The sequence below is a fragment of the Arvicola amphibius genome, chromosome 5 (assembly GCF_903992535.2).
Source record: "Arvicola amphibius chromosome 5, mArvAmp1.2, whole genome shotgun sequence".
Classification (NCBI taxonomy): Eukaryota; Metazoa; Chordata; class Mammalia; order Rodentia; family Cricetidae; genus Arvicola; species Arvicola amphibius.
This window is the reverse complement of record NC_052051.1, coordinates 110,008,336-110,080,424: the sequence shown is the minus strand read 5'-3', so window position 1 is coordinate 110,080,424 and position 72,089 is coordinate 110,008,336. Positions and strand designations below refer to the sequence as shown.

Sequence of the window (72,089 nt, the reverse complement as noted above, 5' to 3'; positions counted from 1 at the left end):
TGATTAGCTCAGGCTATTGTGAGTTACTATTGTTAGTGCTTTGGAAGATTCATTTTACAGTACTGTTGTACAATTCTAATTCAGCTATTTGTCTAAGCAGTAGACTGTAAGTTTCTTGGAGTTGAGGTCTATGACTCAGTTAACTGTTTTCTTAAAGGAGTGGCAAGTGGTTTGTTTTTTATTATGCTCGCTTAGTGAACGAATGATGAAGGCTTTTCAGAGTTAATACATTGCTCATTCTGTTTAAAGTGTTATACTTCTCAAGTGGTCTAATTTTGCAGGGTGGATGGGTGCCTTGATCCATTTGATAGTTGTAACAAAATAACATAAACAAAGTGACTTGTAAACAAGTCAAACTAATTTCTTACAGTTCTGGAGACTGGAGAACATGAGACCAGGGCACCGGAAGACTTGCAGTTTGTCGAGGACTTTCGGAGTCACATATGTTAATTTCCAGCTGTGCTGTCACATGGTGAGAGGGTTAGGTAGCTCTTGAGGGCTTCTTTTATAAGGGCACCAACACAGTACATGGAATATGTGCTCTCATAACCTGTGGCTATCCAAAGGACTTGTTTCCAAATATTATCGCATTAAGAATTAAAATTTCAACACACTCATTTTTTAAGGGGGAGAAGGACTCAAACCACATCAATAAGCCTAGATAGACAGACAGACCTGAGAGAAAGGTCATTCATAATGGGCTGCTCTGGGATCTAAACTGTGAAGCCTTCCTCTGTCCTCTCAGGCTTTCATGCTGTGTGTTAGTTTTCTCAGCACTGTGGTTAGGAGAGGAATGCTCACACCTTGAGGTAGTAAACAAGACAACAGAAATAGAACCTGTTGAATGGTATTCAGGCACTCAGCTCCTAAGATGGTTAGACATAGATGAGCAGGGTAAAGTACATCAGTGAGATCTTCAAATGCTCTGCTTCTCTCACATACTGGCTGGCTGACTTTGGCCACATTGAGTGACTTTCATTGGCCTCATATGTGATATAAAAACAGTAAGTATTTTTGAGAAGGCTATTATAAGGAACAAGTGAGGAGATTGAGTCTGTCACCCTGACTTTGGTAGTTCTGTCTCTCCTGCACACATTCCATGGCCCCTGCCTCTTCTCTGAGCCTTGCAGAAGGCTTCCACCTTAGCTTGTGCTCCCTCATTGTGATCAAGCTCCAAAACATTCTCTGTGTTCCTGTCACTGAAAGAGCATGCACCGGGAACAAAGCAAAGTAGCTGCTCTGTTGATAATGCTCAGAGTATGATTTGAGGGGACTTTGTGATTTCTTTTATTTGCTTCCTGCAATGATGATGTGACCATGAGGGTGGACGTGCGGGCCCATGCTCTTCACTCTGGAGGAAGGGCGCCCTTCCTCGGCACCACAGATCATGGCCAGCCGGTAATGCTGTGTATTGTGGGTACTGAGACATGAAGTAATAGGAGCCTCAAGTGTTCTCAGTCCCTACTGCACAACGTAGTCATCTCAGAAACTGGTTTAAACATTTTAATTCTTTGTTTATTATTTTAAATTGCGGGTGTGTGTTTGCATGTGAGTATGTGTAGGTGTGCGCATGGAGGCCAGAGACTTGATCACCTGGAAGAGCAGCAAGTGCTCCTAACTGCTGAGCCATCTCTCCAACCCCAAGGGCTGTTTCTTTAAATGCCACACCCCAGATCAATTAAATTAGATTTTTTGAATGAGGTATTAGCATTTTTGTCAACTAGCCAGATGATTCCAATATGCAGCCAAGATTGAGAAGCCACCCTAAAGCTGCGCAGCTACACAATTAAACTCGTCTAATGAGCTTTTTTCTGGCTCCTTTGTAAGATGCCACATTCACCTGGAAGGTTATCTTACGGTGCTGTCATTGATATTGTCTTGAGTGGGGTTTCTTAGGACAGTAATTAGCACTAATTAAAAGATGAATACGTAACTGAACACTGGCATAACGTTTTAAACATGTGTTTCTCATTCTAAATAAAACCAACCAATAGAAGGCCAAAATAACATAATTGGTGACGGAAAGCACCAATTTCTTATAGCTCATTAAAGGCGGGTGCCAAATATGAGTTTCCAAGTGTTGGATGGTGTTGTCATCTAGTGGCAAAATGTGATTATTGCAGCAAATCTCTTTCTTTCCTTTCTCTTTAAATCTATTTGTTTATTCACTTATTTTTAACATTTATTTCACTTTTGAGAATTTCATACAGGAGTACTGTGTTTATTTTCACCCCCACTCTCTCCCTGCAGGTCCAGCTCCTCCCATACTCCCCCTACTCCACCTCAAATTCATGACTTCTTTGTTTTTATTTTTTTGTCTTTATTATTGTTATGCACACACAAATATACAGATGCACCCGCATATAACCTGCTGAATCCATTTAGTGTTGCTTATATGTAGATGCATTTTTGACTGACCACTTGAGATTGGATAACCTAACAGTGGGGAGCTCATCCCTGGAGAAGACTGATGATTTCCAGACCATTCATTGTCTGCAGTTCCTCATGTAGGGATGAGGCCTTGTGAGAGTCCCACATCCACTCTGGGATTGCAACCCATATTGTTACAGCATTGTCTTCAACGTTCTGGAGAGGAGGTTACTAGGAAGGCTGTGACCAGCAGGGGCTGAGATCGGCCTGGGAAAAGCAGGCCTTTTCCTCCATGCATGGGTTTGTCCATCTTCCAAGGAGTCTTACCTAGAGCCTCGTAGTGGTGACTAAATCTGGTGCTCAAAATGATGTTAGTGTTAGATCAAACTGTGTTTTCATATCGAAAGGATGCAGTGAATGAGAATATAGAAAACATATACACAGAGGAAACTAAGATTTGTGTAGGTTAGAGGAAAATGTCAACGGTTTATAGGTTCAGAATATTAGAAAGCTAATTAGAAACCTTGATTTATTACTTTTGTCAAAATGTGTATCCAGTTGAAAATGTGTATCCAGTTGAAAAACTCAAAGATATCGAATATCTCCATGAATGATAAATGTTCAGTGTCTACTAGGTCCTTGTGACATTTTCTGTATTCTGATGTGGGAGGGCCTTTTGACATGTATTGCTTTTATTGGTTAATGAATAAAGAATCTGCCTTGGCCTGTGATAGGGAAGAGTAGAGCTAGGCGGGGAAAACTAAACTGAATGCTGGGAGAAAGAAAGCAGAGTCAGGGAGACACCATGGAGCTGCCAGAGGGAAAAGACGTAAGCTGCCAGCCAGAACCTTGCTGGTAAGCCACAGCCAATTGGTGATACACAGATTAGTAGAAATGGATTAACCAAAAATATGAGCTAGCTAGCAATACACTTAAGTGATTGGCCAAACAGTGATTTAAATACAGCTTCTGTGTAGTTATTTCTGGTATGAGCTGCCAGGCGGACAGGAAATGAACTAGCAGCCTTCCAACTACAGTATTCATACATACATACATACATACATACATTCATACATACATACATACATACATACATACATACATATTCCTTACTTTGTCTAGCATATTTTACAGGTTTCCAACTATTGTGGTTTGAATGTTTGTTTCTTCCCAAACATGTTAAGTTTTTATTGTAATGGTATTAAGACGTGGAATTTTGCTATTCTTTGGTTGGTTTCTTTGAGACAAGCTCTTGCTATCTGCTGTCTTGGAACTAGCTACAGACCGGCTTCGAACGTGCATCAATCCTCCTGTTTTTTTCCTTCTGGATGATGGGATTACGGAGATGCACTACTTTGCTCAAAAGCTGGGATCTTTAAACTGCAATTAGGTCATGAGGATGCTGAACTCAAAAGAACAAGGTAATGCTGCCTGTCATGAGAGCACATTTTCAACCTCTGGTATGTGCTCCTCAGGAAAGGATGAGTGTAACCTTTGTGTGTGTGTGTGTGTGTGTGTGTGTGTGTGTGGTTTGTTGAGACAGGTTTGTTGAAACCTGTCCTGGAACTAGCTCTTGAAGACCAGGCTTACAGAGATCGGCCTGCTTCTCCCTCCCGAGTGTTGGGATTAAAGGCGTGCACCACCCCGCCCAGCCAGTGTAGCCTTCTTTTGGCTTTCCCTTGTCTCTCCCCTTGCCCTTCAACCACAGGATGGTACAGTAAGGAGGCCAAGACCCCCAAGGACCGGCTGTTCCATTGTGGACTTCCCAGGCTCCAGAATCACGAGTCGATAGATTTCATTGTAAACTGCTCCAAACTGCACCTCTCATGGTCTTCCATTATAACTGCACAAATTTATCAAGTTCTGCTGAACAAAGATGAATGTTCTCATTCATAAACTTTTATTTAGCCTCTGTCATCTTTCACTTTAACAAAATTTATTTTAAACAATGCTGTATTTTTCTATAAAAGATGAAAATACCAAGCTTAGAATTTAGCCTAATGCATTTCACTAAAACAAGTGTATGAAGCGGTTGAACAAAAACGCCCATCATAGAGGATATACACTGTGCTGCTATCTACTATGCCTTAACTGGGCTTCTCAGACATACATTTTATTATGTAATGATTCTCTTATTTTCCAAAAGGGAAACAATAATTTTTTTTTAGATTTCCTTATTGTTTAGTTAGGATGTAATCGGCCCCCATAAACTCATAGGGAGAGGCACTATTGGGAGGAATGGCCTTGCTGAGGTAGCTGTGGGCTTGTTGATGTCACTGTGAGGACAGGCTTTGAGGTCTCTTTTGCTTTGCTCAGTGTCACAGACCATTTTCTGTTGCCTTCTGATCAACATGGAGCCAGCACCGTGTCTGCCTGCATGCCGCCATGCTCCCTGCTGTGATGATAATGGACTGTACCTCTGAACTGTAAGCCACCATCTCAAGTAAATGTTTTCCTTATAAGAGTTTCTGTGGTCATGGTGTCTCTTCACAGCAATAGAAACCCCAACTAGGAAGCTTATAAGCCTACACAATTTTAGATTTAATCAGCTATAATAAAAATGTCCAGCTAAGTATTCTATGAAATAGACGATACAGTGTTAGTTATTAGATTAGCACCATACCCCCAAAACCATCTCAAAAAACAACAGAACTCTTTTTAGATCCTTTGTTGCTAGAAGAGCCAAATATCAATGGTTCCCAATAACACCAAGATTTGTTTCCAATCTCTGCCTCAATGTTCATATCGAAATCATGGTAGAGGTTACACCTATACAAACATGATCTATGGGCATGGAGGTGAATATCACTAAACAGATCAATTACGTACTTACCTGAAGGCACCTTTGGGAACTTCCTCATCTAAGCGGTAAAGACCTCCATCCAAAGCAGCTGGTGCAGAGATGCTGTGGTGGGGATTCATTCTGAGAATCGAGTTTCTGTTGTGCTCAGTTAGTGCCAGTTGCTCTCACTTGCTCATATTCTAGATTACGGTGGGGTTTTCCCAACTTTGTTGTTTATGGAATAGAGTTATCATTTAGAAGTTTTAGCATTGTGGTAAAGAACATTCCCCATAGCTCCATCAATAATGAGCTAAATCATTCACAGGTATTCATCATATGTTTACGCTCAATTGTTTCCAATCTTTCAGACTATTTTGCCACACTTCATTTTCTTATCTTAGTACAAAAGAAGTTAAAAATAGATGAAACTTGGAGACAATCTACTTCGCGACTGTCTTTACTGGAAATTTGGTGTGGAGCACACAGAAGAGGAGAAGGAGCCAAGTGGTTTCCCCAATGCCTCACTCTTGGAGCTCCCTTGCTGGCATGAGACAGGTTCAGCCCACAACAGCCTCTACTCTCCACGGCCCAGCCCTTTTTCACTTATGGTGACTGTGGATATCAGCGATTTCTAGAAGTAGAAAGATGTGTTGGTTGTTTTTTTTTTTTTGTCAAGTTGACCAAACTGGCATCACCTGAGACAAGGGAACCTCGACTAAGAAGTTGCCTCTATTAGATTGGCCTGTGGACATGTTTGCGGTGTATTTTTTGATTGATGATTAATGTGGGGGGGCATCCCATTGTAGGTGGTGCCACCCTTGTGCAGATAGTCTCAGATGATGTAAGAAAGCAAGTTGATTTTGTATGGACTGAGCAGACTGTATTTATATATTTATGAATAAATATACATGTATACTATCTATATGTAATAACAATTAAATAGAAGTCATGAATTTGACAAAAAGCAAGAGGTACCTAGAGGGACTAGAGGGAGGAACAACAGAAATGGGTAAGTTTACATTTTATAGTGACATTTTACTCATGTTTTAATAAATAAAGCTTGCCTAAATATCATAAAGGCAAAGCTAAGCCACTAGAGGTCAGACAGTGGTGGCACATACCTTTAATTTAAGGATTTGGGAGACAGAGGCAGATGATTCTCAAGGTACCCTGGCCTATACAGGATCAATGTAGAAACAAATCCAGATGGTGGTGGCATACACGTTTAATCCCAGCACTAGAGGGAATATAAAATGAGTAGTCTGTTTAGTCTGTGGTTTGCCCAGCCTTGGTAGAGGTAAGACTTCTCTAGTGACTTGGCTGCTTTGCTTCTCTGGTTTTTTGGTTGAATTTGGTTTTCAGGTTTTGAATATCTATCTCTGGATTTTTATTATTCATGCTACACATTTTAATTAAAAACAAAAAAAGGAAGATGAACAAGTCATGGAGAGCAAACCAATAAGCAATGCTCCTCCACATCCTCTGCTCTCCGGTTCCCACCTTGACTTCCTGCCTTTGCTTCCTTCAGTAATAGACTAAAAGCATAAACTGAAATAAACCCTTTCTTTCCATGTTGGTTTTTGTCAACGTTTTATCACAGTAATTAGAACAGATCTCAAAGGAGGATCAGGAAGAGGAGCTGGTTTGTGCAATCCCATTTTCCAAGTAGATCTGATCACTCTACTCCAGTGTGGGGTGGAGGATCTCAAATCTGGAGAAATCACAGGGCAAGCTTTTGACTTAATAAATGTTCTATGCACCTATGTGCTTAGCGTCTCAAGTGTATATCAAGTGATATACTACAGGATTTCAAGTGGGGTTCAGACAGGGCCTTCAATGGTTTATATACTCTCAGAAGAGGTTTCTTTCAACTTTAGCCTGCAGCAAAGTTCAGAGTATATGAATTATTCCTGCATACAATAAATGGAGGGATGATTGATTGAGCTCATGGTAGGAATGTTAGCATGTAATGAATGATTGAAACTATACACACAAAACCCACACACTGTATAATCTCATGTATATGAAACCCAAGAATGGTCAATAGTAATCTAGAGCAGTAACAGCTTGTCCAGAGTGAGTGGAAGGGAAAAGTGAATGGTCTAGAGTCACAGGGTGGGGGTGTGTCTGCAGTGATGGAATGGTCTAGAGTCACGGGGGTGTGTCTGCAGTGATGGAATGATCTATATCTCAGTTGATAGTTTAATGGATGTTTATAGTTGACAAAATTTGTTAACCTGAACATTTAATATCTGTGTGGTTAAATATGTAAATGATAAATATCCCCCCAAAGCAAATAAAGGGTCTTCACAGTTACCATCCACAGCCTTGCAACAAGTTCCCTAAGTCGAGGATCCTAAATAGCAGAATTTTCTCTCCAGAAGAACGGTTAAGTACCAAGTCAGTTTCCAAAAGACGTCATACTCCTAAACATATGGTGCAGAGATGGGCAAGGAAGGAAACTGAAACCAGGATGGATGAGTCCTGCTCTGTGTGAGCCAGGTTATTTTTTTGATGCAGCTCCTAAGCAAACAGGACTAGAGGCAATTAGCCATCCCCTTCCAGGCATCAGAGCAGGGAGGGGCTTTTCCAATGTATCAGCAAATTAATACATCACCTTGTTTTCCTACACACATTCAGATCTTCCCCCAGGGTGAAGAACAAGAGTTTGCGGTGCTAATTAATCCCAACCTCTATTACAGACTTTTAAATCGTGTGTTTCTATTAGTGACACTGTATTGCTTTTCTTAAATCCAATGCTTGGAGACAGAAAACCAATACTTGCCAAATTCAGCTTGAACTTCTCAAACTACGAACTATTTCTGAGTGAGTCTGGAGGGAAGCAACAGAAGGGTTAAACGAGATGATGCTTTGCGTTGCCAGTTGAGGTCAATAAATGCAAACCTTGAGGATAGCGCTGTTCACTACTTCTGATTATCTATGTGCTCATGTTGTATGTAAAAAGACAACTGTGGTTTTTCTTCTTAGAAAAACACGTGGTCAGAAACATAACTGGGTCTTTAGTAAGCTATCCACTATCTTACCAGGCTATTCACTTCTATGGTTTCATAACTGTGAAAAATGTCAGAACACCTGTATGCAGAGTAAGGGCTGCATGGGGAGAAGAGAACCAACGTTTTTGGTGTAGGTGGAGAAAATGCAGTCTGGATGGATGGGGGCATTTGTCTGGATGCCTCAGAGTGAACTACCATCCACTTCATATTCAAGCTCTTTGTGTTACTTGCTAAGCAGGAGGAAGCCTGGAATGTGGGCAGCTGTTTAAGGGCAAATTTACTCAAAGCAAGACTTTGGGCTTTGCCACAAACATCATCTCCTATATTCTTGTGTAAAAGCCACATTCCTGTCAGCTCCAGAAACATTGCTCATCACTCACAGGCACTCAGAGAATGAACTAAATCCACAGACCACTGAAGGCTCAGCTATTTGGGTCAGTATTTATCTTGTAATAGCCAAATTAGTTCATGTCCTACTAAATGTGTTTACCTTTGAAAATGTATATTCCAAATTTTACTAGTTGAAATCAGGATTTATCCATAATTTATATCTAAAAATCTCCAGACATGATGAGCCATGGGCAGTGGCCACTGCCAATGTAGCAAGTTCTGTGGCTTCTTTCCTTCCAATGGAATCCCCAATTTCTCTTCCCTGTAGACAGAGAGCTTCCCTCACTTCCCTGGGTTTCTTGTTAGAGAAGGCTTTCCCTGGTCTGATGACTTGAGCTGTGGCAGCCGTTTTGAGACTACACAATGTTAGCTATGAAAAACAAAATGGCCTGGTCATTTTGTATGTATCTGTGTCCTTCATCAAATCACTGAATAAGAGCCAGTGGTGAATAACTGCCCACCTCCATAGTCCCAGAAAGGGAAGCAAGAGGGATTCGAACTTGTACTTGTTGGAACTTGTTGTGTCTTATTAGCATGGAGGGTAGAACTGCCTCTTGTTGCTGCTGAGAAGACGCGGCGTTTGAGGGCATATCCCTTTGGAGTCTCTTCTGTGCTTCAGGAATTGGCACTGTAGAATCTTGAACCTTGATTTCTTGGCTGGCAATGATGAGTTGTAAGTGCTGGGAAGCAAGGATTTGTGAACCCTGACCAGGGAGGATGGGAACCATGGTTTCCAATGCTCAGAGGCATTAGAGGCTGGTGTCACAGTGATGTCACAAGGCTCAGGTCAGTATCCACTGTGGCAGAGTATGCTGCCCTCAACCACACAAGGTATGGAGATTTACCTACTATTCTCCAAACACTATGCTGCAATGTGACTCTGAGACCGGTCACCTGCACTGACATACTTCACTGTAACACTGTAAACATTCTGGAGTCATCGGCTTTGTTTTGTCCTAGAGTTTCAATGTTTCAATGAGTTTTGAGGAACAATTGTGCTCAACTCATTGACACCATCTAAGTCTGAAGGTGAAGGGTTCTTAATTCTGGAGAGCTGCCTGGCCCTCTGGCCCCACAAAGGGCCTGACAGGAATAGCAATGCATGCTCCACACCCTAGGTATCAGATGGAAGGCGTTTGGAGACAAATCTTTTTATACAGTACATGTTAACACTTCCTGGTGAGGTCAGGCTTCTTCAGTCAGTCTAGTAGGGCAGTGAGCTTCAATTTGTTGTTGTTGTTGTTGTCTTAGAGCTCTCTCAGTCTTGAAGACTGAAGAACCTACTAAGCTTCCATTTAGTGCCATTAAATTCTGGTGGCATTTGATGTCCTTAGCATATTGAAGGTAAAAAGAATCAGATAACAGGGACTATGAAAACAGTTTTTCATAATATTTTGCTGACGTCATGGAGGTCCAGGAACTCCCGGGCTACTCTTTGAAAAACCACTGAATGAAGTATTTGTTGAATAGCAATTGTGTACGAAGCACTGAGGTGAATAGACAATTTGTAAATGTAGGTAAGACAGAACCAGAGCAAAGGCAGTGCGGTGGGAGTGAGATTACCATGTGGACACAGGATGATGTCACCAACTAGGCTGGGACATGCTGAAGATATAGGGACATAATGATGAGAGGACATCTTGATTTACCTTTAGTGTCTCTGGGCAATGCTGTCATTTGAGAAGTTTTGCTATATAGAATACTCTAATAAATGGCTTTTTCTCCTCAAAGATAATTGTGAAGACTGTGTGTGTGCGTTTGTGTGTGTCTGTCTGTGGTTTTAGGGACTGAAGCCAGGTTCATGTAGGCAAGGAAAACACTACCATTGAGTACACCTTTAGCCCCAGACCTGTGATTTTAAACTGAAATTTGCGTTGGGTGCTGGAAGGTGTGGTACACCTGGAGTGACTGTGACTTCTCAGCAGGAAGGACAGCGGTAATTTCCTCCTATGAGTGCTCCAAAGGTCAGAGAGATAAGCTGAGGTGAGGTAATACCTCTTCACCATTTTGCTCACCTGGAGTCAGGTGGACTATTTTTGTTTACTGCTGAAGGAAAGTGAAACTCTACACCCATATTCCACCCACTTTCTGGGAAGCAGGGGCCTGACCACTAAGGGGTGAGGAGCTCTTCTGACAAGTGCTTCCCACGGCTTCCTGGAGAGCTGCCTGGCTCAGCACTCACTGCGTGACTCACGGCTACTTGCCTGTGTCTCCTCTCTGTTCATGCCAGAGCCAACCTGGAGACCACCCACTGCTCCAGAAGAGCCAGAGCCAGAAGCTCACATCTTAATAATGGCTCGGGTGAAGCGAGCCTGGAGTTTTGGGGAAGCTCCAATGACTCAAGCAACAAACATGGCTGGAGCTTCTTGGTGTACTTTTCTGGGACAAAATGAAATTGGATCAGCTGCTTGGGATATATCTTTGTAAATACATATAAGAAATGTAAAAATTCTATTTGAATAAGCTAGAGCACTAAAGCTATATACAACACCAGAATCAGATTGTGAATACTGTATCCTATTTTAAGATAAAAATATACACACAATTCTGTAAAGGTCAAATCTCTTTGTGCCCAGTTGAGGACCCTCCCCCCCCCCCCCCCCCCACACACACACACGGCCTGAGATGACAGCAAGCTTGCGCTTGGTCATCGTGCTTTCTCATTCCCTAACATCCTGTGCTGTCCGCGCTCCACTGTCCTCTCGGTCTCCGCACTCAGGGTCCAGGGCAGATGACTTCCGGCCGTCCCTGGCTCTGTGGAGATGGAGAGATACGTGCTGTCTTTCCTAGGCTGCCCACCTCCTGAAACTGAGAGCATCAAGGAACCTCTCTGCTTTTGCTTTGGGATTCTGAATACTGTGCCACATTTTCCTTTCATCCCAGGTTTACTAAGTAAACAGTCGAAGAAAGGAAGGAAGGTGGGAAAAGCACAGAGCTCCACGGCCATTTTCTCACATTTGAGTTCCTGTTTAGGAAGAGTCTTTGCCTCACCTTCATGGTATCGCCGCCGCAGCAGGAGCAGCAGCAGCAGCAGCAAGCCAGCCCTCTCTGCACCATCTCCACCTTCCTATCCAATGGGCCGAGAACTAAAACTGTACCTAGATTGTTGGGGAGTGGTCCTCCGCTCCAGAAGCCATGTTTGACAATCAGCTAAGTGTATTCCTGGCCTCCTAGTCTCTAAATCTGGCCATCTCCATTAACCAGAGAATAGAAAAGCGGTCTTTTCTGAGGAAAGCCAGGTTCCTTTTCTTTGATATACACTGTGTATTTCCACACCATCAAACTCCCTGTTAAAACAATGACAGAAAAATGGCACATGGGCACTCTGGTATTTTATCTTTTTTGCACGCACCTATGCATGCATATTAAGGCTAGTGAGAATTCCAACACCCACACAAACACCACACACACCCACACACACATTTTGAAACAAGAGAAACTCCCAGCATGTACTCTGTTTTACAGAGTATGAAGACTTCTCCTTAATTATTGCTCTTGGAGAGAGACAGGCAAAAGGCTAAGTCAAACCCAACTGCTGTACGAGCTAAACATAAACCTTCCAGTGACTGGGGTGTAGCATGCTTTGTATTCTGTAGCATTTCAAGAGCCCTGCTGAACAGCACCCTGTTGAGCAACACCCAGTGCTGCACCCTGCCTGCTGGAGGGAGGCTGCCAAGTTACGGAAATACCTGGATTTCCACGTCTCACCACTCGCCACTCTCTGCAGGCAGAGCTTTCATAATATTTACTCAAGGAGAGTATGACCAGGAAGAAATAAAAGGGTCAGAATTGTGGGGCAGTGGCCACCCTTGCAAAGAACCAAAATAAATTAGTTGTAAAGAATAAAATTTAGTCAGGGATAGCCAAAGAAATAAAAAAGTTAACCCAATACTAGATGTGGTAGAAAATACACGATATTGCTTTAGAAAAAAAGAATTATGTGCTAATATTTATGCTGAGGGCCATCTCGACTGTTAAGCATACAAGTGGAGTGTCTGTGAGGTCTGTTCCGGAGAAGATGAACCAATGGGGGAGTGAGTATCTAACCCAAGGGGGCCTGCATGAGAGCATCCTCTCTCCTCCTGGTAGTCATTGCGGTGCTCTAGGTTCCCTGCTGTGAGGCCATGGGTAGAGTGGGGTGGGGAAACATAAGTTAATTTCCTCCTAGGAATTTGTGTCCGGCATTCTACCCAGAAAGGAGAAAGCTAACATGTATGTTATCTTCTCTTTTGATGAACACTGAATTGTTATTTACATGACGATGGTGTTGAAGATCACTTTAGAAGACTACCGTGATCAGCCAGTAACATGCTTCTAACATGCACGTAATGACCAGAGCTCATCCCTAGTACCCAAGTCAGGCGTAGGAACATGAGCCTGTAACCTCTCCACTAAGAGGCTGACACAGGAGGAGCCCTGGGGTTTGCTGGCCAGCAAGTTTAGTCTATTAGTGTGCTACAAGTTCAATGAGAGGTCTGGTCTTTTTTTTTTTTTTTTTTTTTAGGTTCATTTTTCTTTTATTACTTCTGTCTTTCACTGGCTTGTGGCTACTCCTGGTCATTGTCACATTTGGGATATCTAAAGGTAGCCTATACACATAAATGAGATAATAAAGCAAGCTAGAAAGGACAATGGTGTCATAAAGGCAGCCTATATACATCATTGATATAAACAAGCTAGAAAGGACAATGGTGCCAAGGCTTGCCATTCCTCAACAAGTTTTCAGTGACAGAGGAACAACAGAATACAGGATGGGGAATTTAAACTACAGTTACCTGGAGGAAAAGAAGGTAACTGGATGATAATTTAAATTGTAAAAATGTGTCAAACATCATTGTCACCAACATCAGCACCAATGATAATGCTGCAAATGCGGAGTGCAGTCTAGTTCTAAAATTATTTTGCCATAGTGTCATCTTGTTTATCTATTGAAAATATATATAGAACAGAGCTCAATAAAAACCAATAAAGAGGCAAAAGAGAGGAGATGGGAAACTTCTCAATAATCTATCTTAACTATACAATATTTATAATGCTTATCATTATTATTATTATATAGTCTTTGGTCACTCAAATTTTCCTAAATGTTTGAATTGAGGTATTCTATTTAATTATTAAACTTGTTTCTAGAGAAACAAGAAAATTTCAACTATATTCTGCAGTTAAATTTTCAATAGAGAAGTCCTGTCTTATAAGGTAGGTAAGCTACTGAGGAAGCCACCCAACATCAGCCTCTGGCTCCCACACCCAAGTGTGAAGACACACTCATGAATATGTGCATATTCATACACCACCCACAAGTGCAAACAAAACCAGCAGGGAGAACAGTAGGCACCTAAAAACTTCTGGGCTTGTTTTAGGGTTACTGTTGTGGTAAAACAAGTTGGGGAAAAGAGGATTTATTTGGTTTACACTTCCACATCATAGCTGTCACTGAAGCCATCAGGGAAGGAACTCACAGGACAGGAACCTGGAGGAAGGAGCTGATGCAGAGGCCTTGGAGGAGTGCTGCTGCTAACTGGCTTTCACCGCAGGGCTTGCTTGGCTTGGCTTCTTATGTAACCCAAGACCACCTGCCCCAGCATAGTTGGGACTGAAGATTCAGTACAGACAAGGACATAAATCACTTAGAGAATTCTTCATGTAAAGCTCCTGAGCCCAACATCTGTAAACTTGAGGGAAAGACAAACCACCACTCAAAACTGCCTTCCTCTCTCATATTTAGGCAATGGGTGGCTAGTGATAGTTTGTCTACACTCTCTATTATAGCTGTTTCTTTCCTGGCAGTTTACTTCTTTTTCCATGTATGGGCAGAGGGAAAGCTTTCCACGAGGACTGTCTCTCATCTTCCTTACACCCAAGTCCATGTGCCCACTTAGCTTGTGCTGTCAGCCTGTCTTGGGCTAAGATGGTGCCACCAAACTCTGCTTTGGTGGAGGGTGAACGCTGTTCACTCTATTACCAGGGTCTGTTAAGTCTTGTGTTTCTCATCTTCCGTTTTCTATAAGAAGCAGCTAAAAATTTCCAGAGTTCTTCAAACATCTCCCAGTTATGGCAAACAACATGGGAGCGCAACAGGCCCTTCTGCCCAAACATGTCAGTACATACTCATACTGAATATGACCGACCACCTTGTGTCCAAGGGTGCAAGACCCCAAGAGGCTCCTGGGGGACAGTTATCACGCTAACTCTAGGGTTGCAATGCGCCCAGGTATTTCTCAAATGTGGCTTCATTAACCCCATTTCACTACAGGAAGCCAGGGCCTGCAAGTCTTAACTTAAGCCTCATTCTTTTCTCCTCTAGGAACAGGAGGGCCATGGAATAAGCCATATGGCCTCCTCCCCTCTGATTCTTCTCAGTGATCCAGTGCAGTCAAACCAGAGGCCTTAAACACTGTGAGGTCGCACCCTCCAGGCCTTTATGGTGGAGATCTGAGTTGGGCTACAGAGTGCACCTTTCACACAGCCGATGCTGACCTGGGGTCTGAACCAATATCCTCTATTATCATCACACATTAGCAAACCTGCAGTTAAGAGATCCACACAGACACTAGATTCTTCGCATCGCTGAGGGGCATTCACTTCTGTGTCCCTGCATTTCTAGGGAAAACACAAGCACTAAGCCTCAGGAGTTGGCCTCACAGAAAGGCCTGTGGCACACATGGCTCACAGAATTACTACTTCTTTGAAACAAATGACTGTGGCATTGGAATCTCAGGATCTCAAATAGTTTATCAGTAGAAAACAAGACAGCACAGAGCAAAACTCTGACCAAAGTGTGTAAGAAAAATACCTTTCAGACCAAGGACCTGGTTTTCCTTTTTCCTTCCAGAAACATCGCTTTCTCAGGTTGCTTGAAGCAAGTGGGGACTACAATGTTCTTAAGAGAGTTGATGCTAGCTTCCTACCTGGGGAAGAGAAAGGGGAGAAAAGGTAGGGAAAGAAGAGTTATAAGTCAGGGAAGGGGAGAGGAGAAAGCAGAGGAATTCCCCTTCTCTGAGCTTCATTAGTCTCCAGTCTCTGCAGATACCAGGAGTAAACTGCATGCCTATCTGTGGGCTAACTGCCTTGAAAGAGGCACTATGAGGAATGGCACACAAAAGGCTGTGTATAGTTCAATGATAAGGATCTTGCTTAGTGTGCCCCTGAAGTAAAGGCACCCTTACATTCTTAAAAAAATAAAATCAGATTCTTCCTATTAAACAAGCATCCAAGTCTTCTATAATTGTTGATCAAGAACCCTAAATATTGTATGACTAAAAATAATTTAAGGGTCTGAAGAGCTGGATCCGTGGCTAAAAGAGTTTTAGTAAGCATTAGGATCAGCGTTTGTTTCCAGCACCCACATAAAGTCAGGTCAGTGCTGTGTGTCTGGAAGTCTAGTGCTGGGGGTGGGAGTGGGGGTGGGGCAGGGAAGAGGCTCCTGAGGTGTGATGGCTACCTTCATAGCCCTGGGTTCAGTGAGACATGTGCTCAAATGAATAAGGTGGAGAATGGCATTGCAGGACAGTCTGTGCAAGCACTAAAACCCTACTCACGTGTGCATACTTCACATGCCCTCTGTCTCTGTCTCCCTCTCTCCCTCTCCCTCTCTCATTCACACACACACACACACACACACACACACACACACACACACCCCTAAAACATTAACACTGTGGAGGGTTGAAACCTCAGGCTTTCCCCTATATGTTATCAATCATAAACGAAAAAAGAAGCCATGAATTTGAAAGAGGTCAAAGAGTTATGGTATATAGGTTTGGAGAGAGGAAAGAGAAGGGGGAAATGATATATTAAACTCTCAAAAAAATAAGAGAAACAACTAAAAAAATGAATATTGTCCCCACAGGGAGTAACATAAAGCCTTGTCTTAATGCCTGAACTTTCCCTGTGCACTCTGGATTAAATACAAATAATTCAGCTCCTCAATAAAGAAAGTGTGTGTTTCAGTCAGTCTACACCTTTTTCTATCCACAGCGCTTTTATTTAAAAAAAGAACACATCTGAAACATTTTCAACTGCACAAATCCTTTTTAGAAAATGCTTCCCCAGAGCCTTTCATAAAATTGGCTCTCCAGGAAGGAACAGACTCCAGACACACATTTTTTGTTCTTCGCCCACCTTTCCCTTCCGTCACAGAACACATGTCCTTGGGTGGCTAACATCCATCTCAAGCCAGGGGGTTCTGAATGGTCTGTGTTCCCTGTCTAGACTTCAATGAATGAATGATCAGGCCTAGCTAATCAAAGCTGCATCCCTCTAGCCACCCAGGCTCAAAGGCCAAGGAGAGTCACTAGATGACCTATTCTAGGTCTTATTTTGTAACAAGTTTAAGAATGACGTGTGGGGCTAAAGATTTAGGAGCACAGACTGCTCTTGCAGAGGATCTGAATTCAGGATCCATGTCAGGCATCTCAGGAAATCAAACACCTCTGGCCTATGAGGGCCTACATTCCCATGCGCATACCCACAACAAAGACACATAAACACATACAATTAAAAATAATAAAAGTAAGTATCTTAAAGAAAACTAACATATAAATCTACAACTGTTGGCAGTTTGAAGTTTTATTCTCGGTAGTAATGAAGAAACCATCCTCTGGATCAGTGAGGACAGACCATGAGAACAGTCAGTTATGAGGTCAGAGCAACACAGTAGCCAGCTATCATGGAGCCTACAGCAACAGGTCAGGCAAAGCCAATTGTATTGCTTTGTTAATGTTGGGCTTCTGTCCTATGTAACCAATTCATAAAAATGCATAAACCGACCTTAAATAATACTAATTTATTTGAAGATCTGGATAAGACATGATTTATAAAGAAAATAGAATCTGCCAGTCTTGACTGGCAAAGACACAGAAGAAATGGAACAGACAAATCAAGAAACAACAAAGAAGCCGGGTGTGGTGGTACCTGCCTTTAATCCCAGCACAAGGGCGCAGTTCTAGGACAGCCTGGTTTACAGAGTGAGTACCAGGACAGCAAAGAATACACAGAGGAAAAACAACAAAGACTCAAAGACTTTTGTTCCACTTTGATTAGGCCAAATTTGTTTTTAAATCAAAGTTAGATAATTCTATCAAACATATAAAACAGTTCAGGAATACCTCAGGAATGAAATATTATTTAATATGGGAAATTATAACAATAGAAAATATTGATTTTTTTCTTTCAATACAAGCTTCAAAAAATGCCTTAATAAAATTCTTTACTCACCTCTATCTACTTAAAAGCTCTCAATAAAATGATTCCTAATGATATTCTGCTATACTCATAGATTTGTTCATCAGAGAAGTTTCCTTCTACAGCAGACAGGAACAGAGGCAGAAATCCACAGCAAGACATTATATGGAGAGACCTTGGGACAAACTGCTCTAAATGGGATGTCTCCATCAAATCCCTCCCCTCAGTCTTCGGGACCCTGTGGAAGAGGAGGTGGAAGAGGGGATGGAGGACACCAGGAGAACAAGGTCCACTGTATCAACTGAACAAAACTCATGTGACTTCCCACACTAAAGCAGCAAAAACAAGGCCTACACATGGGTCTGCACATATAGATTATAGCCTTCAGCTTACTATCTTCATGGGACTCCTGAGTATGTGGACAAGTGAGTCTCTGATTCTTGTGCCTTGCTCTTGGGAGTCTTTCCTTTTTTTTGGTTTGCCTTGTACATCCTCAAAGTGATGGGTTTTGCTTTATCTTATTGTATTTTACTTTGTCGTGTTCAGTTGTTATCTCTTAGAAGCCTGTTCTTTTCTAATGGGAGACAGAAGGAGCGGACCCAGACAGGAGAGGAGGTGCAGAGAGCTGCGAGTAGAGGGAGGGAAAACTGCAATCAGGATATACGAGGAAAGAACCTACTTTCAATAAAAGGAAAAAATGGAAGAAATATGAAACAAGCACTGTAATATTAGAATTTAATGAAGGATGCTATCTAGCAGAAACCTAGTACATGCATTACCATGTAACAAAAGACCACTGAAGGAATCTGCACCTGACCTGGCAACAAGACAAGGCTTCTGCAAGGCAGGGCCAGTAGCTTATGGAGGGCAAGCAATCCTGACTCAAACCAATCAAAGGGAAATGAACATGGAGCAAGAAATAAAGCCTCAGCGGCTGCAGAAGATGATTTTCTAGGAAGAACATCTTGATTAACACTTTAGAAGAATTTTGTATTGCCATGACAAACTGGCAAAATAGTTTTATGTATTTTACACACACACTCACACATGCAGTGAAACTAAGACACGAAAAGAGCCTGCTCACAAATATTTAATAATAATCATTGCTCTTGAAGAGAAAGACTCAGTTTACTACTTTTTTCTAAATCAATTCTATAAATTAATGCCACCCATATAGATTTCAAATATAGATTTCAAGATATGCCTAACATGAAACAAGAAATATTTGAAAAAATATTTAAGAAAACCTTATCCCACCAAACTATAATCAGAGCATGTTGCATTATTAAAACACCAAAAACAGCTCAATAAAAATTTAGCATATAAGAAACAGCATTCTGCTCAATGACAAAATAAGTGGATCTTCAATTTATGATTTCTGAACAAATGACTGAACTAAAAACATTTCCACACCTTGTCTTCACTGCACTGATCAATTATAGTTGAAGGGAAGATTTAGCCATTAATCACACACACACACACACACACACACACACACACACACACACACACACACACAAATCAGGATAAATAGCTGAGAATGGAGGACTTACTTTACAACTTAGGATAAGACATAAAACATTATCAACTTGACCATATATAAAAAGTGTAAAATGCCTAGGATTCTATGAAACAATGCCAGAAAGTCAGAAGCACACAACTATCTGGAGGTAACAAAGACCAATGTTTAGGCTGCATAAATACTCAACAAAAGTTGAGGCATGGTGACACACACCTTTAATCTCAGCTCTTACAAGGCAGAGGCAGGTGGATCTTTGTGAGTTCTAGGACAACCTGGTCTAAATAGCGAATTCCAGGCCAGCTAGAGCTATACAGTGAAACCCTGTCTTAAAAAAAACCAAAGCAAAAACCCTTCAGCAAATCTACGATAGAAAGACAAATGATGCCATAGACAGAGCACACAAATCTGAGTTCCAACGTAAAAACAAAATCAGAGGTTTTATTCTATTAATGCAAGTGGTCAAGACATGATTGTGAATATGCCCCATGTTATGAAAGAGCAGGTACTCACTGATAGAAGAGAACTATCAATATAATCACTTTGGAAGTCACATGGAAATAGCTCTTCAAATTAAAAATGCTAATCCTCTGGCTCACCAATTCAAACCCTTAGCATATGCCACACAAATCCTTAAACCCAAGACCTAAGCAACATGATGCTTGCTTACTTCAGCAGTGGTTCGCAATTACTGTGCGTGTGTCAGGGTTGGGGGTGGCAGAGGAAAATTCCCTAATTTTGGGCAGATGATAGGCAAAGTAGATAATAAAACATATGATGTGCAAGTGAGGACATTTCAAGTTATAAACTTTTAAGTAAAAAACAAAACAAAACACAAACAAAAAACTTCTAGATTTCATGTTCTAAGTCTATTTACTCAAACACTGTTGTCAAAAACAAATCCATCTGATATTTTTATAAGTAAAATGTAGTTATATACGACACACATTAAATTTCAAAAGTAAAGACTAAAGTTCAAAAATATAGAAGTATGCGGAAACTGATTACATTTTAAGAAAAATATGTACACAAAAATACTTTGTATTTTTTCTTCTCTTCCTGGATGGTAAATGTCTAAGGTTTTGGAAGGCTATTGACAAGACATACTGTCTGAAGACACTGCTAGTAAAAACAACAACAGATCAAGCTTACCCTTTCACCTGAAAAAGGTAAGAAAATTTAGTTCATGATTTATACAAAAAAAAAGAATTCCTGTGTTGCTAAAGCATCGGTCCATAAAAAAGAGAATGATGACAAGGGCTGTCAGCAGTTTCTTCTCTAATAAACACGTCAGAGAAGGAGGAAAAGCCTGAGAGAGCCTCAGTGGAGCTTGGGATCTCCCTGTGCAGGCACCTGCTGCACCGCTTCCTGGTGCTCCTGCCTGGAGCAAGTCCCTCTCACATTCCCATCTAACAAAAACCTGTTTAGAAAGGAGGCAACAGAGAAAGCTTGAGACCCTGTGCTACAAAGCGAGACACGCCACAGGTCCCAGACAACCTTACTTGTAACACAGTCGGGCTGTACCACGGGTACCAGATATGAAGCACAGCCTCAAGAATCCTTCATCAAATGCCACCCAGAAAAGAAACACTCATTTTTCTAAAATAACAAAAGCATTTTAGAACTATATTATAGATCTGTTTTACCTGACAATGTCAATTTAATTCAGCAAAACTTCATACTAAATAGACACTCTCTATTGTATGTAACACATTGAAAAAATACAAAATGGCAATAATTTAAAAAGCCTCATATATGTGACTAGTGTGAAGGAACTCAAGTGGCTTTGGATACCCTAGGTGCTCAGAGCAAAAGGAAGGTGTAATTTTACACCCAGAAAGTTTCTGCTCTTCAAATACAGAACCCTGCTGGTGAAGCAGCGCCAGCAGCCTCCACGCTGACAGGGGATGAAGACAAGCTCAACAGTCCATTTCACATGCAGCTCTGAGCGCTGCAGTCACTGAGGTTTATTTCTCACAGCAGAGCACTTTTGATATAATTTAAAACACACATGCTTTGATTGAAGAGTGACTGTAAGTGAGTCCAGTCTTCTTCTACCTGGGATGACAACTTCTCCAGCTCTTCCAACAGCACCGCCTCTGAAGGAAGCATCTTGAGGTGTAACTGGAAAGAAAGCATGATGCTTAAGGTTAAGTTGGACGTTTTACTTAAGAGTCGCAAACTCCTGATTTTTTTTTCAACCAAGGAACCTACGAAAATAGTATCTAAATATTTCTTTCTTAAATGGTGGTTTCTTGTTTCTGATTTCCTGTTGTTCCAAACTATTTTTTACTTTGAACTGTTTTTAGGCCATGAGCTCTCTTAAAAGAACTGATGTAACTTCATTTTTCCACAGCACAAACCCCAGCTATCAGGCTGTGTGGGCTTCCAGCTTCCTTCCTCTTCACCCCACTGATGAGGGTCATCTACTTTATTTTTAAAGGCTTATGCAAAACTGGTAGGGACTAACATTTGGTAAACACAGGAAAACCTATAGAGACAATCAGAGATTTCTTTAAAAAAAAAAAAAGCTATCTGGTACTACCTAAATATTCACCTTTTAAATAAATGTAAAATACTTGCATTTTCAGCACATTATACGGCCACAATGGACCCCCAAAGCACATCTCTACTTCATTCATCAAAAAAGCAAGTTGTGCCAAATTAACTGAAACTGATGGAAGTGAATATTTTGATTTCAGCAGCAGACAAAAATGAACAAACAAAAGAACCTGGCTTTCTCTTACAATCACAGAAAACTTATACAGATGACAAATAGGAATAAAGCCAAAATTATGCTATCAAGTAATAACAAAAATAAAGACTACAAGCGCAGATCCCGACTACTCCAGGGTGGCAGACAGACCCAGGCAGCTGTTGTCCAGTTACAGAGAGCGGAGTAGTCATCAGCCACCTGGTGAGTGGCTGCCTACTGACACCGGATGCAGAGCATGCCCACCTTTGCAGAACACAGCTTAATACCACAGCTACAAAGGAAGGAAAGGATCTGACATCTCACTCACCTTCAGAAACAACGCGAGGTATGCCTGGGCTAACTCAAAATCACGCTTCCTGTTCAACATCATCCCGATCATTCTCAAAAATCCCTGCATGACTTCCACCGACCCCCCATCGTCAGGAGACAGGTTTCGCAGCTCTGTCTCAATTCCTGATGGGCCTAATTCTTTCAGAAGGTTAAGAGCAGCTTCATCTGCATTATTGTAAAAAGAATTGAGTTATTTCTTAAAATTAAAGAAAGCTAGGATCTTCCTTCATACCCCAAGCAATATATATGTAAATGGTGCCAGACTTTCTTTCTGTGCATTGCATAATTTTTTCACATTATAGCATAATGAACCCAAAGTCAATGAAATAGTAAAAATTTCAACAGTAGTAAAATTACTAGAAGAAGTCTTTAAAGTTTTATACTGTCAGGAATTCAGTCTTTGTTTCTGCTCTTAAAAAAGCCTAATGCTTTACTTCATTAACCACATGGATCAATTAGAAACAAAAAAAATTTAACGTGAGGCCACCAGGGAATATACTGCACTATTAGTAGTGGTTACTGCCGGGATAGGATGAGGTGGGCGGATCCCCTTTACTATCACTGGGTTGTGAAGAAATATCAGCAATACAGAAACTCCTGACCCCATTCTATCAACCCCAAGGCTCCTCTAGACAACAGCACTGCTGTTTACTCTGCATCCCATGAAAACACACTCAACACAACCAACTTTCTGCAGTGGCAACAGGTATGGTTTCAGCTTTTGAACCGTGACAAGTCTGGTCAATCTTGTTTTATGTCCTTTAGCATATCTTAAACAATTGTGTGCATTCTTCCTTCTGCAATAATCAGAAAGCCATCAGGACCATTCTCTGACTTTTGCCCACGGGGACTTAAGTGATACTGGTATGAATTGCAAGCATTCCGACATCAAACAGAAGATGAGCCAGATTTCTTAGGAGAGTGACAGTTTTTAAAAAATGCTTAGGGCTGGAGAGATGGCTCAGAGGTTAAGAGCATTGCTTGCTCTTTCAAAGGTCCTGAGTTCAATTCCCAGCAACCACATGGTGGCTCACAACCATCTGTAATGAGGTCTAGTGCCCTCTTCTGGCCAGCAGGCATACACACAGACAGAATATTGTATACATAATAAATAAATAAATATTTAAAAAAATGCTTATATTTACTATCAGCTACACAGTAATCTAAAAAGTTTAAATAGAACTAAATGAAATTTTTATTTTCTTTTTCTTTTAAAATTGCATATAAAATCACCTAAATATCTATATAAATATAGGTATTACAATAAACACAAAATTACCTAAAATACCTGTCTTTGCTGTATTATGAACCATAGGACTAAGCAGATTCTCAAATGAAAACAAGGAGCCTGAAGTCCCTGAAGTAAATTCTGGAGATGCAGCACTGAAAGCCACACGCTAAATGCTATCAGTAAGTTCTCCATCTCCATACCATCTGAGCTTCCATCCAGAAGATGGAAGGAGTCTCAGCACATTCACCATTGCCATCATCTGAACTTAGTACTACTCAGTCACCGTAACTGAAAAGCTAAGTTGCTGTAGAATAGAGCAAATTTTCAATATGTTTAGCTTTTATTTACTATAAACTGTTCACTTTTTTCTCTCTGATAAACTAAATCAAAAATGAAGAAACTTGTTGAAATATTTTATGTTAACTTACATTGATTATTTAGCAATCCTTCTTCAAGTTTCAGGTAGAAATTTGATTTCTGAGCCAAAATCCCAAGGTTTACCACTTTAGACTTAAATAAAAACAAATACACATTATTTAAAGACCATAAGTATTACTCAAAATATAGCTTATAATTTAAAATGATTATTAATTTATTCTGTGGCACTGGGAGCTACAAAAAGTGACAGACACAGACACCCCACAAACTTAGAACACTGCTCTGGCTCCTACCTGCTGGGGGTCCCCACTCTGCTCAGGCACAGCAAACCTGGGTACAAGTCCAGGAACAGTTGGGATGAAAAACGGTGCTGACTGGGGCACTCTGGGGGGTTCTTTTGGTTTATTCTTTTTCTGTAAAGAGAAAAATGAAGAGATAAAAGACTAGTAGTGTTAACCCTATTAATAGTTTTGAATGTCTAGTACAAATGAAATTTAAAACAAACATCACAATGAAGAGTAGGAAGAAAAGTTCTCCACGCTATAACGTTGAGAGATCCGCCTGACAAGGCTGCAGCTATCCCTTCACCCAGGCCAATGAGGCGCTGCGCAGGAGCACTAAGACAAGGCTCACCTGTTATACTCAGTATCTCCTAACCAAACAAAATATGAACAACTTAACAAAATGGCTTGTCTCCAGAAGGAAATTTAGAAACAGAAGCGCAGACAACCCCATTAGAAATAATTTGCTAAGATTTTTGAGAAATATGACCCTAATTTTTTTTTCTTTTTTCTTTTTTGAGACAGAGTTTCTTTGTGTGACAACCCTGGCTATTCTGGAACTCATTCTGTATCCCAGTCTGGCCTTGAACTCAGAGATCGCCCTCCTCTACCTGAGTGCTGGGATTAAAGGTGTGCGCCCCTACCACCTAGAGACCTTAACTCTTTTATTTTATTAGTATTTTACCTTTTGTTTAGTACTCTTTTTTGTTTGTTTTATTTTTTGGAGACAGGGTTTCTCTGTGTAGCCCTGGCGGCCCTGGAACTAGCCCTGTAGACCAGGCTGACCTTGAACTCAGAGGTCCACGAGCCTCTGCCTCCTGAGTCCTGGGATTAAAGACGTGCACCACCACTGTCTGCTTTATTTCGTTTTTAAATGTGGCAGCTAATTTACATTTTAGTGGGAGATATTTTGTTTTGTTGTTTGAAGTTTTTTTTAGTACTTTTAAAAAGAAAATACTATTGCTAATTTATAAAATATTTAATTCCACTGAAATTTCTGCTGAATTTGTTTTATGTAAAATTTTTATTTATTTATTTTAAGTATGTCCATGTGTGTGTGTGTGTGTGTGTGTGTGGGGTTGTGCACTTGAATACAGTGACCACAGGCCAGAAGAGGATAACAGATCCCCCGAAGCTGGAGTTACAGGTAGTTTTGAGACACCCAATGTGGGTGCTAAGGACTGGACTCAGGTCCTCTGTAAAGCAGTACCTGCTTTTAATCATGGAGCCATCTGTCCAGGTAGAAAAAATATTTCTTACAGCTGCCCTGTCCTCAGGGATAAACTGGCTCACTTGGTTCTCACCACTACCGTATCATCACACATTCACGGACTCACCTGCTGACCCCGATACAGCACAGAAAGCTCTGAAAGTCTACTCAGCAGCAGAAAGGATATGGAACAATAAAAGGTTAATTGTATCTGAGTAGTAATAATAAAAACCCTAGTATAATTTTCTTAAACACAGCAGTAAGACACACATTTACAGACTGCATTGCTACCTCGTCCAAACACCTGCAGTGCACTACGGTGGACACGGAGAGGGGCCTGAGACAGCACCCGTGAAATACCGTTCGGTTAAACAGCAGTGCCCTGACTATCATTTCCCTTGAATCTCAAAGCAGGACATGCTCAGGGAGTAGACTGGGACACAGTACCAAGAAGACTACAACATTACCTTGATAACATCAAGATTCAGAAGGTTTTTCCAGCGTGACTCAGGGAGAAGTGACAGCGTCACCAGCTGCTCACTCAACTGCTGTGGCGACTCATACTTTATCATCTCATCGTTTGGCTCGGTCTGTTCGTCCAGCACCTCCACACCTGGAAACACATGTCAGAGGCTAAAGCTCTATCAAATAAAGAACCTAACTCATTCCACATTCATTCTATTTTACGACATTCAATCAGTATGGCTTTGTAAACTCTTTTCACCTATTTTCTTTGCCTACTCCCCATTTTCTTTATTTCCTCCTATTAATTATAATTCCCATCAGTAGACTTCAAATACTTTTACACTAGCATTTTTTTTTTTTTTGGTTTTTCGAGACAGGGTTTCTCTGTGGCTTTGGAGCCTGTCCTGGAACTAGCTCTTGTAGACCAGGCTGGTCTCGAACTCACAGAGATCCGCCTGCCTCTGCCTCCCGAGTGCTGGGATTAAAGGCGTGCGCCACCACCGCCCGGCTAGCATATTCATTTTTATCTTAAAGATATATCATCAGTTATAGCTTTCTATAAATTGAAGTCAGTCAACATATTTTAATCAGTTAAAAAAACTAATTGAATGCATTAAATTTTGATTTCTTTGCAGCAATAACCTAATAGATTATAATAAACCTCAGAAATTATTTGTTATTCTATGATTACCTTGGGTTTGACAAGTCCCAGGAAGCATCACCACCGAGGGGACATAATCTGGAGGAAGTGGTCGTAAGGAGACAACTGAATAGAGGGAAATATTCGACCTGAGCAAGCAAAAGCAGGCGTTTATAGTAGCAGCATCAGTCCAGAAACATCACCTCCAGAGAACGTGAATACTGGTAATGACCTCTAGCTTGAATTTGGCCAGAGACTACAATCATCAACTAGTTAACACCTCAAAGACAGACTGTTAATTTGAAAATGTTACCATAAAAAAAGCTGTATAAAGGGGCTGGAGAGATGGCTCAGTGGTTAAGAGTACTGGCTTCTCTTTCAGAGATCCTGAGTTCCATTCTCAGCATGCATATGGTGGCTCACAGCCATCTCTAGTCAGATCTGATGCCTTCTTCTGGCTTAAAGGTGTCCATACAATAGAGCATTCATATACATAAAATAAATAAATCTTTAAATTTCAAACTTTCTGTCTTTTAAAAAAAATGTGTAAAAAAATGAGTGGGGGCTGGAAACAGCATAGCAGTTAAGAGTACTGGCTGCTCTTCAGGAGGATTTGGATCAAGTCCAGCACTATGGTTGTTTTACAACTGCCTGGAACTCCAGTTCCAGCAGATCCATGCCCCCCCCCTCCCCGGCCTCTGTGGTATTGCATGCATGCAGTGCATAGACAAACATGTTGCCCAAGCACATATACACATTAAATAAAATAAGTGAAGTCTCCGATTTTTTGATACAGGATCTTACTATGCACCCTTGGCTAACTTGGAACCCATTATTTATAGAGCTGGTCTTGAACTCATAGAGATCTTCCTGCCTCTAGTCTCGAGTGCTGGGATTAACCCCTGCACAACCATGGCAGGCCTAAGTCTCTGTTTTCAACACAGTACAGAAACTTGCTGACAAGAGACTAGCAGTAAACAGTACTTTTATAAGATAAACTAACTTCCATATAGCATTTGACAAATAATATTTACTCAGAAAATAAAATCATGACAAAGAGAAAGATTGAGAAAGTGAGTTAAAATACCCTAATTATATTCTTGGGGGGCTTAGACAGTCATCAGGTGGCCTTTTCTAAAATAGCTAAGCAGTAATATTTCTGCTATGCATTTGCAAAGCAGCCCTAGGTGAGTGTTCAGGAAAGAAACACCTGTACCAAAGTAGGGGCAGATTTCCTTACACTTATGATATGAATCTCAATGGAAAACAAAAGCTGGGAAGTCAGGTCCAAAGTCCTATCAACAGCCATACTCTATGGGGAAGCACCGAGGCCCCCAACTGCTACTAATCTATTAAGTGCTCATGCTTCACTGATTCCAGATGACACATTTCACTTTTTAAGATGTTCAAAATGATAAATCAAACTACTTTTTCTCCTTAAAATTGGAACATATTTTATAATTAGAATTAAAAAAGAATGATAAGGTAGAATAGCCATGTAGTTCCAGCACTCACCAAACCGAGACAGGAGGATTACAAGCTTAAGATCAGCATGCAATAAATACACAAGTTTCAGAACAGCTAAAAGAATGGAGTATATAAACTCAGGAAAGAAATAAATTTTTTCTAGTTGCATGTAATCAGAATCCATTTTAGGAGCCGGGCGGTGGTGACGCATGCCTTTAATCCCAGCACTCAGGAGGCAGAGGCAGACGGATCTCTGTGAGTTCGAGGCCAGCCTGGTCTACAAGGGCTAGTTCCAGGACAGGCTCCAAAGCCACAGAGAAACTCTGTTTTAAAAAACCAAAAAAAAAAAAAAAAAAAAAAAATCCATCTTAGGAAGCATTCTGCTCACATGTGCACCTTACTTTTATAAAGCATACTGAAATTCAGAAGCGATTAGCAAAGGTCATACAGTGACAGAGGGTCAAGTCCTAATGGGAACTTCCTTTCCTAATCTCTGAAATTCACTATGTCCTTTAGCAAATAAAAGACAAATTTAATAACAGACAAAAATTATGTAACTTAGAATATGCCCTTGAACGAAGCTGTCTAAATTACCAAGTATCAGTAGTAGATTCCTGGTAGACTATTTAGTCTGCGTGACAGTTCCGTTGTATAAAAACAAAATGGAAATTTTAACAAACACTGATTTTGACCACTGTCATTTTCTTGCCCCTCCCCAAAATAAAAGATGTATGAAAGAACTCACCACAGGTAAATTCCAAGGTGATCCACATGGGAAGTTGCTAGAAAGTCTCCAGTTGGGGACATAGTAACATTGAGAGGAGCCGAGTCCAACAAGAAGCAGTCGATAAGGCTACAAAAAGAAGTTTAAGTATTTCAGTTCTACTTGTAGAGGTATAGTTTTTTTTTTTTTTTTTTTTTTTTTTTTTTTTTTTTAAAGGAGGGGGTATTTTTTTACTAAAAGAACAAGCAACAAAAGCTGGAGGAAAAGTATTTTACTTTTTACAAATTATAGCCAGAAAGTTCACTAACCACGGCTTTGTCAACTAAGCTCCTATGTGAAAACAATTAACTTAATGGGAAAAAACCGAAACATTAAACAGACTGACTCGTTAACTGGAGGAAGATTCAACAGTAAGGAGAATACAAGAAGAAATACAGTTTTCCTTACCCCAATTTTGGTACACTTATTGAGAACAATTTTAAAGACATCACACACTGAATGCAGAGTAGGGAGGGAGCACTAAGCAAAGCACACCAACACAGCCTGCACAACTTGAGAGTGAGCCACTGAACATTTTTGAGGAAACTATTTCATGAAGAAATTTACCATTAGAATGCAGAATTTGAGCAGGAAGAACAATGGGATTAGGGTAATAATCAGTTAGCAGTAAAAATCTCGGTAGGATGATTAGTGTCTGCGGGAAGTAAAAGTAGGCTGGGGCAATGGGCTACCTAGAGCACAGGCTCTGCAGCCTGGTAGGAGGAAGTAGCCTGGTTTTTGCTGTTGTAAAGATTTGCTTATTCCATTTATAAGTATGAAAGCTTTGCAAGCACATGTGCACCATGTGCATGCCTGCTGGATCCCTGGGACTACTATGTATTCTGAGGAGTCAATTCTGGTCTTCTATAAGAGCAATAAATGCTCCTAACTACTGAGCCACCTCTCCAGCCCCAGAGTAGATTGGTTTTTAAATTAAGAAGGAAAAAAACAACAACTACTCACAAGTCAAAGACAAGGCCTTTTTCATGGGAACATATAACAAATGTCTGACGTTCAGGCACTATGCTCATACAAGTGATTTAAGAAAGAGATAACAGCACCTAAGTCATCCCCTGCTCCTGTATTTTGTGCTTACAGGTATCCTGATCTGAGTACTTAAGTGTAATGACTAATCTAATCTTTACAACCCTGTGAGACACAAGCACCTTTATCTGTAGATCAGAAAACCAAGTCTCAGTGAGATTTAAAAACTTGTTTAAGATAGAAAGCAACTGACCTAGATTTGTGCCCAAGCAGACAGCACTTATAATCACACAATTACTGATACAACCGTAATTGTAATTAAAGATACACAAGCAGTGTATGGGACACACCATAAGCAGTGCAATTGTCCATGACAGCTTTTCAGGGAAGACATCAGGTGACAAACCCCAAATGAGTCAAAACAAAACAAAACAGAACACCTACAATTAGAAATTCTGAATACTAACAAAGGTAAAAGTGTATGTTCAAGATAATCGCTGTTGGCCAATTTTCTGTTATAAGAAAAGAGAAGCAATAAGCAACATGGCTTCTGCTTAAATCTGCATGGGAAACTCACAAGAAACACTTGTGTTAGAGGACTTAAGACAAGGGAGCAAAGTGTTCAGCCACTTCAAAGTCAGTGATGATTAAGATGTCAAATTATTTATTTTAATTCATGTAATCTAAACAACCCCGAGCAGACAATATTATCCCAGTATATAAACAAAATATTTCCTCATTTTATCATTTCTCCTTTGTCTTGATGAATAGCAAAGGTTTAAGTATGTAGGGGTGAAACCTCCTACCATGTTTTAATCCAGCTGTTCAGAGAATTAACTGCTTGAGCAAACTTGTTCTACTTGAGAATTCAATTTTTGTCAGTTCATTGTGCAACCTCACTCCCACAGCTGTGGTGTGTGGGTAGACTGGCTTTCCACTATGTGAAAGCACCACATTGAGGAAGGCAGTTTCCACACACACAGCATATTTTCTCCAGTCACCTAAGCGCATAAAACCTCAATGTGCAAGCCTAATCCCAGACCAAAGTCTCCAGCAATCCTAGAAAATGAGGAGTTCCTGGGATGTTATTCTTCCCAATGGACATTAGGAATAGTCCCATTCAGAGGGATCTAGTTTTTAACATCAGAACCTTGCAATATTAAGTTATTTCTATTGCTCCAGAAAGCTGAGCTAGCGTTAGTATGTTCTATTGCCGAAGAGATGGAATCACTTTCCACAGGAATCTTCACTAAGAACAAATGAATGGTTCTGCCTTAAGAGAAATGGAAAAATAGTGTTGCCTTCCACTTTGTCTCATGGTAAAGTTCCACAGAACATAAAGCTGAGGACTAAACAAAATGCAAATTACTGCTTAAAAAACCATTTAGTTCCAGGACAGGCTCCAAAGCCACAGAGAAACCCTGTCTCGAAAAACCCAAAAAAAAAAACAAAACAAAAAAAAAAAAAAAAAAAAAAAAAAAAAACATTTAATTTTATGTTATTTCTCACTGCCTAAAGAGGTCAGCCTGAATGTCCAGTAGATTAGGAACCAGAATAAAACAAAGTAGTGGGGTCTGCATTAACTGACTGACGTAACTTTAGGGATTATGAATTGTACTTACATTTGCAATCAGTGAGGCCAAAACATGCTTTAAAGAGGACTAATTCGAGATGAACACAACTGCAGGGTACTGCATTCAAATAATTACTCATATATCACCTCACGTTTTTGGCTACATAACAAATATACTCTATTTTTAATTGAGGATACTTATTTTTACTTTATGTGTAGGAATGTTTTGACTGAATGTATAATATTTATTTCATATCATGAAGTGCCTGCCAGGTCAGAAGACAGCGTTGCAGCCCCTGGAACTGGAGTTACAAACAGTTGTAAATCACCATGTGGTTGTCCTCTACAAGACCAGCAAGAGCTCTCAACTGTTCGGCTATCTCTCCAGCTGAGTGTAGCTATGCTTCAAATACTTACCATGCTTTATAAATTATGCAAGTGTTTAATGAAGGAAGAACAAGGAACCTCCAAAAATTGCTGTTCTGGTATATTTTTAAAAGGGGGAAATCTAAGCAAACAATAGCTTTCCAGGGGTCTACAATAAGGCACTAACCCTTCTCTATTACGTGTCTCCTACAGTGAGAAGACGACGGCCTCAACAGGGTTGGTATGAAGGGGCTCCTCCTGTGCGCTTTGCTCAGCCACTTACAGTATAACCCACCTCGGGCAAACTACTGAATCTCTTCAAGTCTCCTTTTCCTAACTTGTTCAACAGACCTAATAATAACAAAGTACCATGTTTATTAGGATACTAAAAAGCAGGAGTGTAAGAAGTACCCAATAACGATGCAAATGACAGCTTAGCTGATATTAAACAGCATTTGCTGTTTGATATCACCTTTCAGGTTATTTGTTCCACTTCAAATTTTAGTCCAAGAATTACTAGTTTTTTTTTTCCTTCTAATAAAAATATACTTTTGTTGAATTGGTGATTTAATTTTCTTCTAATGTCTTGTTTCTTGCTTCTGCATTAACTTTAAATAGTTTTCCTCTAAAACATACATACTTAAAAAGTTGAAAACCTACTAGATTTAAATCTACTCAACTAAATAAAACACTAAAAAAAAGTCAGGCAAAAAGGCTTTCAACGTTACTTTTAGATCCTAGTGTTCCATTCCAAAGATAAACTTGCTACCAGAAAGGCCACCGTTCTTACTTTAATTCCAATTCTATGATACCTATTTGTGGAAAGTTCCACAGGCCAGGAGGTAATAGACGACCACTATTTCTAAGTATCTTTAGACTTCTTCCGTTCTTAAGCTGAATCTAAATCCATTCTGCTTCCCTCTGCAGCAGTGAAAAGGTGACACACCTGTGGACAAAAGTCCCCAGTGATGACAGCTGGGCTCACTCTAAATCAGATGCAGATGCTGGAAGGTGGGTGTGCCTTCTGCCTATAGCAAAGTTACAGGGAAATGAGAAATATGGGTTTTTCCTTTCTAAAGGTCAGACTGCTTTCACATTTGAAGCTAACTAATTCCTGAGAATGTGCTGGATTAGCAGTGAGTTTCACTCATGAAACACATTTCTGACAGTGCCATTTTACTGAGAAAAAGAGAGAAAAACAATATCCAGGAAAGCATGTTTTTTACCTTTTAACTAAATTCAGTATGAACAACAGCAAAAATCCTCAAATAAATAAATTTGGGCTCTACTTTAGAGTGCCAAGACCACATGGATTTTCTCAAGATTTACACACACCACTTCTGTATCTCTATTCTTCAGGAATGAGTAAGAGATTCGTGTTTACCTTGTTAAATTTTTTGTAATGCTACTGCCTGATACTTAAGAGATCAACAACACTCTATAAATAAAACAGTTCCACTACATAGCAATAAAAAACAGGCAAAAGCCACATGTTCAGACAATGACTGAGAAATCATCTGAGGGACTTAACAATGAACTCACCACCCAGATGGAAGGTCCCAAGTCCTCACAGAGCAATCCATTGCAGCGCTTATCAGCCAGCGGCCATCGGGGCTGAACGTCTTTAGACAAAACAAATACACATATGAAATAGATATAAATGTTAGCATGCATATACAGACACAAGTATATACATGAACACCTTAAAGCATACAAAACTTGAAAAGATCTTAGGCTTCAAAAACGATAAATGTGACTGCAAAATTCAGACTTTCAGTTTATACAAATAAAAATGTATTTCCTATATATCACTCCTCTGGGACTTATGTTAAGTATTAGGTTTTTAAGTGAATCACAACAGGATTATGAAATTAACATTGTGCCAATATCTACAGAACTATTTACTTACCCATTTATTTAAATAATCAATAAACATCATTTTAAAATAAATTTTAAAAAATATTCAAATAATCTGAGACTGTGGTTAGAGATATTCTGTAGTCTAATTTCAGCTGTAAAGATCTGTAAATAAAGCAATGTTGTTTCTTTGAAACTGTATCTACTCACCCAACTCTAGAAATTTATGTAAATCACTAGGATTCTGAAGATAGTGATAATTCTGTTAAAACAACGTTAATAAACTGGGCTGTGGTGGTGCACGCCTTTAATCCCAGCACTCGGGAGGCAGAGGCAGGTGGATCTCTGTGAGTTCAAGGCCAGCCTGGTCTATAAGAGCTAGCTCCAGGACAGGCCCCAAAACTACTGATAAACCCTGTCTCAAAAAACCAAAAAAACAATGTTAATAAAGAAATTCTACTTTTACTTTTAGCTTAAAACAAAGCAAAGCAAAACAAAAACAAAAAACCTTTTCCCCTTAAGAAAACTTTTATTTCCAAGAATGAAAAAAAAATTTCAAAACACACTGAGGTAATGGAATCCTGATGATACGTTAAGTATCTGTTTATAGCCATAAAAAGATGGCCTCGAGTTTTTCTTTCATGTAGTGTTGAGAGTCTTATCTTAGAAATGAAAAGACTCTGAACAAAAAAATTGTAGGTTTATGGAAATATATCACCCAAACGTCTACATATATCACAGGGATTATTTCTTATTGGCAAATGTTACCAGAGCAAACTCAGTGATAATTTATTCATCAGGCTGCAGCAACGTTACTAAAATTCAAGCTTCAGGGTATAGACAGCTCAATTTAGGGAGGGGTGGAGCAGACAGTACAGGGTGGGAAAAACTGGCTCTAAATAAGCTTGTGTTACAGAAGCTAACACAAGCAATTAAAAAGAAGTAAACACCTCCTAGTAGGAGAAACTACAAACACAAATGGGGAAGTAAAAACTACAAAGGGAAGAAATAGGAAGAGCAAGCTGACAATGACAGATGTTTTTAAAATGCTACTTCATCATAACACCCCATCCCCATCCTGGTTCCATCCAGACACTGTCAAAACAAAATTTGCTGAAGCCTAATTTTGACAATCTCCAAGTTGCAAAATATAATTTCCTAAACCAATTTCTCCTACTTTTAAAGGCTAGGCTGAGGGACTGTCAGTTCTGACCTGCTCTAAGTGACATGGTGTTAACTACTAGGCTTCATCAGCAAGCAGTGGCTTTTTTTTCACTCTTTTCAAATAAATACTGGATCTGCAACTAATACTAGATGATACCATATACTCGTCAGTCCTCAGTTAGCAGTTTTTAAGTTTTTAGATTTATTTAAATAAGATGTACTTTAAAACCTGCTTGTGGCCGGGCAGTTGTGGAACATGCCTTTAATCCCAGCACTTGGGAGGCGGAGGCAGGCGGATCTCTGTGAGTTCAAGGTCAGCCTGATCTACAAGAGCTAGTTCCAGGACAGGCTCCAAAGCTAGAGAAACCCTGTCTCGAAAAACACAAAACAAACAAACAAACAAAAAAAAAACAAAAAAAAAAAACCCTGCTTGTGTTTTAACAATATCACACATCTTACTGAGAAACATAATGCAACCATCGTATTTTTCTTGAAACCTTTTGGAGCTTAGTTATATGAATTCTAGAGTACATGATGGGGGAACCCACAGAGACAGCTGACCTGAATCATGGGAGCTCATGGACTCTGGACCCACAGCTAGGGAGTCTGCATGGGACCGACCTAGGACTGCTGCACGTGTGTGACAGTTGTGTAGCTTGGACTGTTTGTGGGGCTCCTGGCTTTTGGGAACCTGCTCCCCATTCTGGTTTGCCTTGGCCAGCCTTGATACAGGGGGAGGAGCTTGGTCCTGCCTCAACTTGATGTGCTATGCTTTGTTGATGCCTAAGGGAGGCCTGCCCCTTTCTGAATGGAGATGGAGAATGAGTGGTTATCACATCTTGCTTCCTGGGTAGCTCACTGGCATCTCCCTCGACTCTGCCCTTCTTTCTTCCTGTATTCAGTTTGGCTTTCCTGCTTAGCTATAGGCCAACGCAGTTTTTACCAAATGTACATATATTCACAGTGTACAAAAGGCTTATCCCACAGCAATAAACAGAAAAATTTAATTTAAAAAAAAGATAAAAAATTCTAAAGTAACCCTATCAGAACAAATCTGTTGTTCCAGACTACCATAAATTCATTCCAGATAGAAAAAAGAAATAAATTCCCTTAGCTTATTTTAAAACCAAATGAAAACTGATAAACTTACACTCAATGGAACATTCACTCTACAAAGTATATCTGACTTAAAGGCAAAAATAAACTCTGGAAAATTTATACTTCATTGACAGCATCAATTCCTCGCAAAATAATAAACTATTTCCCAAAGTTTTCTTTAAATCTCCTTAGAAGCTAGCCTGGAGACTGTCACTCTGGAAACCTCAGGATGAGAATGAGGAACTAACAACAACAGATTTGGTTACTTCAACATCTTCACCCTAAACAGAGGAGAGATGAGTGCGGTTACTTTATAAGTTCTTTCATTCTTACCATGTCATTTATTTGGCCTTGGTGTCCGGAGAACTTTCTGACAATCTTCCTTGTTTCTATGTCTAGGACAATAATGGAGAAGTCATCCAAGGCAAGCCCCAGAATGCCACTGGGAAGACAAATGCACAAGTTTTAATAAACAAAGAAAAACATCTGAACCTGAATTTTGTTAATTAAAATATATCTTTGAGGATATTAAACTATATGGAATTATTTACTAAAGTGTTCTTGATTTCTTGCCACTATCTGCTTTACTTATGAGTGTTCACTAGAAACATGAAAAGCACCCCTGCTATTACAAGGGAAGATTACCTGTCCCTGTGGAGCAGCAGCATGTCTGGAGGTGACTCAAGGCTCAGAGAATGGATTAAAGCCTTGCTTTTAAAGTTCCAGAATTTGAGAAGTCGTTCACTACCAGCTGTGACCGTCAGCTGGTTCAATCCGTCCACTGCAACACCTCTAACAGAGCCTGTGTGAGCTTTCAAACACAGCCGAGAGAGAAAAGACAGTCAGGACTGGCAGTCTAGGAACAATACACTAAGAGTGACTCTTTTATCCAAATACCGGAAGTTTCATTAATAAAATCTACACTCTTGAAATTAAACTGAATTACAAAGTAGGGAGAAAAACTCTTAATTATTAGACTAGGCAAAAACAGCTGTTTCCATGAAAGATAATTTAATAAAACAGTCAAAATTTTATCTAAATCAAAGAAGAAAAATAATACGTATCTACTTTCCCCCAATGGATTCATAGCTTTCTTCCCTTTGGATATCTTAATATGATGGGATTTTTGGTTTTGTTTTGGAGACAAGGCTTCTGTGTAGCCCTGGTTGTCCTGGAACTCAGAGAGATCTGACTGCCTCTGCCTCCCAAGTGCTGGGATTAAAGGTATGCACCACCACCACCTGGCTTCGATATGGTGTTTATATTGTATATAACCATATCTGCAACGTGGAGTTGTAGAAACCCATCTAAACATTATTTTATTTTATTTTTTGAGACAAGGTTTCTCTGTAGCTTTGGTGCCTGTCCCAGAACTCGCTCTTGTAGACCAGGCTGGCCTCAAACTCACAGAGATCCGCCTGCCTCTGCCTCTCGAGTGCTGGGATTAAAGGTGTGCACCACCACCGCCCGGCTAAACATTATTTTAAAAAGCAGGAAAAAAAACCCAATACCTTTATCATCTCCAAAACTTCCTCGATGTATACCAGACTGCATGTTATACACATCTACAGCTCCCGAGGAGAGGCCAATTATTGCAAAGTTTCCACAGGAAGTTATATCTACCGCCTTTAGGCAAAAGAAAAAAGAGACAATTATATTTCTGTCTTAAATAAGCATGAAGAAATTATCTAAGGAAACAAAATATAACTAGTTAACTGAAATTTATAAACTTAGAATTTTTTGTAGTTAAGAGTTGATGAAAAACTGAAAACAATACCTATTAAAAACCAAAAATATTTTAATCATGGCATATTAATATACATAACACTGAATAGAAAACACTGATTTATATGCAGTTTATATAAAATAAATGAATCTTAATACTTAAATACAACTGCCTTTTTTCTACATAAAAAAATACAAGATTATCTCGTCTGGAGTCATGGCAAAAAAAAAAAAAAAATCACTGAATGCCAATGCGTAAATTACACCTTATTCACCCAAAACACACACACACAAACAAATGGATGGCTTTTAAGTCTTAAGTAGAAAATATTTCATTGACGTCTACTGTGCTGGCAACATAAAATCTGCACAGCATTACGCAAGCTGTATGTACTTCTGTAGCACTGTGGAAGATGTTGAGTGAATCTGTATTTCTCTAAACAACAGAGCTTACAAAAAAAGAAGCAAAACATTATTTCTAAAAACATTCTGTCTTTCAAAATGGAACTTCATCTTACCTAGTTTTGAGTATTTATGTCGTATTATAGAGTGTATCCTCAGGAACTAAGGCATTACTTACAAGTAATTAAGGTCCCTGTAGTCCCCTGCATTTATTTAATAGAATTTGTCACTGTTAGAAATTTCCTTTTCTAATAAACTCATTCAAATATATTGTCTAAGACAGAATAAGCAAAGCAAAACTAAAGCCCGAAGGCTACCTCTGAGTGACAACTGCAGAGAGACTTTCTAACAGCTGCCCCTGCTTACTCTGTACTGGTTACTGGCTTTCTTCCAGGTAGCTGAGTTGTCAGACAAATGATTCAGCACCACTTAAGATTTCATGATATATCTGCTCGCCCACCACAGACACACACACACATTAAATACTGTGTGATCATTGTAAACTGTAAACTACAACTGTACATTTCAAAAGGCTTACGTCCCAGCCCAACCACTTACTATCTTTACAGAACTTACACGTTAAGCCTCAGTGTTACAGTTACCGTACCGGCTCCCAACAGACTGTAGCAAGAGATTGTTGTGAGGATAAATGAAATAGTGCATGCTACTCAGAGAGGCTGGAATGAAGAATTAAATGTAAAACACCTGACCTGAACTAGTGGGCGCTCACTAACTCCAAACTGACAGTCAGGGAACCTGCACAGGACCAAACCAGTGGGGACAGTGGTGTGGTGGGGTAGTTTGTGGGGCTACTGGCAGTGGGACCAGCACTAGTGCTTGAATTGGCTTTTTGAAGTCCATTCTCTTGGAAGGATACCTTGCACAGCCTAGACATAGTGGGGAGGGCCTCAAACCGATGACTTTGTTGACTCCCCATGGGGAGCCTTACCTTCTCTGAGGAGTGGATGGGGAGTAGGGTAAGGGGGAAAGTGGGGGGAGCATGAGGAAGGGAAGGGAGTAGGAACTGGGATGGGTATGTAAAAATGAGAAAGGGTTGTTATAAAATAAAAAAAGGAAAAAAATTACCTATAATCATCTTTACTACTTTATGGTAACTTATTCAAAATTATGTAGACTTTCTAAAGAAGCTTAATATTTCTGAGGTTTAGAAATCCATAAAAATGCTTAAGATCTGCTTTTCATAAAAGAAAATGCTGCATATATATTTGTAAAGCAATTTGCACAAAATAGGGTGAAACACTGAATTATACTTTGATAATAAGCATTTTCAAAAGCAGAGATATCTACTAAAAATCATAGAATAAACAAGTTCATCAAGGTCAGAAGACACAAGATGAATATGCAAATATAAATTATATCTTAATTCAATAGTAACTGGTACAATTTAAAAGCAATCCCACTTATAGTAGCAAAAACTTTTTTTTTAAAAAAAAATCCTGGGGGCTGGAGAGATGGCTCAGAGGTTAAGAGCACTGATTGTTCTTCCAGAGGTCCTGAGTTCAATTCCCAGCAACCACATGGAGGCTCACTGCCATCTATAATGAGATCTGGTGCCCTCTTCTGGCATGCAAGCATACATGGAAGGAATGTTGTATACATAATAAATAAATTAAAAAAAAATCCTAACAGGCCGGGCTTTGGTGGCACACTCTTTTAATCCCAGCACTCGGGAGGCAGAGGCAGATGGATCTCTGTGAGTTCTAGGCCAGCCTGGACTACAAAAGCTAGCTGCAGGACAGGCTTTAAAACTACAGTGAAACTCTGTCTCAAAAAACAAACAACAACAACAAAAAAAATCCTAATAGTCGTTAATGTTTATGGTTCATTGGACCAAAGAGCCAAACTAGTCTTTTGACAAGACTACACTTGGAAGAATCTCACTTCCTGTCCTCAAACCTTCCTACAGAAACAAACGTAAGACAGGACAGTAGTTGTTAAAAATAGACACATATACAGCCAGGTTGTGGTGCACACCTTTAATCCCAGCAATCAGAGGAAGAGGCAGGGAGATCTTTGTGAGTTCGAACCAGCCTGGTCTACAGAACAAGTTCCAGGACAAATAGAGCTACACAGCGAGAAACCCTGTCTCGAAAAACAAAAACAAACAAAAATTTCAAAAAAGAATAAACACATACAAATAGCAAGATCACATGAAAATATGCTCAACACCACAAGCCCTGCAGGAAACACAAATCAAAACCACAGGGTGATAGTACTTCGCATCCAATCACAGATCAGAACCATAGGGTGACAGTACTTCACATTCAATCACAGATCAAAACAACAGGGTAATAGTACTTCACATCCAATCATCACAGATCAGAACCACAGGGTAATAGTACTTTACATCCAATCACAGATCAAAAAACTCAACAAATTAAAAACCTTGATACCATTAAGGCATTATCTCTAAAATGTTAAACTGTTTTTTTTTTTCCATTAGTAGTTATTAGTAAACTTGAAACAAAATTACCTAAGGGTATTTTTTAAATACCATAATAAACAAGGCCACTTACTGTTGCAATGACGTCATCTGTCTTTAATTCTTTTGGCTTGAGAAAATAAGCACCTATTGTAGATCTTTGATAATTCCAGGTTGAGCAGGATAGCTTACCTTGGTGGCAAGCAATGATACCATCCCAGTCACTTTGACGAGCTTCCTCTTAAACACAGTAAAATCATCAGTCAAAATGCTTGTCTTCCCAATCATTCACCTATGAGCTAGGCATCTTATAGTCCACATGCACAGATGGTATCAAGGACACAACAGTACAACAAGCAGGTTATCTCTAATAATAACCAACTTTGCAATCTAATGGATTATGAACAGATAAAAAAGCATATATTTTATATTTGACACATGCAACATAAAATGGCGAAATGAAGCTAATACATCTTGTCATAGATTCTGCTGAGAAAAAATTATAAGAATAAAGTATGATGGAGTGCTAATGTTTTTTAAGAGGACTCAAGAAGAGCTTACTGAGATTTTAGTGGAAATTAGCAGGCAGTAGTAGTGATGGTGGTGGAGCCCTATAGATAGGGGGCCCAAGAGGAACTAAGAAGGGGTTAGAGTAATGAGGAAGGTTAAGAGCACTGGCTGCCCTTCCAGAGGACCCAGATTCAATTTCTAGCACCCACATGGTGGTTCACAAACATCTCTAACTCCAGTTCTAGGGAATCCAAGACCTTTTTCTGGTCTCTATGGGCACCAGGCACATACATGGTACACACATATAGATCCAAGTAAAACACCTACACACATTAAAAAGTGAATTAAAAATTTTAAACACTAAAAACAAGTATGAAAAATTGAGGAAAGCAAGTAGGTAACATATTTTCTTGGAAGAGGGGGGAGAAGAAAAACTACCAGTCAAAACAAAGACTTTTGAAAGTCATGTTTTGAAGTTAATATTCTACCCAAGAGCCACTAAAGGGTTGTGAGATGTATGTTTACAAAGACAGACAGACAGGAAAGTGGTCGAAACACTCGATGGGTGATCGGTTGTTACTGTAATCTGGAAATAAACTTAAAATTGACAAGTCTACTTAGCTATTTCTTGGTAGTTTTCAATGATCTGTGTGCCTCCTTACAAAGAAGCCCTGTCCTAAAGACACAATATTCCAGAGTCCCCTCATGTGCTGCTGTCTCAATGAGCGGTCATTAGCAAGCATATGATACAGTAAAGGAAACTATAAAACCAAATGTTACTAATGGCTGTTACAAGAAAAGGGGATTAATACAAAACAAGTTCCTGTTAAAGGTAACCTTTTCAGTGTTCACAAGATCAGCACCCACTTGAGGTCAGCTTCTGGACACTTAGTATACAGAAACACTTATTAAAATAGAGGATATAAACACAAAGAAAAGGAGACATTAAAAAGTATAAATTACTCACCAGCAGCAAACTTTATGATAGGTGGAAGCCTTACTGACATGGTATTCTGAAGTCCTTTACGTTTAACTATCTTTTTATTTATTAATCCTGGGTTGGATGAAAGGGATAATAGAAAAGTTCCTTAATGAACAAGTATGGTAAGGAAGTTTTTCACTGTTATAAAAAATATATAAAACAAAATATTCCTAATTAAGGTAGAAGCAAAGATGTTATTACCACTACTATTAAATAATGTCTGGAGTCAGTTAAATCACGAAAATAAGTTGTATGAAATAATAGAAAAATGAACACTATTATATTTTGAGAATAATATAGTCATAGAGTCAAATGAATCAAAAGAACCAAATATTTATTTACTTATTATGTATACAATATTCTGTCTGTGTGTGTGCCTTCAGGCCAGAAAATGACAGAGCCCCACATAGGAGCACTGGACTGAGCTCCCAAGGTCCTGATGAGGAGCAAAAGGAGGGAGATCATGAGCAAGGAAGTCAGGACCGTGAGGGGTGCGTTCACCCATTGAGACGGTGGGACAGAACTAACGGGAGACCACTAAGTCCAGTTGGAATGGGACTGATGGAGCAGGGGACCAAACCGGACTCTCTAAATGTGGCTGACGGTGGAGGAGGACTGAGAAACCAAGAACAATGGCAATGAACATGAACTCTACAGCATGGATGGACTCACTGTGAGCCTTGTCAGTTTGGTTGCTCACCAAAAACCTGTCCTGAGAATCACCCATGCTAGGTGAGAAGAGCTGAGAAGGGATCACCTCTCCCCAGTTTCACTTCAGGAGAAGCTACTTTAGCAATGTGGATATGAATACACGCAGATACAAGGGCATTGGTTCCAACAATGCCTCCTCTGTACACGACTCAAAGAGCAAAGTGCTAACCAGACAAGAAACGAAGTGACCTGACAAGCAGCAGGTAAGGGTCAGGCTCTAAGATAAGAATCTGTGAAAAGGCCTCAGGCACGAGCCAATCAGGACTGAACCAGTCACCCCAAACCCTGCTAATGTCACTTTCCTGATTTCTGTCTTTAAATAATGCTCTCTAGAAAGGTGGGATACCTCCTCTTGCTATTGCGCTGAAGAGGTCCAGGCCAGCCTGCAATTGTAATAACAAACCTTGCTTTTGTACTTTGGTTTAAAAAAGAAAGAAAAGAAATGAAGCGCTGAAACTTCTTCAGGTCTCTCACAGAATCTTAAACTGGTTCTTTTCTTTTCCTTTTCTCATTCTTTTGAGTGTGTGTACGTGACAAGCAGCTTGTTTTCTATCTTGCAAATGACTTACCATGCCCCAAGCTCTTGTTGAATTTTTCATGAACTGTAGAAAACGACTGTAGAGTTCCATCTTGACCTATTGATATGAACAGAAAAGTCCCGTCAGAACATGTCTGGTAGGACAATCCAACAATGGAGGAGTTATGTGAGAATTCTGAGTCCGGTGACCTCAGCTACTTCAAAACACAGAATTGTTCTTGGAGTGTGTCTCATGCTCCTCCCAGGTGTAGTAGACAGGAGTGAGTTTGCTTTAGCTGTTATGTTTTTTGTATGTGTGTCTATCCTTGTGACCAAATACTTTGCTCGTGTGATTCTTAACCCTCAGATTATAAACTGCCTACTGCTCAGAATAAGGTTGAGTACTGTATGGAACTTTAGTCAGCCCTGCTCTCCCAGGTTCACCCTCCAACTAGAGCAGAAACACATGCCAATCACAGATGACGGTGAGCTAGGGTCTACGCAAAGCTACAGCTTGGAACACTTCAAAGCGCTATTTCAATTGAAGGTTTGTAAATACCAAACCAACTGTCTACTGAGTTTCTACTTCTTAGTGTTTTTCTCAAAATAATACTAAAAAGCAGAAGCTCACTTGCACTTAAAATCTGCTGTCCATTTTGTCCATAATATCTGATCTTGGTGAGAGAAGCACTATGTCCCATTCTGAATCTCAGCAGTCGTCCTTCGCCTGTAGGGCCATCAAATATCCATATCTGCAAAGAAATATAATTTTAAGCTGCTTCAACCATTACCATCTGCGAGTCACAGTTACCAACACTGGGCAGTGCCGCACTGCCACTGAGGAACTTCAGGAAAAGTAGCTGCAGTTCTTACCCTCTTGGCCACAGTCACGCACCCTGCTCTGTTCTGTTTCGTCTATACCAATCTCACCCCACTCTTCAGTCATAAGCTTAAGCCTGATACACTAAGCCCCAAGTCACTGTGCTTAGAAGAGGACAACAATAATACCCTAAGAGCATTGTCAGCGCCATTTGTCACGAGCAGCGGCTCTCTGTGGAGAAATGTCAGCCCAGCAATTGCTGTGGAGTGTGCATTTCTCATTTGGTTGATTAATTTCTTGTCTTCCAGATCCCAGAGTCCAATATGGCCACAAGGGCTTCCAGCTGCCATTACTGGATGACCATCTGTTAATAAAATAAACACATTAACAAAAACATCCCCCACAAGACAATAATTCTCTCAATGTATAAATTTAATTAACCTCCCCACATTTCTATGCTTTCTTCTACCTTAGTATTATATTAATTCCTATGAGGTTAAACTACAAGAAAACATGTTCTAAAAAGTACCCTTACCTTTCTAGTGACAAATTTTAAGTGTTAAGTTACCTGTGCGAAATGAGATGGAGGTAATGGGCCCCCAGTCCTGACGGAACTTCATTACCGTCTCATCAAACTTAATGTTGTGAATGACAACCTGACCAGACGCAAGACCAATGGCAACAACATCCACAGCCGGTGCCTGAAAATTAAAAGACTCAGCCTTTTATTTTCTTAAACAATAGAACTTCTTGCTGATATACACTATTCTGTGCTATCAAAAATGAAGTAATCTCTAAAAGGAAAAAAAACCCCACTAATTTTGGCACTATCAGTTATTAACATTCAAGCGTTTAACAATGTGTCTTCCAAATTACTTCCCAGCTTCAATTCTGCTAGTCAGTGTCCTTCCAACCCTTCAATCAATGCTGACTTGGTAAGAAAACAGTCATACAGAAAAGGAGACTCTATGTGAATTCCTATGATTTCTGAGAAGAAGAAATGGGAGAGAAAGGTCAAATCTTATGACAAAGGCTTGTCTTAAGCATGGGAACTTAAGCGACCTCCTTAAACAGGAAATAAATGTTTATTAAAAGAAAATAGGAAAAACCCAGGAAGCACTCTAACGTGTTACAGTCTATTCCAGCATTAACAGTCATTAAGTATAATGTTTTATAGGCTAATAGAGAAAGCTTCCCTTACAAGTTCCTGTTTTAACACAGATGCATATCCAATATCATTATGGAATGAGTCAGGCTATACATTTCATCAGCAGGCTGTTAAGTGCCGACTACATGCCAGACTCTAGAAGCTAAGGAAAAGAAAACAAACAGGATCCCTGTCCTCCAGATACATCTGAGAATTGGAGTCTTCAGGGCATACAATCAAACACAGAACAAAGTCAATGGTGGAACACAAATAAAATGTGGGCAGTGCATATTTAAGAAAAATAAGGCTACACCAGCAAGTAGATAAGCCAGATATTCTGCAGATGTACTCCCATGCACAAGCTTGGCTGCCAAAGCCTGAAAACAAAAGCAATTGTTTATGTAAAATTCTACCATCTAATAAATACCAAGTACAGTGCTGACGAATCTCTCCACATGCTCTATAGTCTCCTTTCCTCCAGAGTTATGTCATTTCTGTTACGCAAGACACTAAACAACGCACTCGTAAGTGAAATCACCAGGAAATTCAAGTACATACAACTACATGAAATTCCATAGCAAAGTCAGTTTTACTTAAAGTTTCCGAAACTCCGAGTAACAGTTTAAAGAGAGACTAAGGTATGAATTTTTATAAACGTCTAAAAATACAGTCACTCTAGGAAAGTGCAGCTCCTACTAGCCTAGGCTGTTTCTTCTTTAATAAAAATAAAAATACTAACCTGCTGAAGGGCTGTCACTCCAACTTTCCACCCAGAGAATGTGTACAGAAGTTTACTACAAGAAGGAAGAGATAAAACTTATTTTTCAAAACAACTATATATTTAAGAAAAGCAAAGCCGGGCGGTGGTGGCACACGCCTTTAATCCCAGCACTCGGGAGGCAGAGGCAGGCGGATCTCTGTGAGTTCGAGACCAGCCTGGTCTACAAGAGCTAGTTCCAGGACAGGCTCCAAAGCCACAGAGAAACCCTGTCTTGAAAAACCAAAAAAAAAAAAAAGCAACAGGTGCTTTCTATTTTTATGTCAAGGGATACTACACTCTTTCTAAAGGATTTATTTATCTTTCTTTTATGTCTATAGGTGTTTCTGCCAGCATATTATAGCTGTGTACATGTTTGCAGTGCCCTCAGAGTCCAGAAGAAGGCATTGGATCCTCTGGAACTGGAGTTACAGACTGCTGTCAACTGCCATGTGGGTGCTGGGAATTGAACCCAGGTCCTCTGGAAAAGCATCCAATACTCTCAACCCCTGGGCCATTCCTCTGGCGCCCAGGTGCTGTTTATTTAAATTCTGGCTTCAGCACTCACTGTTCTCAGAACATATATCTATTTACTTAATATTTAAAATGTAATCACATAAAATAAACATTATCAGTATTCCTCATTTTCCAGAAAACAAAACAGAAGTGAAATAATTAAGCTAAGGCAACATAATAGTAAGTAACAGAGTCCACATGGATTTTAGACCTCAAGCTGCTAACTGCTTGAGAGTTCTTAACAAAAATAACACTATGAGAAAAACCTACTTTAGAGTCCAATAACAAAAAAATAGGTAGATTTCATTTTTTATTACAATTTAATTATTTCTAGAAACATCACTACTGATGGAAGTAATATTTGCATATTACATGAATTATATAGAACAATTCTGACGCTGCCCTGGGTTTCAGAATCAAACAATCAATGAAACAAAGGTATCAAAAACAAAACAATCACCAAAGTATTAAGTCTTAAATTCAATTGTGCAAATGGGCATAGTTTAAGTACTCATAACTATGCAATGGATAAAGTACAGCAAATAACATAAAATAACTTTACGGATAGAAACAGACCTTGGTCAACACCCCTGAACCCAGCACAGAATAGGCAGTCAAAGGTGTTAAGCTGAACTGAATACTGATTGAAAACTAAGAAACAGGATTAATATCAAACCTTTCCCTTGTAAACTTATAAGCGCTTCAGAAAGGACAACAGGGGAGGAGGACTCAAATGTTGTGTGTCTATCTGAGTGCCCACATGTACGTATGCACAGCACATGCATGCTTGGTACCTGAGGAAGAGGGCATCTCATCCCCTGGAATTGTAGTTACAGGCAGTTGTGAGCCACCTGATGTGGGTGCTGGGAACCAAACCCAGGTCCTCTGCAAGAGCAGAAAATGTTCTTAACTACTGAGCCATCTTTCCAGCCCCTTGTTTGCTTTTTAAAATACTATATAAAAAAGGTTAAGCTGTCTTCCTTTGTTTTTGGATAAGTGTTCAAATAACCAGGTAAATATATAATTAAACCATTTTGGCAGTCTTCCATCTCTCCCAACAGTAGACAGTAAGTGGACTGATAGTGATTAAAGTTATTTCTGTTTAAAAAGCATTTTTATTAGTCACTACCCAAACTTTACAGAATCCCTCATCCTAACTATATGGATTCTTCTCCATTACTGAGCTATTAGCAAACACTGTTCAATGGGAACTTACGACACTGCTCGTCATGACAATATGCCAGCTTTCACATGTGTTGTCGGGGCAATATTTCAGGTAATGTAAGGGAAAAGCAAATGGAGAGACTTCATAATCCTTGGGGAAGCAGGAAATAAAGAATTACCTGAGGCATTTAAAATTAAGTGCTTACTTGGATTTTACATTCCATAACTGCAGGCTTCCCTGTTCACTGCCCAGTAGGACTTTATTCAAGTAGGTGCTTGGATGCAAAATCGTAGAAATTTGGAAAACTGATTTATCAAAACTCAACTGAAGGTATTCTTCTACAAAAGTAAAAATTATTACATAATTATCGTTTATAAAATTTTTTACATTTTCATATGCTCACATTTACTACATAAAGGTAAATATAACACACCAGAGACTTAATATAGCTAAACCAAAGACTTACACATTAATCTATAAACATTAATTTTAAAACATTTACTTTATTTTGCATATGTGATGGACACACATGTGCACAGTGTGAAGTCAGAAGATAGTCCACGAGAGTTGGTTCTCTCATTCCACCATGCAGGACTGGCAAATGCCTTTATCTGTTGAACCATCTTATCTACCCTTTATTCAATAAACCTTTCTTAAGAAATAAAATGTAATACAGCAACTTGTAAATGTCATTTAGACTACCAAAAATAATAGTGTAAATACTACTATTCAAAATTATACTGCCAAATCAGTTTACAGAAAGGCTTAAAAATTATCCTCCGGATCATAAAATCCTAGGATTTTATAATTCAATAAAGCAGGAAAGAATACTTTAAATAAAACACGAGACTTACAAAACTCTGTGAGTCATTGAAATAAAATGTAAAGAGGAAAACTTCATCAAAACCAACCACAGTAATGATTACACATTTCCTCACCAGAGCTTGCAGCAGAGAGGAAGGCAAGTGACAGTCCTGTGGAGCAGGGGAGTGGCACAGCCAAGAGTCACTTGCTGCATGATCAAAAAGCTCTTAGAAACTGTATATTTACTACACTTAAAATTACTCTTTATTTTGGTTTTTATTTCAGTTTGTGATTAACAGTGTTTCAATAATTTGCTAAAAATTCAGTATCAAAGAAGATACAATAGGTGGTGGCACACACCTTTAATCCCAGCATTCAGGAGGCAGAGACAGGCGGATCTCTGTGCCTTCAAGGCCAGCTTATAGCCTACAGATAGTCTACAGAGCTAGTTGCAGAACAGTCAAGGCTACATGAAGAAATACCCTGTCTCAATGTGTCCCACCCCAAAGGCACAACGGAGCAGGGCAAAGGGAAAAGTGTGCAAGCACCAGAGCACTACTTTAAGATGGCCTTGCCTTTAGCTATCAGTTTAAGTTATCACTTAAAGTCACTATAAACAGCTCCAGAAAGAACCCATCTCACTGTGCTGCTGTGGCAGCAGCACAACATCTGGGAACGGCATCAAGAAGCAGCCGCACCTAGACCTTATGACACCTGTCTTCATAGGAGGTACTTTCCCTTACACGAGTAAAAATAAAACAAAAGGTTCTTAGTTTCAATGAGGAACTAGGATACTTCCCACAAGGCAATATTTAAACATTACTTACAAACAAACACACTCACTGTTCAATAGATCTCCAGGAGGTAACAGTAACTAAAAATGCAAACAGGTAACTCAAAAGATCCAATTCAAGATGGACCCACACCAACCCTGAAAGGAAAGCTAGGGATAACCTAGTGCTAAACTCCTCGCCTTTGGAAATTTCACAAGCTCTTAAACACAGCGCTATTGCAAAACAACACTGACTCATATCCTTTGAAAATGGAAGAATATTTTCTTTCAGGCTACAGGATCTTCAAGTTTGCAACACTAATGTCCTTTACTTAAAATTGAAGCTATTACCCAAGAATGACTCAAGTGTGAATGTGTATCCAAATTCATTTCACAGAGAAAACCACACCAGACACAACTGTGGAGAACTTCAATGGAGAATGTATTAGCTGAGATGAGCACACTTAACACACTGAAAGTAGTGCAGAGTCTAAGTAAAATGCTCACCTAGGACCCTTTTACGTATACATGTGAAAACTCTGGTACAGAACTTACATTTTGCAAAGACTTTTAACTACATACAAAAATATATATAATATCCCAATGTAGAGAAATAGTCTTACCTTCTGAATATATGTGCCAAATAATAAGAATGCTGTCAGTATCCACTGAAATAACGTGATCGCCAAAGGGTTGCAAAAGATGGATTTCTGCTTTATGGCCCTTAAAAGTATGTACTATCTATAATATCAAAGTTTAAAAGAAATTCATGTTACTCAGCCCATCATGTATTTCCCAGAAAGCATGTTAACAATGAAAATGATGATGTTAAGAAATGTAGTCCAGCTTTTGACCATCTGAGATTAAACGATGGAATAATAAGGAACCAGGCCTGTTCAGCTGCTTACTCAGCCAATTCAATAATAAGGAAGTGAAGTATGGAGTAGAAAGACATCAGAAATGAGAGCCAGAGAGCTCATCCTCTGCTGCAGTTCAGCAAGTGGCATGCGCACACACACAGGCCCCCATTGCAAAGCTAGAGCAACACTGTGCATCCTAGAAAAATGTACGCTACAGAAGCCTGGCCTCCAGATTCCACCAGAGTGATGCGGATGAGATGGGGAAAATGGTCATGACTATTTCTTCCTTATATCTTTCTGGTTTGACTAAGAAACCCTTTACAGTAGCTAGTCCTTCTGTAACTAAATTACTTTCTCCTCCAGGGCTTCAGTCCCCACGAGGATCCACTAATTCTACTCTTCGTTTGGTCCCTTGGCCCAGCAGGTAGTCAGTTTCCCAATAGCTGATAGATCCAGTGTCTCCCTATCTCTAATTTATTCCCTAACCCCAAACATACAGTGAATACTTCTTTCATTAAAGTGCACACATACATGATGCATGCACGTGCATGTGCACACGTACACACACACACACACACACACACAACCCATCTTCTCTTTTTTAGAAATGGACATAAAAATAACAATAAAGCAAATTAAAGTATTTCATAATTTAAACCTCAAGGTGGGTGGTGATGGTGCATGCCCTTAACCTCAGCATAGGAGGCAGAGGCAGGTGGATGGACCTCTGTGAGTCCAGCCTGGTCTTTACAGTGACTTCCAGGACAGTCAGAGACACTATGTAGAGAGACCCTGTCTCAAAAAACAAACAAATAAAAACCAAAACAAACCTCTTTATTTCGGGCAAACGCAGAGAAGACATTCCCATACGCAGCAAAGACTAGCCTCTCATCAGCTGCCATGCAACAGATATCCTGTGGAACAGAGTTACCTAGGAAAACAAAGAAATGAGAGTTGTTAAGAGTCTGAGATGACGGGAAATCTTAAATATACATAAAATATTTTCATAACAGTAATTCAAACATATATACATTTAAATAAAAATGAGTATCAAGGTATATAATTTTGACTTCAATATCATAAATATGTATGGCAAGCAGACATAATAGAATTCTAAAGAAAGAAAAATCTTTTTAAAAATTTGGAAAAAAATCTAAACTTAAAATTCTGGCAGATGGACAAGTAAGTAGCTATCACTGTAAACATGTTAAACAATATAAAGTTTATTACTAATTCCAAGAAAAATTTAAAAGTAATTTGAGCTAATCCTGAAAAACTCTATACAGTATTCTATATGTTAACCACTAAAATAATTACATACACTATGGTTTCTACTTAGACTTTTGCAAAGTGAATATGCCCATTACCCCTAGGCATTCGCACATGATAAAATTTCCTAAGTCCTCTTTCACTTACATGACGGCACTGCCTACTCTTTCTCGTTTTTCTCTTAGGGTTACAGAGTTCGGTAGACAGAGGACGGCCTTAGGTATTTCTAATCCTGTGTGTTCCATTTGGGGATTTAGGTTCCACAACAGCAATTCTATACGACTACCAATTCACCTTCTTACTCAAGTTTACTCTCTTTTGCTTATTTACTTAAAACAAAACACACAGGGTCTATCAGACATAAACAATGAATTCCTTAAGTCTTCCATCTAACAAAGATTGTATTTGAAGGTAAAACGAGTCTCTCTCAGCTGCCAAGACCTTAGTCCGTTAAACAGCCTTCAGAAAGAAAATATACTTCTCACTGAAAACAACAAACTAAATTGACTCTTATCTATCTATCTATCTATCTATCTATCTATCTATCTATCTATCTATCTATCTATCATCTATCTATAAGGAATAAGAACAACAACTGGTCCTTCCATAACTCAATTCCTTTCTCCTCCAGGGCTTCAGTCCCCACCAGGATCTAACAACACTACTCTACTCTGCCTTGGTCCTTTGGCCCAAGTGGTGGTCGAGATGAACTTTGCTGTACTATCTGTTTAGCATGCGCAAGGCAAGGGTTTGATTGCCAGCACAGACGAATCAGCCATTAAAAAAGAAATTAACGTTGATCATTAAAATGAAGTTCTGATAAACTACAGCTACAGGACACAACTAACGATAAAACACGACCCTATCCTGCCTATTACATTTATTGTGACAAAATGAGAACTAAAGACAGCAAGCATAAACAAATGTAGACGTATACTTACTTACGGCAACCAGTCTAAGTTTCTGAACCTGTTTTTAAAAAAACCAAAAAGAATTAAACACATTTTCAATAATAAAAACAATTACAATACCCAAGACCCCAAAATTAAGTTATTACCTCCTAAATTAATATGCTATGCTGTCCTTGCAAAGAAAGATATTCACTGATCTTAACCTGTACTGTGAGCAATGCCTGTACTGTCACCTGTTTTTACCAGGAGTGATGAGTTAAGTGACAGACACACAGCCTCTATAAATGGCCAAGAGTAAATATTTTAGGCTTTGTGGGTCACACAAATTTTGATTGTGGCCTGAAAGCAAAACACATAATAAATGTGCATGAGTAAACTCCAGTAAACCTTCACATATGATACTAAATTCTAATTTTTACATAATTTTCATGTCATAAAATATGGAACCACTCCTAACTCACACGACTAGCTTGCACACTGGAGCTCCCTGATCTTAGTGTGCGGGTAGCAATCCAGCTGTGTGACATCAGGGATTTTACTTAGCTACTGTGTACCTCAAATTTGACCCTTCCAGGAAAAGAAAAGGGAGAGGATTATAACACACATTATAGAATCATTCAGTGAGGTTTTGGGTAAGCATCTGTAAAACAGAATTGAGCAATCACACAGTAAATATCCAACAAATATTAGCTATCCAAAATACGGTCTATCCAAAAATCTAATTTTCTTGTACTATAAACTAATCTGTAGAAAGTCTGAAGGCATGATAAATGCTGCAGGAGAGCCAAACGGTAGAACAAATTCGATTATGAACGTCTTGGCACTTCAGTGACTTGAACACAAAATGTTCATCTTTTTTACTCCCAAGTCATTTCCAGTTTCAGACAAGGAACCAGTTGGCATGAGCATCACAGAGCTGTCAAACAGATCATGCCCCACACATCAGGACAAAATGAGACCTTCACTGATTTGGTTTTTCAGCAGTAAACCTCAATACACAAAGCAAAAGGAGAAATGTTTATAAAAATTCTCAGTGTGTCCCTTTTCTAAGCACAGCGTTTGTTTGCCAGCAGAGTGTAGGGACAGGTGTGTTTACAGGTAACAGAGTACCAAGAGTGCACCTGACCGAGGGCGCTTTCAAGAACTGAGAAACAGAAAAGTTACACCTCAGCCAGGAAACTTCAGCAAAGCCCCGGGTAGGCAAGCAAGGAGGAAGCAACAAGCTTCTTCAGGGTGAATAACCTCCTTATAACCACTCCACATTACTAAACCAGGCCGTCAGAACCTAAGAGCTCTTCCTTCAGCGGCGCCTGCTCGGGCATCAGTTCATCTGCCTCCCAGCCTCCAGCTGTCCGGATTAAGAATTTACACTCTTTTGCATAAAATAATAGAAAACGATTGTAATGACGGATAAGCTATTGAAAGTTAAACACCATCTCTAAGAGGAGGGGCCTTGGAAAATAATTTTCCTAGGACCTGCTTCCTAGTTGACTCAAGGATGCTGCCGGATAATGAGAGCAGCCTTGAGGGTCTGCAGTTTCACTGAAGACTTGGGCTGTGATGCTCAAAAACCTAGGGAAATTGGACCTATTGTGAAGAGTTCCCTAAATCTTCATCTCACCGTCTCTATTTCTTCCACTGTTTTAGCCTGAATTTCCAGCCAAACGTTGGTGGCCAATTATGCAATAAAACGTCCAAGAAATCTTCTTGTGGACAAAAATTACAATGAGGGATAGGGCCTCGCCTTGTTTACATCCTTAGGAGGAAGTATGTAAATAAATATACTGCCAAACAACTGAGACGTTCACCAGGAGCTTTTCCCCTGGGCCAGAAGATTACTCCGAAACTCGCCCCCAGGTGAACAGATAGCAAGGGCACAGGGAAGCCAGGAGGACAGCGCAACAGGGAGGGGTGACGTCAGACAGGGCGGCAAAAAGGGAAACCCTAGGAGGGTGGGAGGCGAAAACGGGACTACACCGGGGATAGTTCTGGTTCCTGGGAAGCGGGTGGAGGAAATCACTCACGTCATACGTGTGGAAGCTCTTGCCCACGCAAGTCGTCACATAGAAGCGGCGCTTGAGCGCACTGTACCGCACCACGTGTGGAACATCGTTGCTGAACAGTCCCAAGGCCCGGAACCCTGCGAACAGCGCGCTGGCCGTGCGGCCTTCCACCTCGCTCTCCATCTCCGCCTCAGCCGGGGTTCCGCTCGGCTCGTGGCCGGGTGGAAAGTGCTCACCAGGCGCTGCGGCTTGCCTCATGGAGGATCCCATGCTGGAGCAGTGCGTGAGGAGTGCTTCCGGGATCCGGCGCCAATTGCGCTTGCACGGCCCGGCTTCGGTGTAACACAAAAGCAGCTCCCCCCGGAGCCTGCAGGCCAGGTGCAACTTGGGTTCCGCGAGTCGCTTTTTTTTTTTTTCCTGGCTGGTATCTCCGTGGCGTTCGGTTCCTGTTGGAAGCGGGGACTCACTCTGGAGGGTCACTGAAGTAAAATACCCAATAGCTTGGGGAGGACTTTAATGACAAATGGGAAAGGCTAAAACTGGGATTATAAAAAGTGCAAAAACTAGAGACCACGGGATATTTGTTAAGATGTTGAAATTAAAGCCGGGCGTAGTAGATAAAGCCGTTAATCCCAGCACTCAGGGAGGCAGAGGCAGGCAGATTTCTGAGGTGGAGGCCAGCCTGATCTACATAGAGAGTTCCAGGACTGCCAGGGCTTCATAGATAGACCCTCTCTATAAACAAACACACAAACAATTGAAGTTAATTTTAATTGATAGTAAATCGTGTTTGTTTTTAAAATTCTTTATGGGTTGAGCACACACACTGACATATGTACACTTGTATGATTTAACAGTTGTGACACATGCCTGTAACCTCAGCAGTAGCAGGTAGAAGGAGGGAGGATGATTTATGGAGGCCAACCGGGCTACATAGTGGATTCTACACCAGCTTGAACTAAACAGAGCTATCAAATTGTAAAACCACTATAACGTGTAAGGATTTACTCCAGGCGCATGCCTTTAATCCCAGCACTCGGGAGGCAGAGGCAGGCGGATCTCTATGAGTTCGAGGCCAGCCTGGTCTACAAGAGCTAGTTCCAGGACAGGCTGCAAAGCTACAGAGCCCTGTCTTGAAAAACAAAAGAACAAAAACAAACAAAAAAATTTACTTCAGGGTAATTGGGAATGGAAGTAGATTTAGCTGAAATAAGATTGATGATTGCTGAAACTATGAAATAATGTGAGAATTCATCATATTAGTCTTTGTGGTGACACACACCTTTAATCACAGCAGAGGAGACAGAGACAGGCAGATCTCTGAGATTTCAAGGCCAATTTGCCCCTGCTTCTCAAGTGCTGGGATTAAAGGTGTGGCCCACCACTGCTGGTCTAAATATTGTATAATTTAAAACTTTTCTGAATAGGTCCTGTATGGCTCCAGACAAAATCACATCACTAAGAGGAAGGGAACACAAAGTCCCACCCCTAACCAAGAAACTATTTGCGATTGATACCTTCTGAAAAAAGGAGAACCAGATTTCTACAGGGAAGTCTCACTGTGCTCTCCAGGGCAGTAGTTGACCAATGCAAAACACACACCATGTTTTTTTTTTTAAATGCACTTTTTGTTTTGTTTTGGTATATATATATGCGTATTGACCTATTTTTCTTTCTCTTTAGTTTGCCTCTTTTGATTTTCTTTTTTTTCCGAGACAGAGAGAGAGAGAGAGAGAGAGAGAGAGAGAGAGAGAGAGAGAGAGAACAAACACACCTGAAGTTGCATAAGTAGGGAGGTGTGGAGGAGGAGGATCTGGGAAGAGTTAGGAGAAGAGGAAAGAATTTAATCAAAATATATTATGTGAAAAAATCTTTTTAGAAGTCCACATCCACAGTAAAAAAATAAAGTTTTCTAATTAGGTGTAAAAATATTATTTTTTATTATTGGAAGCAAAAATTTTCAATACATGATTTTAATTTCGTGGAAAGGTTTGAAAACTTTGCTAGCCAGGACTGTACAACATACAAGACACTTCACAGCCATTTTCCTTAATATCATCAAACTCTGTCAGGTGGTGTTTGGACCAAAATCTATGCTACTGTTTCATAAAGGAGAACACTTGCTCAAATTTGAAAAATTGTTCAGTGCCAAATCCAGATCAGCACAAAATTTCAAAAAGAGGAAGAAGGAGAGGAGGTCACAGACTGTTGGAGGATGGGAGATCTATGCAATCAACAATTATATATGTATTTGGTCTTTTTTCAAGACAGGATTTCTCTGTATCTTTGGAGCCTGTCCTGGGACTAGGCTCTTGTAGACCAGGCTGGCCTCAAACTCACAGAGATCCACCTGCCTCTGCCTCCCGAGTGCTGGGATTAAAGGTGTGCATCACTGCCGCCCAACTCCAGCAATTATATTTTAAGAGCACATACTGGGTCATATGATGGGTTTAAATTCATTAGAGACCCAAGATTCCCAGATGTTCTCTAACTTCACCAGCATCACTTAAGTAGTGTTCGTCTAGCAGCCTGACTTTAGGAAAGTGTGACAATCGTATTCATTGCTTTGATATTGTGCTACTTTCCCTGGGGAAACAGGAGCAAATGCGCATTCTTCCTAGACAGGACACTCAGACCAAAAACACTTCCACCTACATCCTGCCTGGTGAACCTATCTGTATTTGGAGATGATGTATAGAGCCATGGGTAACTCAAAGGCATCTGTATCACCAAAAAGTCTACCCTAAAATTGGTGACAGCTCACAGAAGGTGCATTTAAATGACAGTAAGCCCCACCACTGTATCCACTCCCCTGCAGTTAACATTGCTTATACAACTCTCGGGGAAAGGGACACTGTGGATTTTGTAACTTTCTAATCTTCCTGAGCCTGGTGTGCTTCCTGATCACTGAGCAGTGAACCCCACTTTAAAAATCAAAATGGCTACGGAAAATCTAGCAGTATGGTTGCAGTAGATATGTGTGTTAACTATTGCGCTATGTCATTTGAAAGAGGTGTTATGGATCGATGGGAGTTATATAGTTTTTGTAGTTAACCAGCCTTCCCTTCTTCCTGAATTGCTTGCTTTTCAGAAGCCAGTAAGTTGTGAGACTATGTGATTGGAGGAAGGAAAGCTGGCTCTACTCTTGTCCCTTAGAGATGCCACTAAAGAAATCAGAACCAAGCTCAGATTACAAAGAAGTAGAGTCTGAGACAGTATGGCAGAGGTAGTACACTGCTGAGAAATGATAGATTTTAATTTGATTCAGTGAATTAGGGCTTCATAATATTCAGGCAAATGTATGACTACATCATGGTACAGAATTCTTATGAGTCCTTGATATGCCTCTCCGTCTCCTGCCTCAGTGTTGGGATTGTAAGAACATGCCACCACTCCAGCATAAACATTTCAAAAGGTTAAACTTTTGCTTTTTTTCGAGACAGGGTTTCTCTGCGTAGCTTTGGAGACTATTCTGGCACTAGCTCTGTAGACCAACCTGGCCTTGAACTCACAGAGATCCGCTTGTCTCTGGCTCCCGAGAGCTGGGATTAAAGGCGTGCGCCACCACTGTTAAGGTTTCTAGGTCTTTTTAATTTACTTCCTCATTTCCTTCATAAGTGAACTGCTGTGGACTGTATGCAATTAGATAGTGAGAAAGCTAGTATTACGTGTCAGTTCTTTCTGTTTTCAGTCCAACACTCCTCTCTGTGAGGACTTGTTCTTTCTGGTTGTCCCCCATCCCTCTGGTGATGGAGGATGTATAAGTTTGTCTGTTATTACTTGAGTAGTTGCACCAGTAGCAAATTTTATACTGGGAAATTGTCAACTGGGGTGGAAATAGTAGATTTGCCTAATAAGTCAAGTCTGTATTTCCAACACATAGGTGTGGCAGAATGTCGTGCTGGCCTGGTGCCAGAGGAATGCAAGCAACCCCTGCTAGGCCATACCTGGCTTAGCTCCAGAGTTAGCACCCAGCCCTAATCCACCCTTAGTGTTACAGATAGCTTTTGTTGTGCTATGTGAATCTTCTCTGAGAGTTCCCCATGGATACAAAGCCTATGCAAAACTTGGTTAGGGGAAACTCAGAAAGCCATGGTACCCAGGTATTTGCACTTGGCATTGTATCTTTGGAAACTTCATTCAGGTTGTTTTGAGCATTTGAAAATCTACTACCTAAAATAAATATAAAATAATAAAATGCCAGAAGGCTAACAGAAAGTGCTTTAGTCCACCAAGGCTGAGGGCCCCTGCAGCTGCTAAGGCTAAGTTCATTCTCAAAGTGTCTCTGAGTTTTATTTCATGGACCCACGTGAGCCCACGCGCCTGTTCCATGGTACAAGCAACATACAGGTGATGCAGGAGCTGGTTTTCTGTATGTAGTATGGAAAAGGAACTGATGATGAAAGCTGAGAGTTACTCATTGTGTTGCAAACAGAAGAGAGGCTATGGGTGAAAGAAAGGTTAAGGGTTAAAAGGGCAGAGTCTGATGCACCAAGAAAGATACAAATCAAGGCTTCTAGCTAGGTACGAGATAACCAAGTTAATAACTGTAACAGGGCAGGGCTAAGGGCCAGTGATAAGAGCACGGCCATCTCCCTCAAAAGCTTTTGAAGAAGAGAGGTCAGGTTCTATTGTTCTTTTATATATCCTTGCTTCTCATGTAGCTAATTGTAACAGACAAATTTGTAAATAAGAATGGGTTCTAGCAAGAAGCTTCCATCTAGGAGACTATTCTAGACTATCGCACAGACAAGGAGCAAACCTTGAAGTATGTGTATATGAGGTAACCAAGAAAGACTGAAGCTACCGATGGCTGGGATAGAGTTAACTTGCTGTCATGACAAAGCTGCAAGCTGGTCGTGTAATTATGAAAACAAAGGGGACTAGTCCAATTCTCTGCCAGAAACATAACTGTGATGTCAACAATGCCAACACCAACCAGAGCTAGTTAGTGGCTTGTGTACAGATGGTCAAGGTCACAGGTAACAAAAATGTTAGAGGTGGACAGAGGAGGTTTGTGCCATCCCAGTTAAGAAGATCATGAACAGCGCCTGATCCTCTCCCTGTCTGGGAATATGCATGAACTGTGCGAGTCTTCCCTGACTTGTCCCGTAATAACACAGAGAACTAACTAACCAACCTCAAATGACCTCAGCCTTCATCCTGTGTCTGTGGTAGCACTATACAACTCTAATGATCATCCCTGAAACCATATTTACACAATCAATAAAAACAGAGTCAGCAAGTTGGATTTATATATTTGTGCATACTTACAACAATCTAAGAAAAAGAAACTATCAATCTGAGAGTGAGGGAGATATGGGAGGAGTTGGGAAAAGGATTTGGTAGGAACTGAAGGCAAAAAGGGAAGGGGAAGATTAATGTAATTATGGTTTAATTAAAACGTATTTTTAAAAAACTCAAGGCGAGGAAATTCAATTGTATACCCTATTTTGGGAACTGCTCCTACTCTTGGGAGTTTCACTTTTCTCTAATTTCTCACTTTTCTTCAATTTCTCATTTTTCTATAACCACCGTCAATACAGCTTACTTCCACTTTGCATACTTCCATTTCACATGAAAATTCCACTACCATCCATGTTTGTGATCTTCACTGTGGTGACCCAAGGAACCCAAATCCACTGGACCGGGTCGATCTTTGGTGACAAGGAATGTCAGGAACCCTATGATGTTGGGTTACAAACAACTAAACCACGAAAGGTCCTGTCACTCTCAAAACCCTGTATCAGAGGCTTGTGTATTTAATATAGTATAATTGTGACTTTGCTCTGAAGTCTGGGAACTGTAAAAAATGCTTCTTTTTGGCCAATTTCTGTGACAGGTATCATTGTGATTAAATTCTACAAACCATTTACTTCAACTCTCAAATTTTTATGGTGTGTGTGTGTGTGTGTGTGTGTGTGTGTGTGTGTATGGTGAAATTCATGCCAGGCAAAGGCTCTAACACTTAGTTATATCCTGACTTTTGGTTTGTTTTCAAATCCATAGTACAACAGGCTGTCACCATCTTGGGGAAGTTCTCTCCAATGTCTCACTGGAGTGTTCCCCCCCCCCCCCCGCTTAGCTTTGCTATGTAAACTTTACTAAAATTGTCTATGTCCCTTGACTTAGTGCTTTCAAGAAGACAAAAACCAAGAGACTTTCATAACTTCATGTAAAATTACTTCTTACATCAAACGTAATTTAACTTTGCTTGGTATTCATAGCTGTCAACAGTAGATAATAAACTCACAAAGGTAATTCAAAATTAACCATCCAATTAGCTCACAGAATGAGAAATCAAGACAAGACTACATACTTCAAAGATGATTAACAAACTTGTTCAATTATACTTTAAAAGCTCATATTCTTTCCACCTGAAAGCTATGCGTTTGGAAACTCACCTCAATGCCAATCTTAAGATATCTATCAGTTGTAATTATCAGTGTACATGTCTTTGCATACAGAGAAGAAATTTTCCATCCTCTATCTCTTCTTCTTTTCAGAGTTCCCACAAAACTTATATGAAGGAGAAAACTTGTTCATATGCTCACGCTGCAAAAGACTCATGTCAAGGGAAGTTCATGTGTCTATTTATTGTAATCCAGTGACTTCACTTCTGCAAATAAGGTTATTGGGAACATCTAGACTGTGGCATATACCAACAAGTCCTTGAGTAATCAAAGAGAGAATGGGCTCATAATGAAGAATTGGTATAAGACCTGAAAGATGACTATAGCATCTACTAGTTATGGAATGTGTACATTCATCACTTGGTAGAAAACACTACAAATCTACACTCAAGTAATGGAAAATGCAAGGCTTGGAACTAAGCCAGATATTAATGTATTAGTTATGTTACAATGGGTGCTTTTACTCACTATTTGTTCTTATATCTATAAAATCAGGATAAATATCTCAAGTTTGATTCAGATATTTAAGTACTGGTTGTATCAATGATAATCTTAGCCTTTACTTCAGATTGTATCTCCTAGAAATGACAGAGACACTTCACCCAGCAATATGATGGTCTCAACAAGGCTCTGACAAGGATAGCACAATAGACTAGCTTATATGGAAGGGGAAAGCCTCATAGGGTCCTACTCCTAGACAAAGGACTATGGGCAAGTAAGGAAAGCAGAGAGCAAGAAAATTAGTCTTTCTGAGAGATGAGCCCTCATTTGGTTGTCTAATACCAAGTGAATAGTCTTGAAGTTACATACTTACTAGCAACACTAAATGATGAAGCAAGTTGAACGTACATATTTATGTATATATGTATATACATATTATAGGTTTAGTATTAATAATAAAAGAAAAGAATTCATGAATTTGAGAGAGATTGGTAGTGTAAGAGGAGCTGGAAGGAGAAAAGGGAAGGAGAAAATGATGTAATTATATTTTAATTAAAAATTAAGCTAAAAATAAAGGTAATACAATTGAAGATTGTAGTGAGAGCTGCGGGCCACTTCCCACCGCCCAGCTCTCGGCTGCCTGGCTAGCTTATGCCCTGAAATAACAACACACAAATTATATTCATTTAAACACTGCCTGGCCCGTTAGCTCTAGCCTCTTATTGGCTAATTCTCATATCTTGCTTTCACCCATATTTAATAATGTATGTAGCACCACAAGGTGGTGGCTTACCGGGAAAGATTCAGCGTGTCTGACCTGGTGGCTGGCTCCATGGCGTCTGTCTCACTGAGGAGAGGCATGGCATCTGCCTAACTTCCCTTCTTCCCAGCATTCTGTTCTGTCTACCCCACCTATCTAAATCCTGCCCTATCAAAAAGCCAAGGCAGTTTCTTTATTAACCAATGAGAGTCCTCCATCAGAAGATCAAATAATAATAATAATAATAATAATAATAATAATAATAATAAAGAATAGCAGGATATGCACAAGGATTATCCCAACTGCGCTGTTGGGGTCCAGTGTTAGCCCAGACTTTCAATTATTTCTCTCAACCAGACCCCAACATAAACTATTTCTCTCTGGACTGGCGTGAAGGTGACATGAGTAAAAGCACAACTCACATCGTTTCATTGGTAGGGAGATTCTCAGAGATTCCTCATGATATCCTGAGTTCACAGCCTGAAGAATTTCTCTGTTTATTCTTCATACAGTCTTAATACCATAACTTAACTGAGGGTGAAATACATTAGCATTCTGTCTCCTAGGTGCCCAGGTGAATGGCCTTTTGCCATGTTCACAACTACTCATCTCAGATGTGGCCTATGGCTTGAGGGCTTGGCTTCCATGCCATATAGGAATATGGGCCTACACTGTGCTACCTACCAGAGGTTAACTGTGGATGTCAGCAATTCAGGTTACTTAATGTTTATTACCATGGGATAGCTTGTGAAAAAAGCAGACCACAGCAGAAAAGACCAAATATGTAGAATCAAAGACTTTGGGAAAACATTTCTAGAAAGATATTCTGAAGACATTTATAACTCTAGCCATTGATATTAGTATTTTCTGCTTTTGAGCAATTTGATCCCTTGAGCATCATGGCAGTTTTGCTTCCTGTACTCTAGAAAGCTTCTTGGAATGGCAGGGTTAGGGAATTATCTAACTGGAAACAAGAACCGATGCTTCCTTCTCTAATTTTTTTTCTGTTCCTCTTACTGAACTCTTTGAGACGCCCCTTCCTACACATAGATTAGGCACTTCTGATTTTTTCAGAGCTCACCCATAGTCTTTTCATTTTTAGTTATTTTCCATATGAGTTTTCTTTAGGATAGTTTTCTTAGCACATTTTTTTTTTTGGTTTTTTTTGAGACAGGGTTTCTCTGTAGCTTTGGAGCCTGTCCTGGAACTAGCTCTTGTAGACCAGGCTGGTCTCGAACTCACAGAGATCCGCCTGCCTCTGCCTCCCGAGTGCTGGGATTAAAGGCATGCGCCACCACCGCCCGGCTTCTTAGCACATTTTTAATTCTAATATTTCAATGCCCAACCTCTGGTTAAAACTATTTGCTGTGTATTTACTTTACACACTGTGATTTTCATACCTAGAAGTTAAGTTTGGATATTCTCTGTTCCCTTATCATTTTGAAAGAGTTATAGTAATTATTTTATTGTTCAATCTATCAATTCTAACTCCTATGCTAGTTCTGAGTCAGTAGTACCTTTTATACCAACCAAGGACTATACTTTCTCCTTTAGTTTTGAGACAGAGTCTCATTGCTTAGTCCTAGATGCCTGGAACTCATTGTGTAAACCAAGCTGGTCTTGAACACACAAAGATTTGCCTGCATCAGCCTCCAGATAAAGAGTGTGCCACTATGCCTAATAGGACACATTGGTTCTTAACAAGTTTCTGCTCTCAAGATTCTTTCATATTTTTTCCTCTTCCTTTCTTTTCTTTTGTTCTTTAAATATTTATTTTTAATGCTGTATGCATATCTTTGTGTGGGCATATATGTGAGGCATTATTAACTTCATAAGCATTCTTCGGGGTTGTTGTGGAATACAGCTAAGTTACTTAGGAACAGGTTCTTTTAAGCCTTGTTTTTATATTCATTAGGTAATATTATTGAAGATTTGGCTAATTACATTTTCATTCAAAGGTAAGGTGCTTGTAAGCACCTGTCTTGGTTAGGGTATCTATTTCTATGATGAAACACCATGACCCCAAAGCAAACTGGAGAAGAGTATATTTGGCTTCTTCACTCAAGGAAGTCAAGACAGGAACTCACACAGGGCAGGAACCTGAAGGCAGGAGCTGATGCAGAGGCCATGCTGCTTATTGGCTTGTCTCTTATGGCTTGCTCAGCCTGCTTGTTTATAGAACCTAGGACCACCAGTAATGGACCCTCCTAATTGATCACTAATTAAGAAAATGCCCTACAGTTGGATTTTTTAAAAACTGGATCTTTCTTTTTATTTATTCTTTGTCTTTCACACCATGTATCTCAATCCCATTCATTTCCTGTCCCTGCATAGCTGTCCTCTGTCCTTGCAGCAACCCCCAATGAAATTTAGGAGAAAAAGAAAAAAAGAAAAGAAAGGGGGGAAATCTTGTCATGGAAGCTGCAGTATGACACAGAGTGAGCCTTGCAGTAAACCTTTTCATCTATATGGCTTTGTTTGCAAGTGTTCATTGCAAAGAGCCATTGGTCTGGTTTGGGGGTCTCTGGTTTCCGCTACACTACTGATGCTGGATCCTCACTGGAACACGTCTTGGTTATCCTACTGTTGCCCTGTGTTGTAGAAATCCTGAAACTTTGGGTCTGTAGGACCAGTACTTTCACGTGCTCCAGCAGATCATAGATGGGGTGAATATTGGGATGGGTCAACCCATAACCCTGGTTCTGGACTTGGGTAGTTGCAGGGTTTGTCAGACCACCAGCTCAGCTCTCCCTTGTCCTCACCACCTGAATGAGCTCTCCTACATTGCCTTGGTGAATTCACCCTCTGCAGTGATGAGCAAATGGCAGGACTGGTTCTGCTTTCACATCCTCAGAGTCGGATCTCCCACCCTTACACCTTCAGGGCCAGCTCTAGTGTGTTGCTCAGGCATAGCATAGGGGCCACTCTTCCGAGTTCAGTAGATGAGAGGCAGGATTAGCTCTCCCACTCTTACGACCTCAGGGCCAGCTCTCCCACCTGCCTCAGGCATTGATGGGAAGGAGAGAGGACATTTCTCTCCTGTCCATGACAGGTAAGTAATGGGGACAGCTCTTCCAATGCTCATAATATCGGGGCAGGCTTGCCCACACCTCTGCCAATGGTGTTGGCTCTATTGTGCTGCCGTGGCAGGGTGCAGGGCCTGCTCTCCCAAGTGCCACAGATGGTGATGGGCAGGGGCAGCTCACCTGCCCTTCTGACCTCAGGATTAGCTCTCCCATCTGTCTAATACAATGATAGGTGTGGAGGTGAAGGGCCTTTCTCCCTCACCCATGCTGCCACAGGACACGTGAGTAATAGGGAGCATGCTCACAACTTCAGAGTACAGCTGGATCTTCTGGAGGCATTTCCTCAACTGACGCTCCCTCCTCTCTGATGACTCTAGTTTATGTCAAGCAGACAACAAACTAACCAGTTCAGCACCCTACTCATAGCTTAATGGGTTACAACATTTTCCAGTCTTCCTGGTGACAGGCCATTTATCTGGCTCAGAGTGAGCAATGGGCACTGTTTCCTCTAATTGTTTGATTATTTCTTCCTCTCTCTTATGTAACTTTCTCAAGACATATGCTTTTAAGTGCTGTCCCTAACAACAAGAGTTATCTTCCAAAGTTCTCTGGGTTTCCTCTTCAGTGTACCCATTTCTTTTGGTACTCTGTCCTATAAACTCTAGCAACCTGGTAGAAATCAAAATTGCAAGACTCTCAACAGTGTTACACTTAAAAACCCCAGCCTTCTTTCCGTCAAAGCCATAATAGACAAAACAGCCCCAAGGTAGTCAAGTCTTGCCAGTTTCTGCACCATTCTCTGTTTCAGTCTCCACTCCACACCTGGGTTACCCTTTGTGTTCAAAGAAGCGTCAGAATCATGACATTTTAAGTCTTTCCCTTAGCATTGCCAAGGGCTCTGTACTTATTATGTGGTTTGACTACTATAAACCAAAGCTGCTAGAAGCATTATCTTCAGAGGTGCAGAATCTGAGACTTAACAATGTTTAGTTAGTTTTCTATCCTCAAGTACAAACTATTGCTTTAATGTTTACACCTAAACACATTTTCATAGTAACAGTCAGTGAAGCTTGATCAGTTGGTCCTCTGGAAACAATGAATTTTATAAAATGCAGCTATATTTAAACATTGCAATACCAGTCAGATGATATTCATTCTTCTTTCCTACTTTTGTTTCTGAGCTGGGGAGGAGGTGGTGATGCTGCTAAAGATTGAACCCAAGGTCTTGAACATGGCAGACACACGCTTTGTCACTTTGTCAGCTTGCAGGTGATATTTTTAAAATTATTCTCTATGTATGAATAGTGTGTGTGTGTGTGTGTGCGTGTGCGTGTGCACTCCATGGAATATATGTGGAGATAAGAGGACAACTTTGTAGAGTTGCTTCTCCCATCTTTATGTCTGTTCTGGGGATCGAACTTAGATAGCCACAACAGGCCATCACTTACTGGACCATGAACCCTTAGACTGTTCCTAAAATTGTAACCAACGCCCATGCAAACTGAGTACTGGAAAAGAGAGAACACTGGAAACCCTAGAACAGCTTGTTGGTGTTCCCTGGTCTAATGCTCAGGGCTATTCTTTATATTTAGAGAGTTTTGGGTAATTGAGTCTAAGTGTGTAAGAAAAATTGTTACTTTTCCCTCATGGTTTAATAAAAGGTAGGATGTACTTCTAGTAAGTCAGTGTCAGCATATTTAAACTATAAGTCATCCACAACTTGTATTCAGAAAGTCACTGAATTCTGTCCTTTTCTGGATCCATTGGAGTTTTTCTTAGGATGACACTTAACACTCTGGGGAAAAAATCTAGAGGAAGACTTTCAGAAGCGTACCTGTCCTGATTTAGCTCCAAGCAAAAGAAAACTAACTGACCAACACTGGTCAATTTGTTTAGCACTATTGATGACTGCTTATTCAGCTCCACTCTGAGCTCCTCTGGAGACGGGCTCCATCTTACTTGCTTTTGTATCTGAGTATTCATCACAAGCCTCAGCCCAGAAGCCTTGGCTCACAGTAGGCACTTTTTAACTAGTTACTGGATGCTAACAGTGGGCACTTCTTAACTAGTTACTGGATGCTCACAGTGGGCACTTCTTAACTAGTTACTGGATGCTCACCGTGGGTACTTCTTAACTAGTTACTGGATGCTTACTGTTGGCTCCTCTTTGGTGAATAAGACAGGTTCAGGGACATTTGACTTTATTTTCTTAGATGGCTTAGCTTCAACACCCAAAACAGTTTTCAGGTGACATCTCTACTTGGGGATGGGACTGTGGAATAAGCTGTTTCCACATACCCTTACTTGGCCCGAGCTTGGCATTTCCCACCCATGCTCAGAAGACCTGAGGGTGAAGGAGAGAGTACTTTACAAGTGCGCTGGAAAGCGTTTAACACCTACTGTTCACGTTTGCCTGTTTTGTCTATACTGAGGCAAGGGAAGATCCACAGCGGAAAAGAACGACTAGCACAAAAGGATGTGAGAAAATGATACGCTCCAATCATATGTCTAAATGTTTTCAGCCATCCATGAAGATCCATGGGAGGGTCGGGAGCAAATAAAAGGAAGCATGGCCAATGGGATGTTGGTGTGAACGGAAGTAAAGATCTGAACAACAGTGACGTCACTTAGAAAAGGATGTGTGAAAATTGCCTAACCAATTTAAAAACGCCTTTCACAAGAAGGTAACTTGAGAATTATTTTTATTAAGAAATATGTCAGTTACAAAGCAGCATGTATGTTTTTAGAAGTGTTCATGAAATAAATAGAAACATATTATATACAACTTTAAATATAAATCTCGTAGCTGGACAAAGGCACTTTAGGATCTGCTCCCGTAGCCCCTGCTGACTGTTGGACACTTCTGCAGCTGGATTACAGGGCAGCCACGGCAGTACCTTTGAAGCTTTGGAAGCTTCTTTCAGACTGCTTTACTGTAGCAGTAACTGCTTGAACAACTTCCTTTGCTCGCATTTTCTTCTTAGTAAAATTTTAGTATAAGAATGTTAGGAGAATCATTACAGACAGAAAGAGTCTTGCTTTTAAACAGGGTTTAGATGCTGTCATTGGTTCCAACTTGTTTCCCACCTTCAGTTCCCTTCCCTACTACATCTTAGGCTTGCCCTAGAGTAGGTGTCTGCAGGCGCAGAGGAGAGACCCTGCTCAGGAGGCGGTCATTAACAGTACAGGCGTTCCCATTGACATTGGAGGGGCTGCGCTCATCTCCCATGAAAGCGTTTATACTAAACAATAGCAGTTTGCCATAAACAAGTTAAGACTCCCTTCTGCAATTAAAGATTAAACAATAGTGTTCTTTTAAATGTCACACCCTTAGTACTATACCCACTAAAACCACAATATATGTCCATACTCTAAAATGAGAGGTGAGTTTAATATTCTGGAGTTTGAGCGAGAGAAAACCACAGCCACTGTATTTGTGAGGTTTGATTTAGGCAGATGCTTTTGATGTCTTGCTTCATGTCCAGGGTATTGTTTCTCTGTGGAGTAGGAGAAAACACTCAACGTTAGTTTTGCTACCTTTCACAGCTGGTGAGTGAGAGTCTGTTTCTATTTATATCCCTTTCCCAAGAAATCCCCCAAATACTTGTTCACTGTATGATTGCATGTGCTTCTCCACAGGAATGCCCTGCCTCTCTCAGCACCTCCTCCGTAAAGCCTCTGTGAATGGCTCACAGAGTTCTATCTGAAACCCTTCTGGACTTCAGAGTAGGTGTCATTTCACTTGGCTCACACTGCTGTTGCATCATGGGTATTCCCCCAGACACTGAATACAGAGTTTTATACATAAGAAACATTAGCCATATATTGCATAATTAAATGAAAGAATAAAATTGCAATTTCATGATCTCTTTGACAAGATAAGCTCCCAGAGGGCATGAGCTGTCTTTTGTGTCTTGGTAGGTGTAACTCAACAAACTCAGTCTATTCTTTGAAACCCAAGTTTTCTTGCTCACACATCCACCCCACTAGATACCTAAAGGCCCACTTTGAAGAGGATGCTTGTTAGGTCTTCAAATGAATTGCCCTGGAGTTGTGACAGACTGAGCCTCCTAGGGATAGAATTTCCCGGCTTACTAAACAGTACTCTTATAGTCTTCTCTGGCTTCACCTTTAGGCTGGGAAGATGCTCCCATGAACTCCTCCAGGTTCTCCCCTTTCCACACAAAGTCTACAAATTTTATCAGGTCCGTAACCTAGGTTCTGGATCTATGATAAATTATATTGTGTCTCTCCACAGATTGGTTAGGGTCTCTGTGAAAAGAAGGCAGAGAGCCAAGCAGGTTTCCCATGCAAGTTCAACCTAGGTGGCTTCTACTTCCAGCCTGATTGAACTCTATGGGTTCAGTCTTGAAGCCCTAAAACACAACAGTCTTCTTTACATTTACATTCGAGTTACAGGCAGCCAAAATCTACCAAGTTAACAAGTTTACATGTGTATCTACAAGCGTATATTTGGCTGCACACACACTACATATATTTATCTTTCTTAAGCATGCCATTATGAAGACAAATATTCTATTTGCCAAGTGAAGGGAACGTTGAGGAACTACTCCTATGTGCCAGGCGCTGTTCGAAGCGCTTTCACATGTGCTGACTCATTTAATTCCCATAATAGCCCTGCCTAGGATGCAATAATACCATCCTTACCCTAGGCTAAGTACTTTATCCACAACTCTGCAGCTCAAAGTCAGGCAGGCTGCTTTTGGAGTTCCTACTTTTAATTCTCCGCGCATTCCCATCTGACTGCACACACAAATACTGTATGAAAGGAGATTACAATTCCACCCACACGACAGTGAAGCGGATGAAATGGAGTAGGCTCGAGATTGATGTAAATGTTAAGGAAAAACACATTACTACAAAGTGACTGTCTAGGCAGAGAATGAACAACCACGCTGTAAGGGGCACCCTACCCAGAAATTTTGGAGGCACGGATTGTGTACCCCAGAATTGGGTGTTTGAACTGTCATATTTAAGGAGCCAGGAGGACAATCTTCTAACATAGGAGAGAGGATCACTGATCACACCTTGAAACACCGACTTAGATTTAGAACCAAAATCCAAGCCAAAGACCAACAACAATATAGTAGAGGCGGACTATGTTTGGGTGTCTCTGTTAAGTTAAGCTCAACAGACCACCCGGTTCATTTGCTCCCGAAAAGATAAAATCAGAATTAAAAAAAAAAAAATCACTGCACTTGAAGCCCCAGGTTAAGTCGGGGCTCCTTTCTCTCCATCCATTGCAAAGTTAGCATCTGATGCTTTGGGCTTACCTGAGTTTCAGTGTAGCCTGAGCAATGTTTAGTGAGGGTCCCTTTCGTTTTCAACGCGAATGTTTTCTCGGGGAGTGACGGGCAGCCAGGGATAGGATTGAGAGTATGGTACTCGATTTTCGTGAGACAATCTGTCTGCTCACAAGCGGCAGAGTTCAGGGAACAAAGAAAATGACAGAAATTAAAAACTGAATGAAAAGGGGCAGAAAGGGAGAGGAACGGAAGACAAGAGGGAGGTGTCTGGAATCAGAATCCAGAGTCTGGGTTGAGAGAGGAAAATGAAATCAACCCACAGAAGGGAGGGGCCTGGCAAGAGTAGCCGAGAGCGCCTACTGGAAGGGTTTCCTCCCCAGCTGGCTCCGCCCAGCCTCCGAGGAGGTTGTCAAGAGGCTGCACTGACAGTAGATGCCCCGGGACTCGGGGAGGTATTTCGACTCGTTCCTCCGGGTTTCCCATTGGCCTTTCTTCCCGGGACAGAAACGGGTTCCTACTGCAATCTTACTCCGCCAACGGGGGCTTTCTCCTTCTAAACCGAGAAGTGGCGTCCTAGACTGTCTGGAGCCTCTCTCTGGCGGCCCAGATGTCTCCTATCGGCTCAGCAGCCAGCATCTCCTGCAGCTCAGCAACAGCCTGGGGCTCTTCCCCAATACCCTTCCCGGATGCCAGCCACCCCAGGGAAAGCCAGCACTGCCGACCACTTTACTCACCAAGTTTTCACAGAGCTCGATTTGGTCGAACAGGCTCTGGAAGAAAGATATATAGAATAAAGATCTGAGTCGGAGGGAAACACGTTCCCCCGCCCTTAGCTTCCAGGTTTCCAGGGCTCTATGAAAGTAGTTTCAACCCAGTGACTTGACCCTATGTGATGGACAAGGTGGTGAAACATTTAGTTTTCTGCTTTTGCTAGCTGTCAGAGGGAGCCCTAGCCCACCCAAGCAGGTATACCTGCACCTAGCCCTTACTAGCCACTTCTAGCAAAGGACCATTTTTTAAATGTCTACAACGACTTTATAGCCATTCATACTTGCCACTCACTCACATTATACCTAAGAGTATGGATTATAGAGAAATAATCACTACTATATATTTTAAAAATTAAAGTGTGCCACATCTCATTACAGTATCCTGGAACATCTAGAACACTAGAAAGCTATAAAACACAGCTCCATGTCTTAGCTACCCCCACTCCTGAGTTCTTATCTCAAGAAGATTTCCCCTTTATAGCAAGGAGGAGACTAATATCCATAACCATTACCAGCCTCTGCTCATTCCATAAAAACAATGCGGATACTCATTTTATATGCCAAGGTATTTGAAATCCTACTTCTAAGAAATTTTGGGATAGTTTTTCTAAATTATTTTCCTTTCCTTGAAAGTTGAATTGTGGCTCATAAGTATATTTTCTTTTTTTCCTTCATGAGAATATGTATATATACTTCAAAAAAAAGTCTCTTCACTTACCCCATTCAAATATTCTCTCAGGTCAGGGAAAATTGTTTCAGAATATATATTTGAAATCGCCTTGAAGTTACAATTAGAAAAGTTGTAAGTGAACACGAGCCTTACAACTTGCAAGATGAAGAGGTCCCTGAGAAGAACTGAAAAAAAAAAAAACCACATAATAAGGAAATGTTCACCAAACCCCATTTTCAACTCCATTTCACAGGGAACTCTCCCCTCCAAGCATGGAGAGCCTCTAGACCTGCAAGGACTGTGTCAGGCATCAGCCCTCCCGTCTCCTCCCCAGTCCATACAGGGTCCATATTCACCCATGCTGCTGCTGAAGTTGGAGTCTCCCTGATGCTCCAGTGCTTTCTGACTCCACATATATAACACCTAAACGCCTACGGGCTCTTTTCTTCTAGGCCAATGATTTTCTTTGATGTCATTCTTTCTTTATAGAATTCTAAATTGATGATGTAAAAGAAAAGAAATAGGGCTAGCCCAAATCTATGGAAGTTTAACATTAGCAAAATCATCAGGAATTTCCCTCACCTCTCTCTCTCTCTCTCTCTCTCTCTCTCTCTCTCTCTCTCTCTCTCTCTCTCTCTCTCTCTCTC

The 72,089-nt window shown here is 40.4% G+C and overlaps 2 protein-coding genes across 2 annotated transcripts; both read right to left on the bottom strand.

Moving 5' to 3' along the window:
* Positions 1–20,108: 20,108 nt before the first annotated feature.
* Positions 20,109–54,396, bottom strand: Wdr36 (WD repeat domain 36). Its single transcript, XM_038330768.1, has 23 exons — positions 54,117–54,396; positions 52,123–52,150; positions 50,743–50,843; positions 49,676–49,793; positions 47,682–47,814; positions 45,778–45,832; positions 44,460–44,592; positions 44,080–44,255; positions 43,703–43,823; positions 43,124–43,189; positions 41,829–41,915; positions 40,446–40,591; positions 37,293–37,407; positions 36,427–36,592; positions 36,115–36,223; positions 33,205–33,284; positions 28,722–28,829; positions 26,561–26,658; positions 25,872–26,017; positions 24,207–24,326; positions 23,964–24,045; positions 22,282–22,469; positions 20,109–21,382 (listed from the first exon to the last, which is right to left on the bottom strand). Exons 1-23 carry the CDS (start codon positions 54,363–54,365, stop codon positions 21,233–21,235), a joined length of 2,775 nt encoding a protein of 924 aa, XP_038186696.1. The 5' UTR covers positions 54,366–54,396; the 3' UTR covers positions 20,109–21,232.
* A 13,354-nt stretch (positions 54,397–67,750) lies between these two features.
* LOC119815315 (thymic stromal lymphopoietin) lies at positions 67,751–71,856 on the bottom strand. Its single transcript, XM_042055160.1, has 5 exons — positions 71,784–71,856; positions 71,491–71,627; positions 70,737–70,772; positions 70,030–70,164; positions 67,751–68,232 (listed from the first exon to the last, which is right to left on the bottom strand). The coding sequence occupies exons 1-5, from the start codon at positions 71,854–71,856 to the stop codon at positions 68,125–68,127; spliced, it is 489 nt and encodes a 162-aa protein (XP_041911094.1). The 3' UTR covers positions 67,751–68,124.
* Positions 71,857–72,089: the final 233 nt, after the last annotated feature.

Coding starts and splice junctions, on each gene's coding strand:
- Wdr36 (XM_038330768.1), bottom strand. CDS start 54,365: ATGGGATCCTCCATGAGGCAAGCCGCAGCGCCTGGTGAGCACTTTCCA. Junction 43,824..44,079: donor GCGCTGACAATGCTCTTAGG/GTATTATTGTTG, acceptor ATTTCTTTGCAG/ATATGGATATTTGATGGCCC. Junction 26,018..26,560: donor TGGGACTTGTCAAACCCAAG/GTAATCATAGAA, acceptor ATGTGTTTCCAG/GTGTGGAGGTGCTGGACGAA.
- LOC119815315 (XM_042055160.1), bottom strand. CDS start 71,856: ATGTGGAGTCAGAAAGCACTGGAGCATCAGGGAGACTCCAACTTCAGC. Junction 71,628..71,783: donor CATGGGTGAATATGGACCCT/GTATGGACTGGG, acceptor TTTTTTTTTCAG/TTCTTCTCAGGGACCTCTTC. Junction 70,773..71,490: donor TGAGAGAATATTTGAATGGG/GTAAGTGAAGAG, acceptor TCTTTCTTCCAG/AGCCTGTTCGACCAAATCGA.